Raw genomic sequence first — 72,089 nt, forward strand, 5'->3', positions numbered from 1 at the left:
AGGGGCAGTGAGAGGGGCAGGGGTTAATGCAGGACTGGAGATGCTGGGGTGGAGGGGCAGTGAGAGGGGCAGGGGTTAATGCAGGGCTGGAGGACTGGAGATGCTGGGGTGGAGGTGCAGTGAGAGGGGCAGGGGTTAATGCAGGGCTGGAGGACTGGAGATGCTGGGGTGGAGGGGCAGGGGCAGGGGCAGGGGTTAATGCAGGGCTGGAGGACTGGAGATGCTGGGGTGGAGGGGCAGTGACAGGGGCAGGGGTTAATGCAGGGCTGGAGGACTGGAGATGCTGGGGTGGAGGGGCAGTGAGAGGGGCAGGGGTTAATGCAGGGCTGGAGGACTGGAGATGCTGGGGTGGAGGGGCAGTGAGAGGGGCAGGGGTTAATGCAGGGCTGGAGGACTGGAGATGCTGGGGTGGAGGTGCAGTGAGAGGGGCAGGGGTTAATGCAGGGCTGGAGATGCTGGGGTGGAGGGGCAGTGAGAGGGGCAGGGGTTAATGCAGGACTGGAGATGCTGGGGTGGAGGGGCAGTGAGAGGGGCAGGGGTTAATGCAGGGCTGGAGGACTGGAGATGCTGGGGTGGAGGTGCAGTGAGAGGGGCAGGGGTTAATGCAGGGCTGGAGGACTGGAGATGCTGGGGTGGAGGGGCAGGGGCAGGGGCAGGGGTTAATGCAGGGCTGGAGGACTGGAGATGCTGGGGTGGAGGGGCAGTGACAGGGGCAGGGGTTAATGCAGGGCTGGAGGACTGGAGATGCTGGGGTGGAGGGGCAGTGAGAGGGGCAGGGGTTAATGCAGGGCTGGAGGACTGGAGATGCTGGGGTGGAGGGGCAGTGAGAGGGGCAGGGGTTAATGCAGGGCTGGAGGACTGGAGATGCTGGGGTGGAGGGGCAGTGAGAGGGGCAGGGGTTAATGCAGGGCTGGAGGACTGGAGATGCTGGGGTGGAGGGGCAGTGAGAGGGGCAGGGGTTAATGCAGGGCTGGAGGACTGGAGATGCTGGGGTGGAGGGGTAGTGAGAGGGGCAGGGGTTAATGCAGGGCTGGAGGACTGGAGATGCTGGGGTGGAGGGGCAGTGAGAGGGGCAGGGGTTAATGCAGGGCTGGAGGACTGGAGATGCTGGGGTGGAGGGGCAGTGAGAGGGGCAGGGGTTAATGCAGGGCTGGAGGACTGGAGATGCTGGGGTGGAGGGGCAGTGAGAGGGGCAGGGGTTAATGCAGGGCTGGAGGACTGGAGATGCTGGGGTGGAGGGGCAGTGACAGGGGCAGGGGTTAATGCAGGGCTGGAGGACTGGAGATGCTGGGGTGGAGGGGCAGTGAGAGGGGCAGGGGTTAATGCAGGGCTGGAGGACTGGAGATGCTGGGGTGGAGGGGCAGTGAGAGGGGCAGGGGTTAATGCAGGGCTGGAGGACTGGAGATGCTGGGGTGGAGGGGCAGTGACAGGGGCAGGGGTTAATGCAGGGCTGGAGATGCTGGGGTGGAGGGGCAGTGAGAGGGGCAGGGGTTAATGCAGGACTGGAGATGCTGGGGTGGAGGGGCAGTGAGAGGGGCAGGGGTTAATGCAGGGCTGGAGGACTGGAGATGCTGGGGTGGAGGGGCAGGGGCAGGGGCAGGGGTTAATGCAGGGCTGGAGGACTGGAGATGCTGGGGTGGAGGGGCAGTGAGAGGGGCAGGGGTTAATGCAGGGCTGGAGGACTGGAGATGCTGGGGTGGAGGGGCAGTGAGAGGGGCAGGGGTTAATGCAGGGCTGGAGGACTGGAGATGCTGGGGTGGAGGTGCAGTGAGAGGGGCAGGGGTTAATGCAGGGCTGGAGATGCTGGGGTGGAGGGGCAGTGAGAGGGGCAGGGGTTAATGCAGGACTGGAGATGCTGGGGTGGAGGGGCAGTGAGAGGGGCAGGGGTTAATGCAGGGCTGGAGGACTGGAGATGCTGGGGTGGAGGTGCAGTGAGAGGGGCAGGGGTTAATGCAGGGCTGGAGGACTGGAGATGCTGGGGTGGAGGGGCAGGGGCAGGGGCAGGGGTTAATGCAGGGCTGGAGGACTGGAGATGCTGGGGTGGAGGGGCAGTGACAGGGGCAGGGGTTAATGCAGGGCTGGAGGACTGGAGATGCTGGGGTGGAGGGGCAGTGAGAGGGGCAGGGGTTAATGCAGGGCTGGAGGACTGGAGATGCTGGGGTGGAGGTGCAGTGAGAGGGGCAGGGGTTAATGCAGGGCTGGAGATGCTGGGGTGGAGGGGCAGTGAGAGGGGCAGGGGTTAATGCAGGACTGGAGATGCTGGGGTGGAGGGGCAGTGAGAGGGGCAGGGGTTAATGCAGGGCTGGAGGACTGGAGATGCTGGGGTGGAGGTGCAGTGAGAGGGGCAGGGGTTAATGCAGGGCTGGAGGACTGGAGATGCTGGGGTGGAGGGGCAGGGGCAGGGGCAGGGGTTAATGCAGGGCTGGAGGACTGGAGATGCTGGGGTGGAGGGGCAGTGACAGGGGCAGGGGTTAATGCAGGGCTGGAGGACTGGAGATGCTGGGGTGGAGGGGCAGTGAGAGGGGCAGGGGTTAATGCAGGGCTGGAGGACTGGAGATGCTGGGGTGGAGGGGCAGTGAGAGGGGCAGGGGTTAATGCAGGGCTGGAGGACTGGAGATGCTGGGGTGGAGGGGCAGTGAGAGGGGCAGGGGTTAATGCAGGGCTGGAGGACTGGAGATGCTGGGGTGGAGGGGCAGTGAGAGGGGCAGGGGTTAATGCAGGGCTGGAGGACTGGAGATGCTGGGGTGGAGGGGCAGTGAGAGGGGCAGGGGTTAATGCAGGGCTGGAGGACTGGAGATGCTGGGGTGGAGGGGTAGTGAGAGGGGCAGGGGTTAATGCAGGGCTGGAGGACTGGAGATGCTGGGGTGGAGGGGCAGTGAGAGGGGCAGGGGTTAATGCAGGGCTGGAGGACTGGAGATGCTGGGGTGGAGGGGCAGTGAGAGGGGCAGGGGTTAATGCAGGGCTGGAGGACTGGAGATGCTGGGGTGGAGGGGCAGTGAGAGGGGCAGGGGTTAATGCAGGGCTGGAGGACTGGAGATGCTGGGGTGGAGGGGCAGTGACAGGGGCAGGGGTTAATGCAGGGCTGGAGGACTGGAGATGCTGGGGTGGAGGGGCAGTGAGAGGGGCAGGGGTTAATGCAGGGCTGGAGGACTGGAGATGCTGGGGTGGAGGGGCAGTGAGAGGGGCAGGGGTTAATGCAGGGCTGGAGGACTGGAGATGCTGGGGTGGAGGGGCAGTGAGAGGGGCAGGGGTTAATGCAGGGCTGGAGGACTGGAGATGCTGGGGTGGAGGGGCAGTGACAGGGGCAGGGGTTAATGCAGGGCTGGAGGACTGGAGATGCTGGGGTGGAGGGGCAGTGAGAGGGGCAGGGGTTAATGCAGGGCTGGAGGACTGGAGATGCTGGGGTGGAGGGGCAGTGGCAGGGGCAGGGGTTAATGCAGGGCTGGAGGACTGGAGATGCTGGGGTGGAGGGGCAGTGGCAGGGGCAGGGGTTAATGCAGGGCTGGAGGACTGGAGATGCTGGGGTGGAGGGGCAGTGGCAGGGGCAGGGGTTAATGCAGGGCTGGAGGACTGGAGATGCTGGGGTGGAGGGGCAGTGAGAGGGGCAGGGGTTAATGCAGGGCTGGAGGACTGGAGATGCTGGGGTGGAGGGGCAGTGAGAGGGGCAGGGGTTAATGCAGGGCTGGAGGACTGGAGATGCTGGGGTGGAGGGGCAGGGGCAGGGGCAGGGGTTAATGCAGGGCTGGAGGACTGGAGATGCTGGGGTGGAGGGGCAGTGAGAGGGGCAGGGGTTAATGCAGGGCTGGAGGACTGGAGATGCTGGGGTGGAGGGGCAGTGAGAGGGGCAGGGGTTAATGCAGGGCTGGAGGACTGGAGATGCTGGGGTGGAGGGGCAGTGAGAGGGGCAGGGGTTAATGCAGGGCTGGAGGACTGGAGATGCTGGGGTGGAGGGGCAGTGAGAGGGGCAGGGGTTAATGCAGGGCTGGAGGACTGGAGATGCTGGGGTGGAGGTGCAGTGAGAGGGGCAGGGGTTAATGCAGGGCTGGAGATGCTGGGGTGGAGGGGCAGTGAGAGGGGCAGGGGTTAATGCAGGACTGGAGATGCTGGGGTGGAGGGGCAGTGAGAGGGGCAGGGGTTAATGCAGGGCTGGAGGACTGGAGATGCTGGGGTGGAGGTGCAGTGAGAGGGGCAGGGGTTAATGCAGGGCTGGAGGACTGGAGATGCTGGGGTGGAGGGGCAGGGGCAGGGGCAGGGGTTAATGCAGGGCTGGAGGACTGGAGATGCTGGGGTGGAGGGGCAGTGACAGGGGCAGGGGTTAATGCAGGGCTGGAGGACTGGAGATGCTGGGGTGGAGGGGCAGTGAGAGGGGCAGGGGTTAATGCAGGGCTGGAGGACTGGAGATGCTGGGGTGGAGGGGCAGTGAGAGGGGCAGGGGTTAATGCAGGGCTGGAGGACTGGAGATGCTGGGGTGGAGGGGCAGTGAGAGGGGCAGGGGTTAATGCAGGGCTGGAGGACTGGAGATGCTGGGGTGGAGGGGCAGTGAGAGGGGCAGGGGTTAATGCAGGACTGGAGATGCTGGGGTGGAGGGGCAGTGAGAGGGGCAGGGGTTAATGCAGGGCTGGAGGACTGGAGATGCTGGGGTGGAGGGGCAGTGACAGGGGCAGGGGTTAATGCAGGGCTGGAGGACTGGAGATGCTGGGGTGGAGGGGCAGTGAGAGGGGCAGGGGTTAATGCAGGGCTGGAGGACTGGAGATGCTGGGGTGGAGGGGCAGTGAGAGGGGCAGGGGTTAATGCAGGGCTGGAGGACTGGAGATGCTGGGGTGGAGGGGCAGTGAGAGGGGCAGGGGTTAATGCAGGGCTGGAGGACTGGAGATGCTGGGGTGGAGGGGCAGTGAGAGGGGCAGGGGTTAATGCAGGGCTGGAGGACTGGAGATGCTGGGGTGGAGGGGCAGTGAGAGGGGCAGGGGTTAATGCAGGGCTGGAGGACTGGAGATGCTGGGGTGGAGGGGCAGTGAGAGGGGCAGGGGTTAATGCAGGGCTGGAGGACTGGAGATGCTGGGGTGGAGGGGCAGGGGCAGGGGCAGGGGTTAATGCAGGGCTGGAGGACTGGAGATGCTGGGGTGGAGGGGCAGTGGCAGGCGGGGGGCAGTGCAGGGGTGGGGGACTCAGTGCTGGGTCTGCCTGGGGGGCGGGGTTAGAAGTGTCCCTGTGTGTGTGTGTGTGTGTGTGTGTGTGTTGGGGGAGGGGCCGGCGTGCGCTCCGCACCATGGAGACGGGCGCTCAGGAAACGCGTCAGGCCCGCGCCGCCGCGGGTCCTTGTGCCAGGCTCTGACGGAGTCTCTGGCGCGGCCGCCGCCGGGAGCGTGCGCAGGAGCCGGGCCCAGACCCGTGAGTAGCGGGGGGGCCGGGAGCCGGTGCGCTCCGGCGAGCTGCGGGGCGGGCGGTGTGTGCGGGTCCCCGGTGCACGGTGAGAGGGAAGGTTTCTTAACTGGCGGGGGGCGCAGGGAGGATGGTGGAGATAGTTGGGGGTGCAGAGGGAGGTGGGGCGGTGTGGCACAAGGGAATAGCGCGGGGGGGGTGCAGAGGGAGGTGGGGCGGTGTGGCACAAGGGAATAGCGCGGGGGGGGTGCAGAGGGAGGTGGGGGCGGTGTGGCACAAGGGAATAGTGTGGGGGGGTGCAGAGGGAGGTGGGGGCGGTGTGGCACAAGGGAATAGTGTGGGGAGGTGTAGAGGGAGGTGGGGGCGGTGTGGCACAAGGGAATAGTGTGGGGGGGTGCAGAGGGAGTTGGGGGCGGTGTGGCACAAGGGAATAGTGTGGGGGGGTGCAGAGGGAGTTGGGGGCGGTGTGGCACAAGGGAATAGTGTGGGGGGGTGCAGAGGGAGGTGGGGGCGGTGTGGCACAAGGGAATAGTGTGAGGGGTTCAGAGGGGGGTGGGGGCGGTGTGGCACAAGGGAATAGTGTGGGGGGGTGCAGAGGGAGGTGGGGGCGGTGTGGCACAAGGGAATAGTGTGGGGGGGGGCAGAGGGAGGTGGGGCGGTGTGGCACAAGGGAATAGTGTGGGGGGGTGCAGAGGGAGGTGGGGGCGGTGTGGCACAAGGGAATAGTGTGAGGGGTTCAGAGGGGGGTGGGGGCGGTGTGGCACAAGGGAATAGTGTGGGGGGGTGCAGAGGGAGGTGGGGGCGGTGTGGCACAAGGGAATAGTGTGGGGGGGGGCAGAGGGAGGTGGGGCGGTGTGGCACAAGGGAATAGTGTGGGGGGGGGCAGAGGGAGGTGGGGCGGTGTGGCACAAGGGAATAGTGTGGGGGGGTGCAGAGGGAGGTGGGGGCGGTGTGGCACAAGGGAATAGTGTGAGGGGTTCAGAGGGGGGTGGGGGCGGTGTGGCACAAGGGAATAGTGTGGGGGGGTGCAGAGGGAGGTGGGGGCGGTGTGGCACAAGGGAATAGTGTGGGGGGGGCAGAGGGAGGTGGGGCGGTGTGGCACAAGGGAATAGTGTGGGGGGGGCAGAGGGAGGTGGGGCGGTGTGGCACAAGGGAATAGTGTGGGGGGGGGCAGAGGGAGGTGGGGCGGTGTGGCACAAGGGAATAGTGTGGGGGGGTGTAGAGGGAGGTGGGGCGGTGTGGCACAAGGGAATAGTGTGGGGGGGTGCAGAGGGAGGTGGGGGCGGTGTGGCACAAGGGAATAGTGTGGGGGGGTGTAGAGGGAGGTGGGGGCGGTGTGGCACAAGGGAATAGTGTAGGGGAGTGCAGAGGGAGGTGTGGCACAAGGGAATAGTGTGGGGGGTTCAGAGGGGGGTGGGGGCGGTGTGGCACAAGGGAATAGTGTGGGGAGGTGTAGAGGGAGGTGGGGCGGTGTGGCACAAGGGAATAGTGTGGGGGGGTGCAGAGGGAGGTGGGGGCGGTGTGGCACAAGGGAATAGTGTGGGGGGGTGTAGAGGGAGGTGGGGGCGGTGTGGCACAAGGGAATAGTGTGGGGGGGTGCAGAGGGAGGTGGGGGCGGTGTGGCACAAGGGAATAGTGTGGGGGGGTGCAGAGGGAGGTGGGGGCGGTGTGGCACAAGGGAATAGTGTGGGGGGGTGCAGAGGGAGGTGGGGCGGTGTGGCACAAGGGAATAGTGTGGGGAGGTGTAGAGGGAGGTGGGGGCGGTGTGGCACAAGGGAATAGTGTGGGGGGGGTGCAGAGGGGGGTGGGGGCGGTGTGGCACAAGGGAATAGTGTGGGGGGGTGCAGAGGGAGGTGGGGGCGGTGTGGCACAAGGGAATAGTGTGGGGGGGTGCAGAGGGAGGTGGGGCGGTGTGGCACAAGGGAATAGTGTGGGGGGGTGTAGAGGGAGGTGGGGGCGGTGTGGCACAAGGGAATAGTGCGGGGGGGCAGAGGGGGGTGGCGGTGGTGTGGCACAAGGGAATAGTGTGGGGGGGTGCAGAGGGAGGTGGGGCGGTGTGGCACAAGGGAATAGTGTGGGGGGTTCAGAGGGGGGTGGGGGCGGTGTGGCACAAGGGAATAGTGTGGGGGGGTGTAGAGGGAGGTGGGGCGGTGTGGCACAAGGGAATAGTGTGGGGGGGTGCAGAGGGAGGTGGGGCAGTGTGGCACAAGGGAATAGTGTGGGGGGGTGTAGAGGGAGGTGGGGCGGTGTGGCACAAGGGAATAGTGTGGGGGGGTGCAGAGGGAGGTGGGGGCGGTGTGGCACAAGGGAATAGTGTGGGGGGGTGTAGAGGGAGGTGGGGGCGGTGTGGCACAAGGGAATAGTGTAGGGGAGTGCAGAGGGAGGTGTGGCACAAGGGAATAGTGTGGGGGGTTCAGAGGGGGGTGGGGGCGGTGTGGCACAAGGGAATAGTGTGGGGGGGTGTAGAGGGAGGTGGGGCGGTGTGGCACAAGGGAATAGTGTGGGGGGGTGCAGAGGGAGGTGGGGCGGTGTGGCACAAGGGAATAGTGTGGGGGGGTGCAGAGGGAGGTGGGGGCGGTGTGGCACAAGGGAATAGTGTGGGGGGGTGTAGAGGGAGGTGGGGGCGGTGTGGCACAAGGGAATAGTGTGAGGGGGTGCAGAGGGAGGTGGGGGCAGTGTGGCACAAGGGAATAGTGTGGGGGGGTGCAGAGGGAGGTGGGGCGGTGTGGCACAAGGGAATAGTGTGGGGAGGTGTAGAGGGAGGTGGGGGCGGTGTGGCACAAGGGAATAGTGTGGGGGGGTGCAGAGGGGGGTGGGGGCGGTGTGGCACAAGGGAATAGTGTGGGGGGGTGCAGAGGGAGGTGGGGGCGGTGTGGCACAAGGGAATAGTGTGGGGGGGTGCAGAGGGAGGTGGGGGCGGTGTGGCACAAGGGAATAGTGTGCGGGGTTCAGAGGGGGGTGGGGGCGGTGTGGCACAAGGGAATAGTGTGGTGGGGCAGAGGGGGGTGGGAGCAGTGTGGCACAAGGGAATAGTGTGGGGAGTGGTGCAGAGGGGGGTGGGGGCAGTGTGGCACAAGGGAATAGTGTGGGAAGGCTTGCAGAAGTGGGTGGGGGCAGTGTGGCACAAGGGAATAGTGTGGGGGGGCTGCAGAAGTGGGTGGGGGCAGTGTGGCACAAGGGAATAGTGTGGGGGGGCTTGCAGAGGTGGGTGGGGGCAGTGTGGCACAAGGGAATAGCGTGGGTGGAGGCACAAGGGATAGCGTGTGTGTAGTGGGTGTCGGGGATGCATGCTGGGGGTAGAGGCATGGGGGTATAGTGTGTGGGGAGGGTGCAGGGATGGGTGGAGGTGGCACAGGGGTCCTAATGTGGGGGTCCCAGGGAGGATGGGGGGAGGGTACAGAGGGCATAGCGTGGGTGGGGGCGGTGTGGTACGAGGGAATACCATGCCTGGGGTGGTGTGGCACAAGGGAATAGCGGGGGTGGGGGCACGGAGGACAGTGTGTGTGTAGTGGGTGTGGGGGATGCATGCTGGGGGCAGAGGCATGGGGGTATAGTGTGGAGGGTGCAGGGGAAGTTAGTGTGTATTGGAGGGGGGCAGTTATGGGTTGCTTCTGCCTTTCCTGGAGGGCTGGAATGGGATGAAGCATTCAGTGAGCTGCAGAGATTCAGGCTGTACTCTGTATTGAAGATTGGAATTAGATGCTGGGAGACTTATTAAGATTGCCCTCTCACGCACCTTTTTGCTCACTCATTCCAGACAAATGGAGCCACAAACCTTTATTGCACCTTGCTGATTCTGTCATAGCTGTTGCCCAACTCCACGTGAGCTTCAGTAGGACAGTGCAGTTTCATTGCCAATATGGTCTGCTCCTCCTCTGACATTGCCTCTGTGTGAGCTCAGCGCAGTCCCCTTGGCAATGTGCCCCCCTATTGCTCAGGAACATTCTACACCATATACTTGTGCTCAGCATTTGTACTTTTATTTTTGGCAGATCATTTGAGTCTGCTGTGTATTTTTATGCCATGCGGATTCACATTAGATTGACATATTTATTGAAGCTGGTTCAGAGCATAAGCTGTTCAAGGGGGTTTAGGTGCTGGAAGAATTTTTTTTCTCTGTAGATTTATGTATGAAATTGCCATTGCTTAAATTACTTTTTATATCCAGTGTTTGACTTCAAGTGGTTGTGTATGCACACACATGTGGCCAAGGTGACCCAGAAGTGAATTAGGGGACATATCTTTCTGAATATGTATGAGCATCATATTTGTATTTATGGACTACTTAGAGTATTAGTGTGCTTAAGACCCAGTAAAGCAAAAGGCAAATAAAGGCCCTGAACCTGCAAAGATTTATTCACATGTAACTTTTTGTACTCACAATGTATAAAGTTATGCACATGAATAAATTTTTTCAGGATTGGGGCCAAAGGGCCTAATTCTGTAAAATGACCAAGTTTAAAATTTTCATTGAAGTTGAGAATTTTGTGCATGGAGTGCTTGCAGGATGGCTCCAGGGTTGACTGGTTGTTTAGAATCATAGAAATGTAGGGCTTAAAGGGACCGCCAGACTTCATCTAGTCCATTTCCCTGTGCTGAGGCTGGTTGATTGCCTGGGATGGAGATTAAATGAAGTAAAATTTTGGATTAGTGATTTTAGTCTTTGATCCTGCAAACATTTATATACAAGAATATGCCCGTTGAGTTCAGTGGAGAGTACTCCTATATGTATTTGCAGGATCTGGACTTTAAGATATTTCTCTGTGGTAATAAATGAAAGAATCAGCATCCACTCATATAAATTTATATTCAATATATACAGTATTATTTTATGAAATATAAATCACAATTTGTAGTGAATACTAGTACTTGATTTCAAAATGTCTGACTTGTGCAAGTGCTCATTGTAACACTTTCTTCTTTTAATGCTTTTGATTTATTGGCTTATTAATCTTTCATGGAGTGATATTAACTGAATTTATTATATTGATGATGAAATATTCTATTTAAAAAGGATTATCTTAATGCAGGCTTCTCCACATGCAATATGGACTTGTGTTGGGTTTTTAATATTGTTTATTGCGTGCCAGTAATGAGTTTGGAATTATACATGCACATATAGTATGAACCTTGCCCCAAGGAGTTTTAAATCTAGTTTGGACACTTAGTCTAGCTCAGACACATGGCATACGCTGGCTGATAGTGCAAGGAGAAAACATTTCTGAAAGACTTTATGGAAGAAAGATGTCCCCCAGAGACAATTGATAAAAGAGCAATGTCCTATAGTATAAGAGGAGTGTGAGTAACTTCTAGAGCAAAAGTATCCTTTGGGTTAGTACAAGGCAATGTGGGCAAGGTGTTAATGGATCTCTTCATCTAGACATACTGAGTATGCTATTTTGTCCATTTACTGTGTTGGTACAGCTGCTTGTACCAAAACCCGAGAGAGTCAACCTGGAATTTTGCGAGAGATGCATTGATACAGGAAGCCAATTTATGATGAATTATTTAGAATTGTTAATTACCCTTCACAAAAATACACATTTTACCTTTTAGCCCATGGTCTTAAATTTGTCCTGTGTCATGGATGAGGCTGCTTTGTCCCTTGGAACAATAGATGTTTCCTATTTGTCCTCTTCAGTAGAATATGCTATCACTAGATGTAAGCACTCCAGTGAAGAATGGGTAAGTAAAAATATGGACGTCAGTCCTCAAGATTTGCTTTATTTTTCCTTAAAGTATAAGATGGAATTTTCTTTTTTTTTTTCTTTTCCCTTTCATTTCTTTTTGTGAGGAGTGAGGATAAGAATTTTATCTCCTATGTACATTATGTCCTATGTACGTTACACAATTTCTTCCAGTACTTGGCTTAGACATTGGTGATGAACCAAGAGTACAATGCTGTGGCAGAGACCGGTATTGCTAGGCAGTAGAATGCCTTCATTTTGTCAGGTGTAGAAAGCAATGGTGTTAATGTCCTTAGAGCCTCATGGTATATTTATTAATAATTCGATATAGTTTTTGACATGGTTTCTTAGGAGAGGTGGAGGGAGCTTGGTGGACATTAATAGGGAGGCTATTGCAGGTGTACAGGCTGTTGTGGGAAAGGATTCAGGATTTGGAATATCCAAAGTGGGCAGTGAACAGAGTAGGTTGGGAGGAGCATAAGGAGCAGCATGGGTATAGGAGGAGATGATGTAGCAATGTAGGCAGGGTGGAATTGTGCAGTGCTCTAAAGATGAGAAGTTTGAACTTGGAACTTGATACAGAAGAAGAGTTGGAAAATGGTCAGAGTTGAGAGAGGATGGGGGCAGGGGGCAGGCTGCAGTAATTGAGACAAGATTCTGATGATGGGGATAATGACATGCACAAGATGGAAAGGAAGGGATTTTATAGAGAAAGTAGTAGCAGGTTTTAGGAAGGGCCTAAATGTGAGGGTTTTGACATCAAGGTTTTGAGCTTGAATGTTGACAGTTTGGTGGTGGTATTGGTAATAGATGGGGTTGGTAAAAGGACAGCATTTTGATGCTTATTTCGTTTCTGAAAAAAATTCTTTAGGGTAGGAACATTAGTCAATTCTTGCTATTACCTGTTGAAATTTCAATTTTTAATATGAACTTCTGGTTGTTTCTGAATGATGTGGTTTTCTAGCTGAGTGTATGATAACCCATATTTAGGATTTCTAACATTTATGCCGCTTTGAAGGTACTGGCTGCAGTATGCTTTGCTCCCCTTTCATGTGTCATTTTTAACATATTTGGGCTTATTTTGTTTTCTCTCTTTTGGGTTTTATGGCTGCCCTTTATATCAATGTTATAAAAGATGATTTTGTAATTCCATTGAGTACAATGGTCCTGAGCCTGCATCCACAGGCAAGTAATATTCCCATTGATTTCAGTGGGAATTATGTATGTTTAACCATGTCGCTATTGTAGTTAAGAATGACATGGTATTGTTTTTCTAATTAATCATATAAAAGAAAACTCCAGCTTTCTTGTTACTGATTTCCCGTACTTGGGAAGCTTTAAACATCAGCATGAGGAAGTAGGCTTTAGTACAGTAGTTATTTTTGCATATTACTTTGCATGTGGCTGTTGAAACATAACCTATAAGGACTGTAGAGTTGGTGAAGTTCTTATATGTTCAGTCATCTTACAATTTTAAAAGGACATTGTCTGGCAAGTAATTAAAATTCAAATTTCTTTGCTTACATTATGAACAACCCTAAATTATTAAAATGAAATCTGCTTTACTGTTCACTATACTTTCTGTTAACTTTTTACACTTCTCTCATTTCTGAACACCAAAATACACTGGTTAATTTCTCATCTGTTTCTAGTTAGCTTAAAGTCAATTTCATTTTCAGCTTTGCAGGCATCAGTACAATAATGCAGCAGAATGTAGGGTTTTTTGATTGTATTAGTTGGAATTTTAGAAAAAAAAATTACAAAAACATTTCTATTGGCCTTAGATTTAAAAAAATAAGTGGTACCTGGTAGTATCCTTAAAATCTTTAAATTCTCAATAGTGGATAATTGTCATTTTTTGTGTCTTCACGCTGTGGTGTGTTGTTGTTTTCCAAGGGAGAGTGCAATTCAAGGCCTACTGTCTTCCGATCTGCGACTTTAAAATGGAAAAAATGGAAAGAGACACTACTGAGCAGAAAAAGGCCATTTGTTGGACGCTGTTGCTACATGTGTACTCCTCAAAGCCGGGTAAGAAGATTATGAACTGGATTATGTTTGACAATAAGAAATTGAAACATGATTACAATGTATGGAGTTACAATAGTTTCCTCACTTTCAGAATTAAGGTCACAATGTTGTTAATCTGTACAGGGAGGTTGATTGTTACTTCTTTTTTGTTTGCTTGGTAGTTAAGATTACCTTTCCCAAAACATTATCATAACATTTGGAGATAAAAAAGACCTTTTGTGATGTCTTGTCTGTCTTCCAGGGCAGAATTCCCAGCACTAAATTCTGTTTGAGAACTAGTATTTGAGAGTTTTGTGAAAAACTCATTTGCTGTGCAAGATTATTTAAAATCCATGTTATTGATGTAAATGTAATGCTCATGAAAGGTATTAATCGCCAAAAATGAAATTTTAACATCTCCTCTGTATCCATAGAAGAATTACAGACTGGCCATTGGTCTTGAAATCTTCTTGTATTCTCCAATATGCTTCACCACTGATCTGAAGAAACCACATGTAGGTTTGAGAAGACAATTGTGTTTTCAGACCCAGACAATTCTTGGCTTGTCTGCTGAGCCTGCAACAAGAAGTGCCAGTTAGAGTAGTTTTTGTGATGATTTGTCCATTGGGAGCAGTATCCAGATGCTCAAGTAACAGATGGTCTGCAAGATGACTTTAAAAAGTGTTCTGCCAAACTTTTTAACTATAGTGAATGAGCTTCCTTTGAAGGTGTGATTGTGTGAAATGGCACATTTTTACTTGTCAGATATGTACTCTATCTTTATTCGATTATATTTCATAGATTCACAGTGTTTAAGGCCAGAAGGGACCATTAGATTATCTGATTCTAGTCTGACCTCCTCTATATCACCGATCCTTAAATTTTATCCAGATACCCCTGTAGTGAGGCCAGTAACTTACTTATTATAGACAAATACATTTGTTGACTTCAGTGACAAAAGAACACTTTTGCTTCTGTTAACTCCTGCCGCCAGAGTAGGAATGGGCAATAATGACAAAAGGATACAGGGGATAAAACCCCAAATGCACTGTAAAGAACTATCTTTGGTAGGAGATGGGGAGCAATATAAGGACCTAGATAAATTGATTCCGCCTCTTGTGTACGCTTAAGGGTTTTGTGCCTCATATACTTTTGCAATGCTTTTGTAACTTGCCATATCAAAAATATTTTTGGGTTGGGTTTAGTCTGTGGAGCCAGCTTAGTTCTGAGAGTGAACTGGTTTCTTCTCTGACTCGAGCATTAAACTTGTTATTGATGGTCCATTTGTAGGGCCACTTAATCCCATTTTCTTTGAATGATGCCCTTAGTTATACCTGTGCTGCCCCACTAAAACACTGGGGTTGCTTAGGTGTAAATGAAGGCAAAATTCGAGGACACTACATAGGTATGACTAAGGAGATCATGGCTAACGTGATGGAATACATATGGAACACCTCAGTGCCATTTTTACAGTCACTTTTCAGATGAGAATCTCAGTTTAAAGTTAAATTTGAAAAGCATTTTCATCGGTAGCTCTTAATGCTTTATAAAGGAGGTCAGTATCATTATCCCCATTTTATAGATGAGGAAACTGTGGCATAGAGAGGTGAAGTGACTTCTCCAACGGGCCATTGGCATAGCTGGAGAGAGAACCCAAGTATCCTGATCCCACTCCAGTGCTCTATCCATTAAGTAACACTGCCACCCAAATACAATAACACTCCCTTCCCTGGTGGTGGTCCTCAGCGAGTTCTTTTCCATTTCTGTTTCAGCCACGTTCATGAATCTTTCTATGAACTAGTAAATTGTTTGTCTGGGTTGGCAATACAACAACAAAAAAGGCCACTTGTTATCTGTGCGATGATTTGCTTTATTGGCATCTTCTGTTTGAGGTGGGAGGTGATAAGTGGGCTGTGAATCTCTTCTTCAATGAGTTCTCCCTTCCTAGGATCTGAATGATTCCTATACATTTATTTATTTTTACATACATAGCAAGTCACAGGAATGCAGGTTTTGTACTTGTTACAGCAAACATCTAGACTTGAGGGAGGATCACCTTCAGTTCTTGGCTATCAAAATGGGCCACAGTACTAACTATAAACCTTCTCACGCAGACGCTGTGCTTGAGCCAGAGGGTTTGACTTGGGTAAGGTTTATATGGAGTATCTCTCTTGCTTACACCAAGTTCCAGTCTGAATCATCACTTCATTATTTGTCAGAGGGGTAGCCGTGTTAGTCTGAATCCATAAAAAGCAATAGAGGGTCCTGTGGCACCTTTGAGACTAACAGAAGTATTGGGAGCATAAGCTTTCGTGGGTAAGAACCTCACTTCTTCACTTGCATCTGAAGAAGTGAGGTTCTTACCCACGAAAGCTTATGCTCCCAATACTTCTGTTAGTCTCAAAGGTGCCACAGGACCCTCTGTTGCTTTTCATTATTTGTCTTTGTACAAGTGCTGGTTTATGTAGTTTGCTCATAATACAATATTCTGGCTTTGTAAAAAAAAAAAAAAAAAAAAAAAAAAAAAAATTTTTTTTTTTTTTTTTTTTTTTAATGGAGATATCCTATCTCCTAGAACTGGAAGGGACCTTGAAAGGTCATCGAGTCCAGCCCCCTGCCTTCACTAGCAGGACCAAGTACTGATTTTGCCTCAGATCCCTAGGTGGCCCCCTCAAGGATTGAACTCACAACCCTGGGTTTAGCAGGCCAATGCTCAAACCACTGAGCTATCCCTCCCTCCCTGGACCCTGGTCCTAAACTTTAAATAAAGTTTTTGAACAGCTCATGGCCTGGATCTATCTTCTAGTATTCTATAGCACCCATTGCTTTCCCATTTAAGAGATTAGACTGGTTAGACAGTTTGGATTAAACTAACCTTTCTTTTGTTTTTCTGTGGTTTTCACTGATTGTCAGTGTTACCCATGCTAAAAAGTGAGGGTTATTTTCCTTCTGTATAGGGACGTGCATTTACTTATACCCACGCTCATTACATTTCCTGATCCTCATCCACTTCCAAGTGGGAGGCGCCATTGAGTTTTCTAGGTGCAGTAAAGTATCGTGGATGAACTGAACGGGCCCAAATGTGGCCTGAGCAAAGGTCTGGGAGATAGGGCCTCCTGAGTTTAAATCCCAGCTCTAGTACTGATTTATTCTGTAGTCATGGACAAGTCACATAACACCTCTGCCACTTCCTCTTCATATTTGAAGAGGAAAAACAATTTACATTATTGTTAATGTGAAGAAATGACTATTCTTATATAAGAAAGAAGCCTTCCAATTATTTCTTTTCTCTCATTTTGTTTTGGTAGGATAAACTTTTCAATGCTAGTATCCCTTCTTTGGGCCTACGCAATGTTATCTATATCAATGAAACGCACACAAGGTAAGTTAAACTATTTCCAGCATAATTAATGACATTTTCTTTGTCTTTCTAACTTACTGGATCTCTCGGCAGAGAAATCACCAAGAAACATTTAACAACCTCCGGAGGGATAGAATGCTTTCTTGGTATGCTTGAATCTGTGCAAATTTATAGCAACAATAAAACCTATAGTCTGTCTTGGCACGCTGTTAACTGCTTGTATACTTCAGAGCAGTCCCAAGGTTGTCTAGCTACATTGGCTGCATACAAGGAGTGTGAAGATGGCACCTAGTTTGCATAAAGTAAAGCAGATTTCAATCCCTTTTGGCTTTAATGCATTGGGGTGTGAGTCACAGTGTGCATGCCCCACAGATATTGATCTGAATTAATGATGAGAGCAGCAATAGATTAAAGGTGAAAGTGGCTGTTGCATCCTTGGGTTGACTGTGTGACTGAAGGCTGCATTGTTGAATTTCCCAAACAATTTGGCCCAGAGCCTACACTTCGGCCACTATTGGTATACATAGGATAATAGCAGTTATAGGTTGAGCCTGTCCTTCCATGATAGCAAAGTATAGCTCTTTCATACGTGTGTTTAAGGTATTTAACTGGATAATGCATTTTTGTTCCATTTTTATAATTTTGTCTTAAGGTAATGATACTCTCATTTTGAAGTAAATGAAAATGTTTCTGTGTTCTGCCTGCCTGCAAAGTTGATTCTCCTGATATAATTAACATAAGATTCTGTAGTATTCATTGTAGATTCAGAACAAACGGGGACAGGCTAATAGACTGGAGGAAATGAGCCAAAATGTCTGAGTGAAAGAAAGACAGTGTTGTGTTGTGTTGTGCTTGAGAGAGAGGGAGGTTAATACTGGAGACGATTGTCTATTGATATAATTGATTATTTTTTGAGTGTGTAATCAGTGGCCTAGAATACTGAAAAATATCTGAAATGCCATTTAAAAAAAAAAATAAAAAAAGGTCAAATCCTTGAGTGGTCTTGATAGCTCAGGGTTCTGTAAAATAGGAATGTAAAACCAATTGATTCATCGAACCATTTTTCCTTAAACAACAAAATGTGTTTAACTCACAGTGTAGTTGTAGTGAACGTGTAAATGATTTTTTGAGGTTCCATATTTAATCTCTCAATAACTTTCATACCACATTTGCTCATTTTCAAAATCAAGAGTGATTTTTCTAACTGCTTGTGAAGAGTGACTATATTCACTGATTTTAATGAATGTTTGTAGTTCAGCCTACCACTTTAAGTTCCTTTGGAACTCTTGAATGAATACCATCCAGTAATAACTTATTCATTTATCATTTTATTTCAGCCCCTCTTCCTTTTGACAGTGTAGCATTTCCCTTGAATTTAGTTTTCTACTGAAATGGAATTCTCAGCCAATCTGATTTGAAGGATGCTAGAGAGTTACTGATTCCTAACTACAGATTTTCCCACAGAAAATCCTTGTGCTCTAATTGGTTGCAGGTATCTAATTTACATAATATACAGTTTATCCCTATGTATACAGTGTGCAATTTCCTCTACTGTCTGATAGCCATTACTGCCCATTTAGAGAGTAGAGATTTGCATGATTATTTTTCTAAGCCTCATAGTGAATGTGCCAATATTTGACAGGCTTTTGTAATATTTCTGTGCTGATCTGATGACATACTCACAATTACTAAGCTGTTTGATAGCAACAAATTTCCCTTCTCAACTTTGCCCTTAAAATTAATTAGGATTGGGCATATGACTGGTCCAAAAAGAATTGGCCAATTGACTGGTCAAATATTGTCAAATAAGGTCAAAAATGGTCAAATATTTTAAAGTGCTAGTTTATTAGAACAGTAAGACAAAAGAGTAAGACTTTATGGTCTACAATAGGCTTAGCAATATATATATATATAATCTACAATGAATACTACAGAATCTTCTGCTAATTATATCAGGCGAATCAACTTTGCAGGCAGGCAGAACACAGAAACATTTTCATTTACTTCAAAATGAAATATATATATATATATATATATACACACACACACACACACTATGCCTAATTTTTTTAAAAAAGTTACTTGTGTTTCACATTTTTCTGAGTAAAAATAACTCAATGAAATGAAGTTCTAAAAAATTAAAGAATGGCATCCTGATGCAATCAGAAATGTAGGCTGCTGATCAGGGCATTCTTGGTGGAATATTTGACAATATTTGACCATGGTGAAATATGTGGTAAGTTGACATTATTTGATCAGTCAAATGACCATCTTGCCAAGCCTAAGATGAATATAAAAACCCCTCCAAGAAATTTTTTTTTAAAGAGGAAAAGCAATGAAAATGGGGTTGCCAAACAACTGAGGAAAAAGTGCTTTAAAAGATATTAAAAAAACCTTTAACCTATTTTTTTCTCTTCTTGTCCACAGTTTAGCAAGGCTTTTATCTCCAAAATAACTGTTTGCAAATTCCTATAATTGTTATATGTCTGTCTGCATTATATGTACATTAAAACAAAACAAAATATCTTGTTAATAATTATAGAGGTCCCTGCCACCTCCTCCTATCTTTAGGTTGCCCGACACTTTCCATTATAAAAGATTCTTGCAATCTGTTTTTAGAAGCTGGACCACATCCATATACTTTGGAACAGGATTTTGAAATTTGCCAGAGGAAAACCCTGGGGTCAGAGAAGTGCCTTTTCTTTATCCCATGAAATTTCATTTAGGTTTCACTCTGAGAAGCTTTTAAAAATCATCATTTCTCTTCTACAGCAAAATTTGGGCATGATGGCAAATTTAAAAAATGAACATGAATAGTCTAATTTGTGACCTGTCTCACAGTGGTGCCAGAGCACCAGAAACACTATGCATTGGCAACTGCAGGAGCCATCAGCCTTTTGGGAGATGGTCAGAAGACTGGGTTGGACCCTGCAAACAAACCTCCCCCTCATGGCCCAGCATATAGCCCCTGTGGCTCACATCCTCCCTCTCTTTTGGGGGCACCACATCGGGAAGGAGTTCCCCCTATCACCTGGAGGAAAGTGGGGAAGAGAGAGAGGTTAGGATCCCCTTGACCCTGCCCCAGACCTAGCACCCTTTTTCCTTGTCCACCAGGATAACAGCCGCCTTCTGCTGCTACCTAGTTCAGTCACTCTTGTAGCTCAAGTTGTGCTGCACTGCTGAAGGTGAAGGCTTCATATGCTGCTGACAATGGATGAAGGGGTAGGATTATTACAGTTGCACATAATTTAATTTGTTTTTACCATTTTTCTTTATTTAAGAAAACCCTCAACAACGAAAACCAACCCCCCACTTCTAGGACATTACATCCATGTCTGTGTAAAAGAACATCATTAAGTTGTAAAGATGATTGCTTCTGAGTTAGGGAATGCTAAGTTAGGTTGCCCATGCAACTTTAATTCTGCCTCTTGTACCTCATTAGTATGATACAGTCTTTAATTATATGAATGCAGGACCCTTGTCTCATTCACTTCACAGGAAAGATGTTGCCCATGGAGTGGATGAGGGCTGTGTAGTGAATGTGGCTGTTTGGAAGATCCCAGCCTCCAAGATGGGGTTGAATGAGTCAGGGAACTGCAGGAAGAGAGAGGATGATTTTGTGGTTAAGGAAGTTGAATGCTGTCTTTAGAGACTGGATTCTGTCCATTCCCCTGCTTATGTGTTGCTGGGCAACCTACTTAACTGTCCACTAACTAACTGTGTGTTTCTCAATTTTTTTTGGTGCCCAACTTGAGATACCTGGAGCCTGATATGCAAAAGTGCTGAGCAGCTGATGATGATAGGAGCTGTGGATGCATGTAGTGTTAATATATGGTAGCTATTCTAGGGAGGAGAGATTTATTGATCTGTGTGAAGGGAAAGGAATTAGGAGAACAAAGGACGGAGGAGGAGAAGAGTGGATCAGAAGGGCTAAAATAATGACTATCCTGCAAATGCTTGCACATGCGAGGAGCCCAAATGACTACTTGTTGGGACTGCCAGTGCATGTAATTATCAGGTGTATAAGTTTTGGCAGGATCAGGGCCAAGGTATGTAAAATGTAAGAAGAGGCCTTTGAAAACTTTTGAGCAGAAAAGAGAGACACGAGGTTTGTATACACATGTGAAGGTTTAATTGCATGATGGATAGACATATCTGTGCTATTTTACTCTAGCTCAGGGGTAGGCAACCTATGGCACGGGTGCCGAAGGCGGCACGCGAACTGATTTTCAGTGGCACTCACACTGCCCGGGTCCTGGCCACCAGTCTGGGGGGGCTCTGCATTTTATTTTAATTTTAAATGAAGCTTCTTAAACATTTTAAAAGCCTTATTTACTTTACATACAACAATAGTTTAGTTATATATTATAGAGTTATAGAAAGAGACCGTCTAAAACTGTTAAAATGTATTACTGGCACGCGAAACCTTAAATTAGAGTGAATAAATGAAGACTCGGCACACCACTTCTGAAAGGTTGCCGACCCCTGCTCTAGCTAGTGCGATAACAGTAGTAGTGAGGATGCAGCACCATGGACCCTGGTGCGGACCTGCAGTCTGAATTCATACCAAGAGTCCTTGGTGGGCTTGTACTGGAGCAGGCTGCAGTCCCATCTTCAGCTGCAATTTGGATATATCCAAAGTGTGTGTTATGATCCCTTGGACAATTCCAGCTAGGATTTTCAAAGGCATTTATGGGAGTTAAGTGCCCAAATTCCATTGAATTCCGGTTGAGGATTGACACTTGACTCAGGCAGCTTTGAAAAATTTCAGCCTCTATCTTTTTATAAAAAGCTGACCAATGTTAGTTGGATTTATGCTGCTCAGAGCAAGGTCACTGATTCATTTAAAACTTGGCACTGCATGAATTGGGCAGACAGCCCAAATGTATGTAAGTTCTGAGATGTAACCAAGGAGAATACCAGCAGATATGTTCTTTTGTAGCAATTTTTTTATGATTGTGCGAAAATGTTATCACACCAGCGTCCCATAAGTTTGTTGCTTTGGTTTGGGTTTCTTCCCACATAGCTTGTGATCTATATCTATTTTGTCTGTAACACTGTTCATTTTCGGATGTATTAGAAAATACAGAAGCTATTTGGTAGCTGTTCAAAGAATTTTACCTACTTTTGTAACCTTTCATTGGATGTATGTGAATGTTTGACAATAAAATTATTCTTTTATAAGTTGACAATGTTTTGGGGACACATTTTGATGATTAATTTTCTTACGTTGTAGGTACAGAGGGTGGCTGGCAAGAAGGCTCTGTTATGTTCTTTTTGTGCAAGAACGAGATGTGCATAAGAGTATGTTTGCCAGCAATGTGGCAGAAAACGTGTTGAACAGCAGCAGGTAAGATGTGCTAAATAAGCCAACATTGTGTTTTTGTATCTGTTTCCAGTTTCATGCATAATATTACATTTAATCAAAGATTGTTACAGAATGACAACACAGTAAATTCTGAAAGCTAGAATATTTAGAATAATAGAAGGTACAGTATCTATTACAGCCCATCCCTCGAATTTAAGCTAGATAACTTTTGTATAGACTAGTTATGGGAAGGTGAGGTTTTTACACATCAGCCTCCATATCTTTGTAGTGACTGCTGGTACAGATACAATAAACTTAATATTAAGGGCTTGTCTATATGGGACATTAGTGCATCGCAAGCGGGTGTGCTATAGGTTCACATTAACATCCCATGTGGACAAGACCTAAGTATAATAAACTATTATGGAGCCCTTTGCAGCTTTTGGTACCAGGTTCATAGTAGATCTATATCGCTAGGGCCCTACCAAATTCACGGTCCATTATGGTCAATTTCACAGCCATAGGATTGAAAATGGGTAAATTTTACATTTTCAGATGTTTAAATCTGAAATTTCACAGCGTTGTACCCGTGGGGGGTCCCGACCCAAAAGGGGATTGGGGTCTGTGTCACAAACCTGTTGAAGGGGGGTTATGGGATTGCCACCCTCACTTCTGTGCTGCCTTCCGAGCTGGTCCCTGAAGGCAGCAACCGCGGAGCTTCCTGCAGCCGCAGAAAGCTCCCAGAGGTGGAGGTGGGTCTGATCTCCCCCGTGCTGCTGGGAGCACCCTAGTCAGGGGCTTCTAGCTGCTAGTCCCGGATAGCCTGGGAGGGACAAGACTTGCTTTTCCTCTGCACGGCTGCTCTTGGTGCTTCTCCTGCCTGCAGAAAGCTCTGCAATGCGCCTGCCCCCCCCCCCATTCACTTCTTGCCCCCATCGCGCCGAAGGGGGAGGGATTTCTGTACAGGGTGTGCCCCCCCTTCCAGATGCAATTATTAACTTGTTTCAATAAAATAACGAAAGGACATGTGAACTTGACAGGATTTATTGATTGACACTTTACAGCAGCAAATAACATAGAGGGCTCAACTCCCTGATTGGTAGATATGGGCATCTGAGACAGTTTAGTATGGTAGTGATCTCAACTGGTAGCCTCAAACTTGAGATCCACAGCCTTAAGATGATTTAAAAAAAAAAAAGTGTGTGTGGGGGGGAAATTCTGGTTTCAAATGTCATTAATTGAATGTCAGCATGGAGCATCCAGCAACTGTCTTTCTTCATTCCCTGTCTCTGTGCTGAAAACACCTGCCTGTGTTTAGACACTGCTGTCTGCATCCACGGAGTTTGTTGGAATTGTCAGACAGCGCCGAGCTAGCCTTGCAAGATGGGGGATTCTGCCTTCCACTGAGTTCCAAAACTGTAGCACAGGCAAACTACAGTCCACGTTTTTCACAATAGTTTTGTGAGCAGGCATCTCCAGCTTACAATTCTTATCAAAGCCAGGGATTGCATTAAGCAAGGTTAAATCCACCATCAACAGGTGCATTTGTGCATGGTCAAAAATACACACCGCTTTTAGGAACCTTGCTGCAGGTTGTTGAAACTTCAGAGCCGTTTTTGTTACATCACTTGACTCTTCCCCATAGCCGTAGTATTGTCTGAGTTTCTTTGCCATGCAAGAAACACTTGCTGAGCACTGGCATTTAACTCAGCATTGTCAGAGTGATTTTCGTTTGCCTGTGCTTTAGCCCAGAACAGTACATCCATTACTTTGTTGTACGCTTGGTGGATTGTGACACGTTGAGATTCAAACCTAGTGATTAAGTTCACGAGTCCTATGGCATTCTTGGCAACGAACTGAACTTCCTCCTTCAGCTGAGCATCATTTAGAAGGGTTGACAGTGCTGTTAAAACCTGCATTTTCGGTGTCAGTGTCAGCTCTTCTGAGACTAACTCAGAGGAGTACTTCAGGTGAGCTGTATGGTATTATATAGCCCGAAACCAGGAATTCCAAGAAGTCCTTACTGGCTCTCGAGGAAGTGCAATTTTTTGTTCCCCAATTTCAGTCATTTCAGTCGTGTTTGCAATGTGCTGCCTATATCAAAGTTTGCAGCTAGGGCAGTGTTTGAAGATCTTTTTAATGTAGCTGACCAGTTTCTCAGCTTTACCAAACTCGCATCTCCATAGCTCCCTGACAAGAGAAATTATATGTGCATTACATCTAATATGGACAGCATTTGGCATTAGACCTTGGAGAACCAATTAGAAAGATTTTGTCATGCAAGTTGCATTGTCACTTATGAAAGTAGATACTGTGCGAACTTTGACAAAGTATTTTAAAACGGTTTTAATTATTGCTTGGGAAACTGTAGTTTAGTTCAAAGCATCCAAATAAATGCAGTCGGCAAGCATTGTTGCTAGCTTTCCTGTCAGTACATCTTTGGCCATGTCAGAAATAAAATCAAACAGAACATGCAGTACCAAGTTGTCTTGCAATTATTTTGGATGAGTCCACAGATAAGCAAAAGACTCTCATGAGTTACTTTGAGATTTCATCTCCTCAAAATGTGTAGTAAAACCTTTGGATGGTAGTTCTATCATAGCTTATTCGCACTTTGTAAGTAACCGGCATTTTGTACGTTCCGTTGAATGAACTTGCACTGCTTTGGGTGATCATGTTTATCCAATGGCATATTAGCACTTGCAAATGCATCCACAAGTTCCATTCTACCTAAATGTCAGGTCTCGGAGCTCTCTGTCACCTTCTTAAAAAGAAAAGAAATATTTTTTAACTTTACCAGCAATGCATTATCTGCAGCCCTCTTTCTGCTTTGATGGGTTTCCGAGTCTGTGGTGCTGAACCATTGCCCGGCGTGTGGGATCAAACAAAACATTGCAGCTTGTACAAAATAGTTTGTCGCCATTGGCATGTAGAATTTGGCTTCCAAATTCTTTCACAGTATCTGCTGCAGTAATCACTTCTGAGTTTTTTGTTTTACTTTGGACAATCAATTTACAGTAATTGCACATGGCTTTTTGTTGGCAGTCAATAGAGATCACTACACTATAAAACCTCCCAAATGTCCATTTTTTCCAGTCAGTGAGTTGAGTCCTGTGTGTGATTTGCTGCTGTAAAGTGTCAATGTCCCCTCCCCAGGGCAGCTGCAAAGGGAGGGGGACAGGAAGCAAGTGGGGTGGAGGGGGTGCGGAACTCTCTGCAGCCGGGAGAGATACTCAGGAACAGCCCTGCAGGGAAAGAGCAAGTGCTGTCCTGCCCGGACTAGCAGCTAGGAGCCCCCTGCTGGGGCGCTCCCAGCAGCACAGGGAAGATCAGACCAAATGCTGTCCCAGAGCATCCTGCAGCAGGGGGAGGCACCCGAGGTGGGTCTGGTTTTCCCACCCACCCTTCAGAGCAGCTGTGCAGGGGATGGCCAAGTCCTGTCCCTCCCCAGCCCAGCTGGAGCTAGGAACCCTGTTGGCTGGGGGATCCTAGCACCAAGGGGAGATCGGATTTCATGGGGAAGGGCTTATTTCACGGTCTGTGGCGCATTTTTTACGGCCGTGAAATTGGTAGTGCCCTATCTCTAGCTTTCCAGCTAATAATGAATGATCAACTGAGGTGATCATAAGTTGAAACATTTTAAAAATAATAGGAAGGTGGCATGTCACAACGGTCTGGAGCAATCTAGATCCAAGTTCATAACGTGTCAGATATTCTTAGTGTAACTGGAATGAAGGCTTGTAAAAGGGGAAGCATTCATTGTGTTCCAATCCCCAAGAACTTCTTTCATGGAATTTGTTCTATATTTTGGGAAGGATCTTTTAGAGATAATTCTCTTGTCTCTGATAATATACTCCAAATGAAATATCAAGCTAATTGTTAAGTCAGGATTTGTTCCCCTCTAGTACTATAACTGGATTGAAAAAAGGCAAAGGAAGCTCTGCAGCACATTCACTCTTTCAGTCCAATTCTGCAAAAGGCTTAGCATCTTTTACTCCCCCTGAAATCAAAGGGAGTGCTCAGCACTTTCCAGAGTTGGGCCTTACCTGAGATTTTTTTTTTTTTTTTTTAAGTACAAGACAGGTTGTTGGGTGATTAGTGTTCTGTTGCCACAGACTTGCTGTGTGATCTTGGACAAGTATGGAAGCTCACTTAGTTCCTTAATCACTTGCTTCATTTCCCCCCATTAAAGTGTACCTATTTCGCTGATTTTGTGAAGTTTGGTTAATATTTGTAAAGCACTTTGGGAACCTAACATGGCACGTGCTATAGAAGTGTAAACTATTAACTGCATAAATCTTTCAGTTAAGATAAGTGGAGTTTGCTAAAGCAGTAAAAAAGAAAAATATAAGCATTGTCTTTTTATTTAATTACAGATTTTAAAAAAAAAAGCTCTGCACAAAACAAGATGCAACCATAATAGGCCCTACTCCTATCAAGAGGTGGATTTATAGTCTATGCTCTCATTCTGTAGTAGCTTTTTGAACTAGTGTTTATAGTTGGATTCCTAATTCACTCAGTTTCTGAGCTGACTTTCATAATATTCAGGAATACTTGCACAAATTTAAGGAATACTTTGAACATCAGCCATTGATCTGAGAGCTATCAGACCCTTGCTTTTAAAATTTTATATTTTATAGATGTGTTGTTGGAATGGAGAAACTTATTAAAGGCAAGCATTTGCCATACTCTGTCAAGGGCTAACTTTGATAGCCAGTGAATGATATTTGCCTCTGTATTTATAACTTTTAATATGTTTGTGCAAATCATTGACCAGCTGATCCCAGTTCACCTGCAGATTGGTCCATTTCATTTTACGAGTATTTAATCAAAACTTAGATGACCATTGACTTTCAGTTTATGGCAAATGAAACACAAACCACGTTGATGTGCGTTTTCTTCCATCTTCCAACTTACTGCGATAGTTATACCATAGAATTGCCCATGTTCATTCCTTCTAGAAGCCGTCAATAAGCTGAACTGATCTGTTACAGAACTGTCTTGTGTTTTATTTTTAAAATCAGAGTGCAGAAGGCCATTGTAGAGGAGGCTTCTGTATTAAGTGCTGCAGGTACTCAGACAGACCTCAAGGCCATCAGCAAAGTGAAGAAAAAAGCTAGAAGGATTCTCCAAGAAATGGTGGCAAACGTCTCACCTGCTTTGATCAGGTAATAAAAATACTTCACCAAACTATGGTTATGCTTGCCTAGCATCAGGGGAAGGTCTTTGCCTTTGTACATGAGCACAGCCTAAAGATTCCTATTTTAATGCTGGCCCTAATGCCACCCCAAAACATGAGGGTTATAGGTTTTAGCCTTAAAAATGAAGCGTAATCATACTCTCATATTTGAACACACAGAATCCGTGGGCTTTCCAAGTTACAAATAATATGATAAAATTAAATAAATATACTTTTTTCCTGAATTAAGCTGCTTGCCATCAGCCCAAAGGTACCCTCTATGTTTTTGCCTAAATCAGTTTCAGCATCTTGCTGCAGTAACTTACGATCAATAGTCCATTTAACAATATTTTTCTTTAGTTATGAATCTTAAGATAGGAATGATCAAATTCCATGCTTCAGTGTGCAAGCTGATCATTAGAGATGTGAGGAAGGAATTCTCCCTGGTTATGCCCGCAACAACGCCACTGACCAGCTGGTGTTGCAAACGCTACATATGTATGTGACAGTATTGGTTATAAAAGCAATACAATAGGAAGGCCACTTTGAATGAAACTTAAACTTCTCTTGGGTTTAACATTTTTCACCCTTAGGTTGACTGGTTGGGTGTTACTGAAATTATTCAACAGCTTCTTTTGGAACATTCAGATCCACAAAGGCCAATTGGAGATGGTCAAAGCAGCCACCAAGGTAAGAAAATTACATAAAGTTTTAAAACATGGGGAAACTTCTGATGGTACTTTCACTGGTGTAAATCAGGAGTGACTCCATTGAAGTCAGTGAAGTTATACCAATCTAAATGAGATCTGAATCAGGCCCCAGTTCAGAGCCTATGCTGTCCAGTTCTGTGAACATACCATTCAGCAGACCCATCTTTATTAGATAATCCTAGATATTATAGATATTGTGCTCTTTCCGTTGTGTGATCCCAGCACCCTAAAAGACCAAGCCAAGTTCTGGTTTTGTCTCAAGTTTCAGGATCACTTTTGAGTGTAATGTCCGATGTGACCCACTGTTAACACGGCTACCCCTCTGATACTTGACACCACTGTAGAATGTTTTCGTTCTCTCTTCTCCCTCCCCCCACCATGCTGATACATGCTGCAGGCTAATAAATTACTAAACTTTTAAAAACTACTTATACATTTAGACTTCAAGGAATAACCTGGTCTTCATACTTGTCTGCAAAGTGCCTCACCTACTGCTTGCTTATTTATTTAAATGTATTATAAGCATCCTTTCAAGTTCTACCAGTCTCCTTACTCCTCCCATTTCACAATATCCTGAAATTCTACACCTTTCATGCAGAATTTACCACAGAAAGGTGCTGTATGACCCATACACTGTCAAGTAATAAATAATTGCACTGAAATGAGAGAGAGGCGCCATTGATTTCTAAGGAACTTTACTGAGAGTATTTGGAGACATTGTGCAACATTGCATAATAGTATGCAGTGACAATAAAATTGCAGCTTTTTCCTTATGTAATCATTTACCCTGTTAGCATTTTGGAGTACAATGCCTGGAAAAACTGCTATAGATAAAGTTAAGTTACCTTTTTACAAAACAAGTCAACCACCTGTTTACAGTGACAGTGGAAAATTTTGGCACATCTCAAATAATTGTCTTATACTTGCATTGATACTGTAAGTCTGAAGAACCTGCTAATGTCGTTCTACTGCTCCCTGCAGTGCCTACAGTTCAAACATTGCTAGTTGCAATTGCCAAAGCAAATAAGTGGAGAAGTGTAAAGTAAAATTCCTTCAGTTTTACTAATCTAAGGTGTTACTCGGGAAAGAAATTTTAGAAGACAAAATTCTTCTTTGAGAGGTGTCCCTGTGGGTGCTCCGCTCCAGGTGTAGGTGTGACCCTGCGCCTTCGCTCGGAGAGTTTTACAGCAGTGCCCATATGGGTCGTGCACGCGCGGTGCCTGCCTCACGCGCCGTTGTCTGTTGAAGTGTCGTGTGTGCGACCCGGACTCCTCTGGCCTCAGACAGAACGCCGCAGTCCCGTTCATATCTAGTTTTTAGTCAGATCAATAAATAGTTATTTAGCGTTAGCCAGTTTATACCATTAGTATTTTGGTGCCAAGTTTCGTTTTTTTTATTCCCCTCTGTGTGCGCCCCCGCCTCCCACATTTTTTTTCTTTCAACCCATAGTTAGATACTGGCCACTGTTATACCAGGCTCACCGGGTTTCAAACCGTGTACCTCATGTAGAGAAGCAATGCCAGTGTCAGACAGACACTCGCAATGTGTCTGCTGTCTGGGTGAATCTCATGTTTCCTGGAAGTGTGCCCATTGCAGCAAACTTAAAGCTAGGGCATGAAGAGACAGGGACCTGGACTGAAACTCCTACTCATGGAGAAGTTCCTGAGATCGGCCTCCAACCCAGGACAACAGCCCCCTGGGTCACCGGCTCCTTCACTACCTAGCTCCCCAAAATAGATGGAACCAGCAAAAAAACACCTTCTACATTGTCTCATAGAGCGCAGACCAGTAAAAAACAGTCACCAATGAGATCGCTCTCATCAGTGCTGACTGTGCCGCGCCTCAGCACATATGATACTCCAGGCACTTCTGGCACTATCCGCAAGATGACTTCCACCGGCACCTCTGCCCCGGTACCGAGGCTAATGGCTCCAAGTTGTCAGCCTCCACCACAGCACCGCCGGCGCCTCTGACGGAGACGGCACCAGTGACCACTCCTGCCTTGGCGCTGCAACCTAAAACCTCCAGAACCACAGCGCTAACATCAGCGTAACTGGCACCCACGCAACCCTCCGTACCAACGGTGCAGATAACAACACTTCTCACGGCACCACACCATCAGTGCCACGCCATTTTCTGTATCATAGGGATTTGCTTGTCTCATTCACGCCACAGACTCCTCTCTTCGTTACCCACATTTCCCCGCGACCATCAGTTCCACATCAGCACCTATCTCCAATTCCATTGTGATTCTCCAGTGATGAGGGCAACAAGGATGAAGGGGTATTCTCCCCTCACCACTGTTCCCTTGTCAGAACACCCACGACTGCTACACCACCCAGGTCTTGATCATCCTATGACCGTGACATGCCTCCCTGGTATGGACACCCATGGATGGGACCTCCCATGCCCTATCCAGGCCACTGGTCTTATTGGAGCCCTTGGTGGTCATATAGAAGACGCCACAGCAGAGACCCTAGCCCTCTCATAGGGAAGCATCTAAATTCCCGCCTCCACCTTCATACAGGGCAGAGGAGGACATACAGGGGGACCCCGTGGCAGAGCAGGCAGTAGATACTACCCCGGACACCTTGCCACCCACTAATTCCTCCTCTTCTCCTAATCTTCTCTTCTCCTCTCTCCTCCACCACCTATAACAGTGGATGATTTTTCCGAGTTTTAGGATCTGTTTAAAAGAGTGGCCGACGAACTTAAGATCGCCTTTGAGGAAGTGTCGGAAACTCAGCATGAGTTAACCAACATCTTACAAACTTCCTCCTCCTCTAAGATAGCATTGCCCATCAACGCTGCTATCATCGACTTGCCAAAATCAGTTTGGTAAACACTAGCCACAGTCCTGCCTACCTGTAAAAGGGCTGATCGAAAATACTACATCCCATCTAAGGGATCCGAATTTTTATTTACACATCCAATTCCTAATTCACTGGTGGTAGAGGCGGCCAACCAAAGGGGCAAGCAACAACATTTCAGATCTACCCCTTCGGATAAGGACAGCAAGAGGCTAGACCTCTTCGGACAAAAAGTCTATGCTTCCTCTGTGCTCCAATTTAGAGTGTCTAATAATTCGGCCCTACTGTTCAAGTATGACCATAAGAACTATGCTAAGTTTAACGATTTTATTGATGACATTCCGGCGGCAAAGAGACAACAGTTCAAATTATTAGTCTCTGAAGATCAAACCATTGTTCTCACGGTGCTGCAAGCTTCACTAGATGCTGCTGACACTGCAGCCAGATCCACAACCATAGTCATGCGGAGGGCATTGTGGTTCACATCTTCCACATTCCCCCGCGAAATACAGAATACAGTGGAGGACCTCCCATTAGATGGAGAGAAGCTGTTCGCTGCTAAGACCAACGAGATTCTTCACACTATGAAGGACTCGCAAGTCACACTCCAGTCCCATGGCATCCTTACCCCTGCTACAAGGAGAAGAGAGTACAGGTATGAACCATACCAATTCCCCAGATATGCTGCTTATACTCAGCAGAGACCATACAAGCAGCAACAACAACAGAGACAAAGACAAAGGCCATAACGTCATCACCCACTACCAGCAGTGGCGTCTCAGCCTCCTTCCTCCAATAAACAAATTTGAAGCTTTGGCTGAGGGCCTAGAAGACCTCTCGCTGGTTCCAATGCATGGTACTATCATCCAACTCTTTGGAGACTGTTTACGCCCCTTCTACATCAAGTGGGCAGCTATTACCACTGACAAATGGGTCCAAGAAGTCATCCACTTTGGCTATACATCCCTTTCCTTTCCATACCCCCAACCCCACCCCTTCAGGGACCCCTCTCACGAACTACTGCTGTGCCAAGAGGTAGAACATTTCCTCCAATTGGGGGCAGTGGAGTTGGTCCCCAAACAACACAAGGGAAAAGGATTTTACTCCCACTACTTCTTAACCCAAAAGAAAAGCGGCGATGATGATCCATCCTCGACCTCAGGCGACTAAACAAGCCCATAAGGAAGCAAAGATTTTGGATGATCACTCTAACAACTATAATACCAGCGCTGGAACAGGGGGACTGGTTTTCAGCCCTCGACCTCCAAGATGCCTATTTTCATGTGGTGATATACCCCACTCACAGGGGGTTTCTCAGATTTACTTTAGGCATGGACCACTAACTATACAAGGTGCTACCCTTCGGCCTGTCAACAGCACCCCGTGTCTTTTCCAAGATCTTCACAGTGGCAACAGTGCATATGAGAAAGCAAGGAGTAATTGTATTCCCTTACCTGGATGATTCTCCTCAAGGCGCACACTCGATTGGAAGCTGTTCACTCCATGCAAATGGCAATAAGCTGTTTCCACAGCCTCGGCCTACAAATAAACACACAGAAATCAACGATAGAACCTACCCAACAGTCGGTATTCTTCCGTGCCTATCTCGACTCCACAACAGCGATGGATCACTCCTGCGGGATAGATTCAACTCCATACAAACAATCATAGCCACTGGGCACAGCAGCCCACAAACCACAGCCCACGAATGCATACTACTTTTGGGCCAAATGGCAGCGTGCACATTTGTGATCAAACATGCATGTTTGCACATGTGCTGCCTGCAGGGATGGCTGTCAACAGTGTACAAACCAAACAAGCACAACATGAACATCCTCTTAACAATGCCCCACAAGATCAAGGAATCATTAATCTGGTGGACTCACCCACACAACCAGCACAGGATGTTTACACAGGACCCTCTGTCACAATTGCTCACGACAGATGCCTTCCTTGTCTGGTGGGGAGCACACATGCAACATCGCACAGCTCAGGGGCTATGGTCCACAATAGAGACCGGGTTACACATAAATCTCCTGGAACTTGGGGCTGTGTGCAATGCCTGCTTCCACTTCCTACCATTCATACAAAACCAACACGTACGAGTGATGACCGACAACATCGCTTGTATGTTTTTATATAGTTCTGCTTTACAGTCACCTGGAACGGAGCACCCCCAGGGACACCTCTCTAAGAAGAGAAGGTTACTCACTTTGTGCAGTAACTGAGGTTCTTCAAGATGAGTGTCCCTGTGGGTGCTCCACTACGCACCCTCCTTGCTCTACTTCGGAGCTGGGTACAGGCTTTGAGGTGGAGATGGAACTGAGAAGTGTGTGTCGCACACGCGACACTTCAACAGACAACAGTGCACAAGGTAGGCACCGCGCGTACACGACCCGTATGGGCACTGCTGTAAAACTCTCCGAGCAAAGGTGCAGGGATGCACCTATGGAGCACCCACAGGGACACTCATCTCGAAGAACCTCAGTTACTGCACAAGGTGAGTAATCTGCTCTTTGCTCCAGAGTATCCCATTAATTTTGTTTCATCTTTTTTTCTCCCCCCCCACCCCCAAATAGATGAATTTGCCTCTTATCTTCTTGCCTGTTCACAAATCTCACATCGACTATCTGCTCCTCACATTCGTTCTTTTCTGCCATAACATCAAAGCACCGTACATTGCTGCAGGGAATAACCTCAACATCCCCATCTTCAGGTAAGGATAATATGCTGAGCTAGACTTTAACTTGCTCTCAAAAATAAAGCCAACGGGGCATATGCTCAGTTGTTGTATATTGTCATAGCTCCACACCAGCTGAGGATCTGCCCCAAATTGTTTAGGATTTGTGATAGTCATTGTGGTCATACCTTGGAATTTACTTTGGTCTTATTTGATCTTATTCAAGAGAGAGTCTTGCAAAATCCTTTAGAGACATTCTTTGTTAAGGAAATTGGAAAAGGAAGAATATTGTGTTGAGATTTAGTTACTGAGTCGCTCTGCGGGCCCCCCCCCCACTATTAAATTTGAGCGCCATAGAATTTGTAGTGTATTTATCCTCCCAACATCCCTGTGAAGGAGGGCAGTGCTCTTAATCCCATTTTACAGGGTCACACAGGGAGTTTTGCAGAGCAGGGAATTGAACCTGGGTCCTAGACTAGTGACCTGACCACTAGAATATTCTTCCTGTCTTTCATTTGTGAGAGAATGGCTGAGACATGCACATTGTTCTGCCTCATCTAATTTTTTCCTGAAGCTGTTGGCTGGTTTATACATTCCACTCTTTTCATATTTGACTAAAATCAGTGAATAGAATCATTTGTTGATTTGTAGCACATTGATCCGCAAACTGGGAGGCTTTTTCATTCGGAGGAGGTTGGATGAGAACCCTCACGGACGTAAAGATGTCCTTTATAGAGCTTTGCTGTATGTGGTATGTATCTTTTCTTAATTTGCAAATATAAAATTTGAATCGTCACAGAGATGGGAAAATGTAAGTTTGTTCTCTGTAACTTCATTAATTTGAACAGCATTGCCTGATGAAAAAGTTAAATTGTTTATTATCTTGATTTTAGCGTGTGTATGTATATGTGTGTTTTGTTACATTAGAGAGAAAATGTTAATTCTGTGCTAAGTGAGGTCCTGAACCTATGAAGTGCATGAGAGTCGAGGGTGTTCAGCACCTGTCAGGATCAAATTTTTCCCCTGTGTGAGTCTCTAACGGGGATATGGGATTGCCCTCAGTGTAAATTAACACTAAAATTAGCCTACTGGGACAGCTTCTGATTTCACTTATACTAAGGTAAATCTAGAGCAGCAGTTCCCAAATTGTATTTGTTCATGTACTTAATTGGTGTTTGAAGGACCACATGCACACTTCTTTTTTTTTTTTTTGCACATTTGTTTTAGGTCTCAGTAGGTTTAATTTAAGTATTTCTGGACTCTATGGTAAAATATATCCCTAAAGAAACCTAAAATGTTCAATTATAATTAGGGCTGGCATGGAAACAAGAATTCCATTTTGTGAAAAATGTTTTGCCATTTGTTTATATTCTGATGTGGCATGAAATCAAGACAGTTCAAAAATTTGTAGTAAAAAAAGAGACCACTCTAGAATAGCCAGTAGCCCTACAGTTAGACCACACATCTGGGATCTGGAAAACCTAGGTTCAAGTTCCTAGTCTAAAAGGCAGAGTGCCGTAATACTAGATTATGCTATTCTGGGGTGTCTCATATTGATAAGAAACTTCATGATGGAAAACCTTTCTGGTGAAAGTTGAATTGAAACCGCTGTTTCTCCATGAAAAGTTTTGGTGTTGTCAAATCAGCATTTTCGTAAAAGGTTTAATCTAAAAGTTCCCAACCAGCTGTAATTATAACATCCTTTGTAAACATTTCAAGTTTTTAAGACAGTGCATCAAAAAGAAACATAATGAGGCAGCCATTATTTCTTTCACGTTAAACAATTAAACGACATAAATGCTGTCTTGATATGCTATGACATGCCATTAACACCACTCAGTGGATTGACTCTTTTTAATTTGTCTAATCTAAGTTTTAAATTCCTGCTAATGTTATCGGGATTATTATTGAACAGTAGCCAGAATTCACTTTGCTTCCTGTCTTACAAAATTTAAATCGAGAAAAATATGAAATATTTTGAGACGCTCTGGGAGAGAATAAGAGAAGTGCCATGACACGGCTGCACGTGTGCCAGAGGGCTCAGAGGGCAGATATAGAGAGATGTGGGGAGTCTTGGCTGGTATTGGAGGGGCTTCAGCTCCACGAAGCATCTTGCTCCTCAGCAGAACGCTGGGCACTCTGCACAGTGGCTCCCCCTGCTGGGAGGAGGCTCAAATTATAGCCAGCTGGCTGCTGTCCTGGTGAACAGCCAGGCAGCTCTCCTTAGTCCCGTAGCCAGGCTTTTATCCGCTGCAGCTGGCCAACAATCCTTCCCTCTCTACCCCCTGCAGCAGCTTCCTGTGTGGGGGCCGTTCTATCTCACGCTCCCTGCAACTGTAGGTTTTGCAGCGGCTCTGCACTCATGTGTCTTTTCAGATGAGAGAAGCTCTGGCACAGTTATATGGAACTTTGCAGAATCTCCCCAGTAGCTCGAGCTGTGTGGTTTGGTGCAAGGCTAGGCCCAGCAAAAAGCTAGCCAGCTGTGCACCACCTGAGAGTACAGTTCCCACAGCATTCAACCCCCTGCTAAATAAAGCTACTATGATGACATGGTCGTACAGTGTTACTCATCGAAATTGCTGAATGTGTCCAGGAGAGTGTTTTGTTTCTCAGGCATTGTAGCATGTACTGCAGTGCATGGAATGACTTTTCATTTGAAACCAAAATATTTTTTTAAAAGAATTTTGGTGCATCATTTCCAGCAAGCTCTCATACCACCCTGCTATACATGTACAAAAGTTTGGGAACTCCTGAGAGTAACCCTACTGACTTCGTTGAAATTTTGTTTATGTGTGTGCTGATGTTGTGCTTGGCACTATTCAAGATACAAAAAGAAAGATGTACTTGCAATTTAGAAGATGGGCCATACTGGGAAATCCAGAGAAGAGAATAATTTAGGTGTCTAATTTAGTTGCGTAAAACTCTAATTTCCTGTTATAATTCATGATTATTCATGCAGATTTGGATTTATCTTGGCTCCAGTTTTGTAAAGAGGATTCTATTGCTGATATGGAACAGTGCATTTCTGTGTAGCTATGTCTGTATCATTAGTTTTTTTGTTTTTTCTTTTACTCGCTATCCCTTTAGCACATAGAGGAGTTGCTTAGACAGCAGCAGTTCTTAGAGATATTCCTGGAAGGCACACGTTCTCGGAGTGGAAAAACATCCTGTGCCAGAGCAGGTCTCTTATCTGTGGTGGTAGATGCTCTCTTCACAAATGCCACCCCAGACATACTAATTATACCTGTGGGAATCTCCTATGATCGCATCATTGAAGGTCACTATAACAATGAACAGCTGGTAAGGAGCAACTGAAGACTTATTGTCTTGCCTATGGGATTTTCTGTTTAAGTAAAAATGTATCTGATTTTTGTGCTAGTACTGCTATGCCATGAGTGCTTAAACTTTTTGTGTCAGATTTAAAAATGCAAAGTAACATGAATCATGAAAGTCCTTGACCTAGAGAGCTATCTTGATATTTGAGTCTTGTATATCACTGGATACAAATTCATCACTTAACAAATACAAATAATAAAAAGCCATATGATTCCCTAGACTTTTGTCATGGCTCTACTCTTTAACTTTTAAAGCTGCATGTCAAAAGACTTATTGTAACTGTGGTTATACTTCCGTTAAATATCGATGAACTTTTAATTGCAAACGAATATTGGTTTTGCTTTTCAATGTTGTGCAGGGGAAGCCTAAGAAGAACGAAAGCCTTTGGAGCGTAGCCAGAGGAGTCTTCAGAATGCTGCGGAAGAATTACGGATGTGTCAGAGTAGACTTTGCACAACCATTTTCCTTAAAAGTAAGTTTCATATCCATAAAAACACTTTAAGTTCTTATGAATTCTTAGCTGCTTTAAAATGCAGGAAACCACAACTAAACTGTTGTATTGAAACAGAAGTACTGTTTTCAGCCTATCAATGCAATGAAGCTGTTTTTTTCAAAAAAATCACTATTTGATACCCCTGAGAAGATTCATAGGGTGTCCATCCATGGTGTGAAGTCCAGTACAGATTTGAGTGTTATAACAGAATGTCAGACCAGACGGGATCATTGGACATAAAGCCAGTATCTATCTTGCAGGAGTGATCAATAATAGAGGAAAGTAAAAATTCCAAATGAGGCATCTGATCAATTGTGTGTTGCTGTACAAAAAAAATGGGGAAATATATTTCCTGTACAGTAGTTGACTGTCAAATAGTGTTTTATGTTTAGGTCTTATTCAGCAATATGTATTAAAATGTACAGAATTTCAGTTTGAAAAACAAAGTTAATTTTGGCATCCCAAACTTTGCCACTCAGCCTGGGTTTATAGAAAGTAGACACGGTCAAATTAATTGGATATCTTTTTGCTGAGATTGAGTTTGATAATGGAAATAATGTTGATGTAATATACATATACTACTGTAAGGCATTTGTGAGCATGCGGTGTAAGCTGAGTAGAGAGCTGTCTGTGAAAATTTGCCCCTAATTATTTAAGTAGCTTTGTTTGAAGGTAAATATTTTTGCCGAACCAGTCTTTATAGGAACCAGAAGAACATAATGTCCTGAAGTCAGAGTAACTTAAGTGATAACTAAAACTTCTGTCTTTAAAGGTTATTTGTTAAAAGCATAGAATTCTTGAGGTCTAGTCATGTGCTGTACCTCCTGAGAAACACAGCACAGAAGATACAGCCAAGTGGACGGGGGGCAAAGGTGTTTTTTTTTTTTTTTTTCTAGACACCTTCCTGCTGCCTGGATTCTGGGAAGTCTAATTTACAGCAGTCTCCCCATCATTGCCTGTAGTTTGTCACTGCCAGAAATTCTGTAGTGGTGTTCATCTGTGGAGATGCCCTGTATGCTAGAGTCTGTGAGGAGGGCAGTATAAGACCGTTAATGTCATCCATATGCTGCTCCTCCACTGGGGACTTGATATTGCTCCCATTCAAATCAATGGAAAAACTCCCATTCACTTTAATGGTGCAAGATCCATCCCCAAGGCAGTTTCTGCCAAAGAGGTGCAAGGGAATCTTTCCCTTGTGTGTGTGGTGTTTTTTTTTTAATTGCAGTATTTTCCCCAAACTCAGAATTCTATTCAGAGGGAAAGGTTCTCCTCTACCTGATGCCAACTCCAGACAGAACCACCAAACTGTAGTGATCTTTCCACTATCTCACCTTGGGTTTTTTTTTTGGTACTTACTCTTTCATGGTTGCTTTTTTTTTTTTTTGATTTGTACAAATAAGATAGCAAAATTAGCTGTTGGATGCTACAATGAATGGGAAAATGTACAAATAAGTATTATATTTACAGGAATACCTAGACAGCCAAAGTCAAAAACCTATGCCCGCCATGCTATCTTTGGAGCAAGCTCTGTTACCAGCTATACTTCCTTCACGGTAGGATGTTTTTCTGGAACCTTTTTGGTAGTATTTTTGGATTAATATATATTATGTCCTTACGAATAATGAAATTGTTTCCCATGTAACCCTTATGGAAAAATCCTATAAAATAGAACACAAACACAAAAATTTTACTCTAGGATTTTTAAACTATCCTATACAATTCTAATAAATTGAAGAATATATCCCTGCTGTAGAACTCCTGTTCAAATAAACTATTGGAATGCTATCATTCTCTGTTAAATTCTGTATAGTTTTAGAATAATTTCAAGTGAACTTTATTGGTTTAAATAAATTTTAATTCTATAGGAGCGTAAAAGGAAAGAAAATAACACATTTTAAAACGTATCTTTATTTAAATCTCCCACATAATTCAGATATTATTTCTAATTACTCTAAGATGAAAGGCGCACATTCATTCACTCACTAACGATGTCTGATTCAGCACAATACAGTGATTGACAGTGCTATTGTCAGTGAGCTCCTGTCTGTTAATTACTTTTGCTCAAAATGCAAAACTGTGTTGTGGAGATATTCCTGAATTTTAGACTATTTTATATTTAATTTGAGTAATTTGCATGGCTTGTCTAAGCCTGTGTGGTACTAATTGGTTCCTGTAAAGAGAAGTTGAGTAAGTCATTTGTCTTTAAAGCATTGTCATGCCATGTCATACCCTTGCTTTGATATGCAAAACAGCTGGACTGAAAACTCTATTCTAAAAAGGTTTGCATTATATGTTTTTTTGTTGCTTGTATTCATTAAAGGAAAGGGTTGTGGGATATGTCTGATGTAATGGAGAAGTCTGAATAGCCAAAGAACAAAGTAAATACTCTGTGTTGCTTTTCTTAGAAGGTCTAGGAATATGTGTTATAACATGAAGAAAAAGTCTGGAATATGTTGAGAAAAGTAGTTAATGGGAACTTTGTAGGACTTGTAATGCTTAAAGACGTTTTTGTATCCTTGTTAGAATGTCTGATTTTATTTGTGCATTATAGTTCATTTAATGTATGTAAATGATGATAATGTAGGTTACAGTTTGACAAGACTTGCATGTTTTCACACCGTACGTTATTTTTATGCTATCTTCAGGCCTAATGATGTTGTGGATGAAGTTACGGAGGCTACACTGGGTGATTCCTGGGATTTATCCAATGAGCCCTTTAGAAGACAGTTGATAGCCAACTTGGCTGAGCATATATTGTTCAGTAAGTATAGAATCAGTCAGATGTATTGACTGTATATCTTGGTCCTCTGACTGCATTAACTAATTTACCATTTGATAGCATTTTTACTAGGCTGAGGGTGATTTCTTTTCAGGTAAGAATTTTGTTTTCTTAAACACTTAAAATCTCATCCCTTTTTAAAGGAAATTGTCTCTCTATGGCATTCTTATTTCATTTGCTTTGATACGTTTTCGTTCTTTAGATCTGTATCCTGGGATCCTGCTGACTTGCTATAAGTGTTTGCGTCAACTGTTGTGCGTTTACATTCCTTTTGGCAATAAGTAGGAAATTGCCCCCAGAGGTAGAGCTGTTGAAATCACCATTTCTTTAAAGAATTACTTGAGTTTGTGTATCTGCTTATCCAGCCATTGTCCAGTTTTGTAGGTTCTATAATATGCAGCTTAGGCACCAGATCTGATATGTGAACAAAGATATAGCTATAGATAATGGTACGTAGTTATGTATTTTAGCAAATGTTTGAGATAGACTTCTTCACTCATGCCTATTAATTAAAACCACTTCGGTCAGTTCATGTTTTACATTTCTAAAGTACTACAAAACATTGAGTAATCATCTCAGCACTTTCGCTAGCTAGGTATGTGTAATCACCCCATGTTACACATGAAGAAAATGAGGTACTGAGAGTTGGGGTGACTTGCCAAAGGCCACATGGCAAGTTAGTGACTGGGTAGGTTGGAACTCTAGAGTTCCTGGCTTTTTGCTCTTTGATTAGTCCCTTAAGGTACACTACAGCTTGTTGAAAATGTAAAGCCCTATAGAAATGTGTAAAGGCCAACTATAATTATTAGTTGATTCGTGCTACTGTCATTTTATGCCATATTAATGACTTGTTAAGCATTTCAGATGCTTAACAGGTCAGCATAGCTTTGTTTTGTTTGCTTCTAGCTGCTAACAAGTCATGTGCTGTGATGTCAACACACATAGTTGCCTGTTTGCTGCTCTACCGACACAGGAAGGTAAGGCTATATTGCTGCTGAAATAGCCATATGCTACCTTCATGCAGAATTGCAAAATTCCAGTGGTGAGAAAAGTGGGCACTTCAATATTACATTGAAGTAATATTTGAAAGAGATTTCAGCTAGCTTATTATAATAGGTGTTCCAGTTAATGGTGGGTACTTAAAGATATTGTGCTACTTTGCTTTCAGTTATCATTAAGCTTGGTAGAATTCAATTTTTATTTTTTTTATAATTTTAACAGATAATATTGATGATTTTTAAAAGCATTTTTAAGTTTGTTTTTTTGTTTTTGTTTTTGTTTTTTTTAAATCAAAATTTTCAGTTGTGGAAAATTATGACGTGTTAATGGTGGGGGGTAAGACTAATTATTTAATGACAGTAGATGCTGAGATTCAAAAAGGTAAAACATAACCATTAAAACACAAATTGTCAACATTCGCGTCAAAATATACAAAGTAAATATCCTTAAATCAAACTCTAATAAGTTCTCAAGCAGCATTTTTCTTTCCTTGCCTATCCATAAATTTTGATTATCAATGTAAATATTTTTGTCAGCTTGCATATGTATGATGAAATCTGTTTACCTACTTTTCCTGATAGAAATCAAGTCCTTCCAATCCTAGTTGTCATTGGGGGAAAAAAGGAACCTTTTCCTAAAATTAAAAAAAATAAAATAAAATAAAAACTGTCATCCCATGTTAATTTCAGGACTTACTGGTGATTTTTAAAAGCAAAAATTTTGTTCCTTTTTATTGCTACTGGGTGGTTTTGTGTTTTGTTTTTTAACTGTTATTTCAAATCAGTTCTAGCAGGACAGATTGCTGACCTATTATGTTTTTCAAATAAAATTTTCAGTCATAATTTGTGATGGAATGATACTAATGTGTAACTGAATTTTAATGTGTGGCTCTTAAAGAAAGATACAAGTATTCATTGCTACACTCTTTTCCATTTTATTTAAAATCCCTCATCACCGCACCAATCCAGAGATCTAGGTACATGTTCAGAAATTAAAATAAAACGTACAAATTAGAAGAAATGGTCAAAATATAGACTCCCCCCAAACTAGGGTACTATCACTTTCCAGTTCAATCCAATCATTCCATTTTCCTATAGAGAGAATTTGGGAGAACAGATGTGCTTTGCAACAGGATCTGAAGCTCAGCAAATATGGCTTATGGTAAACTGAGAAGGGAAGCAAGTTCCAAAGTTGAAAAAATGTTCTTCTTCGAGCCTCCTATCAATTAAACAATAGGTCTGTTAGCAAAAATATCTCAGGTGATCATATGATACAATGGCAGGTGAGGGAGATGAGATTTCTAAAGTACACAGGTTTTGACCCTGCTAGTGCTTTATAGGCTGTGAGATGCACTATTAAGCAAACAAAGCAGTCACACCTTGGACTACCTGTAGTTTCTGGGTGGTTTTAAGGTATAGCCCCATGTAAAGCATTTTGCAGCAGTCCAGTTGGAGGTGGCACAGTCATGGATTTCTTTGGCCAAGTCTGCTTTGGAAGAAAACATTTGTTTATGTGATAAGTGGTGCTTTGGGTTATTACAAATTAATTATGCATTTGACTTATTTACTGTGTTTGGAGATTGCAAATAAGCTTAACCTGTCCTCTTAACATTTTCTCTTGGGTTAGGGTAACATTATTTAATCTTGTGACTCTGCTTCTTCAGGGAATTGACCTTTCCAAGCTGGTGGAAGACTTCTTCTCTATGAAGGAGGAGGTCTTGGCCCGTGACTTTGACTTGGGATTTTCAGGAAATTCTGAAGATGTTGTCATGCATGCCATCCACCTGTTGGGGAACTGTGTAAATATCACAAACACCAGCCAAAACAATGAGTTCTTCATCACTCCCAGCACAACTATTCCCGCTGTCTTTGAACTCAACTTCTACAGCAATGGTGTACTGCACGTCTTCATCAAAGAGGCCATTATTGGTATGTACTAGTTTTTAGCAGGAGGAAATTTGTTTGTATGAAGACTTTATTATTATTATTATTTTTTTTTTAAATCCTTTCTCCCCCAAAAGGAATATATGAAGTAAAACCTGCACAGAAATAACCAATTTCCAAACAATTAAGTTATCTGGGGTCAGAAAATTATTCCACCTGTCCTTTACCCCATATTCACCACACCATTAAACAAATAGCTGAATGAATGCAGTGGTGGTTTTTTTTTTTGTTTGTTTTTTTTTTCATTTTTCTTGGCAGTCTCCGTGTATTGGCCACTGCCAGAAACAGGGACCTAACTTTATGGACCAGTGATCTGATCCAGCATGGCAGATGTTTCAATCTTGAAAATTTTAATAAGATTTTGCTTTAGTTTTACATTAACTGATCACTAATGCGATAGTGACTTCCTCTTCTGTCTTTTGTTCCGGGGTAGGATATATCGTGACTGTTTTTAATTCTTGTTAATGGTTGGATCAGAATCACAGTTCAGAGTTTCATTATTTAACTTTTACACACAGTGGTATAATCTTTTTTATTTTTTAGTAGCTTTATCTTTTAAAATCTGTTTCCTTCAGTTGTGCACCATTGTAGTTCATGTATATGGGATGATTTTGCTTTTGTCAATTGATAGGTTTCAGTTATATGTGTAATGGTTGTCAGTTTTTAAGCTTGTATAACTCTCCTGTTAATAAACCTAAGTCTCTCTTATCAAAAAGCTCTGTAGGAAAACTAACCACCCTTGTATTCACATTTCTGCGCTAGCCTGCAGTCTTCATGCAGTGCAGAGTAAAAGGTATAGAAATGGCATCAATGGCGTTTCTCCCAACCTGATTAGCCAAGAACAACTGGTCCGCAAAGCCGCCAGCTTGTGCCACCTGCTTTCCAATGAAGGTGCTATATCCTTGGTAAGTGAAGTTTATCATAGTACTTGTCCATAACTCCATTCTGTTAGTGTCTGTCTTCGTTGTTCTAAATAGAATGGATTTTTTGTTTTTTATCTGCACTCTGTTTCTAATGTAGTTGTTCGGTCTTAATATATTTACTTTAAATAAAAACTTATTGGATCCATAGCATGGCTGAGGGTCAAAATGTTTCTACTTTTCAATTATGTAGTTGAATTAGTCTAGCTCACTTGAAACCATTTCTAGACAAATAACATGAATGATGTGAGCTTGACAAGTCAATTCATTATCTGAGATTTTCTGAGCCAGGGGAGACGACATCAATCAACATGGTGCTCATGATATGGTTTAGATGTTTGCTATGTATGTAGTGAATACCTGTTGCTCATGCAAGTGAGAAACTGATAGTACTGGCTATGAGCTTGGAATATTTCTGCTATTCTAGTACTAGGCCTCTCCTGCGAAGAGACTGCCTGCCAGACTATACAGTGACTTTGTTCTAAACAAACTTAAACTGTGAAATCAAGACTACCAAACTCTTTGCACGTGTGACTGGAATCAAATCGAAATCAGGTCTCCAGATTTTAAAGGCATTTTCCCAAGTTATAGAATACCTCAGTCGTCCTACTGCACATCATCAAATATTTATCAGCGATCTTACCCATGACTTGACATGCCTTATTCAAATGTAAACCAATAAAGGAACAGTTGCAAATACCACTATTTTAACTTTATAAATACACTGATTGTTTTTGTTGTTGTTAAAAGATAATGTGTTTCCTGCTGTTTTCAGTAAGTGTCCACTTAGAATCTTAGAAATACATTTCCTCTTCTTATAGATTTAGTTCTGATATTGGGAAACTTTGCTGCAGTTTCCCAGCCCCCTCTTCCTTTCTTATTGTTTGAATGGAGCATAAATTATGTTTGATTTCTTGTCTGGGTGAGGTGCAGTTTGAGGAATAGAGCTGATTAACAAATTTATGCTCCTTATTCTGCCTTGGAGGTTAATGATTTTGTTTTTACTTAATCTGGTGGACATTCCCCACCAGATTATAACCACTGAGAAGTAGGGCAGTTTTGATTCTAAGTTTCTTTAAACTGTAGGAGAATTTGTGGAATAGGTCTTGCAGCTTTGATATTAATGGAGTTTTTGTTCCAAACTGCTCAATGATTAGCATTTATTCATGTTAACAAAATAATAGTAATAAGATGTAAAAGTTCTGTTAGATCACCTGGTCCAGCCCCTTGCCAGTGAAAGATTTTTTCATATCTCAAATGCTTTGTCCAGTCTAATTTTAAACATCCCATCATGATTTTTTTTTGAAGTGTACATGAGGGCGAGAAAAGAATAAAACATGCACTAATGGAGTGGGAGCGTTGATAAGAATTGAGGAACTTGCTTAAAAGGGACATTGTTGTGTCTAAAAAAATATGCTGGTTGACTAGGGAAAAACAATTTATAAAGGATTAACTTTTTAACTTTTTTTTATTTTTGTTAAGCCTTGTCAGATGTTATACCAAGTTTGCCATGAGGCAGTCGAAAGGTTCATACAATATGGCATTCTTTTGGTGGCAGAGGTAAGATGATTAAATTTTTTTTGTTCTCCACTTTGCCTGCAGTCATGGAATCCTTTTGCTTCTCACTAACTATATGCCTCATTCCAAGTACCTAAACTGGCACTTTTTCACTTGAAGTGCATAACGACTAAGGAAATCCTAAACTGAAATGTCTTTATTCTTTTATTTTAAAGCACAAGGTATTTTGGCAGAATCACTTTTTGATGTTATGGATGATCACATATATGGGACCAGGATCCTAATAAAGCTAGTGCTGCTTATGATGATTACACCATCTCTTAAAGTGGGCTGTGGTGATACAGTTTAATATTGAAGTCCTTGTAAATTTCAATCACTACGTAACACAGGTCATCCTTAGCTCCCGTATGGTCCCTTTGCTCTGGTACAGCAGCTCAAAGGGACCAGGGGTAACTGGGGATTCCCCTGATATGTGGGAATCCACAGGTGATGCAGCCATAAGGCAGCTCTAGTTTGCTCCAGGATCTCCTGGTGGTCTCAGGGATTGGGGAATTGCAGTGTCAAGGTATCTTTACTTCCCATGTTCTACGGTGCTGCAGCAAATGCAGCATGGCTGGACTAAGCATGGAGGCAATAATTTCTGTCTTCCAGATTTGTGTCCATCAGGGAATTTCTTAACACAATATTTTTTTGATAGGTGAGTAAAAGATTAATGTATCATGTTGCGTTTTTTCCATGTCAGAATCATACCACAGCTCCATGACGATTATCAATTATAAAGTAGAGGAAAAAATAAGATAGTTAAATGTACTTGGCTGCTTCCTTCTTTTAGTTCTCCCGTTTGAAGGGGAAACTAGATCTACATCCTGTGCTTTGATGACCCTTGTTCAGCTCCACTCCATTGCACCTCTTGTGGTATCCCAAGTTCCCCTTTTAATGTGTAGTTACATAGGTAGAATTCACTTCACCTGTTTTCTGGAGACAGATTTTTCTGGCTCTAAAACTCTCTTGTTTTCTGGATGTGTTACCTACATTTATACATAAAATGTTGGCATATAATCATGTATTACAATGAAGTCTCTACATGAAGCATTTCTTGTCCTCTGAATCCTATTCTTATTTACTTAATGTTCCAGGCTCCGGGGAAAAAAAATAGGTGTGTATAATGGCATAAATGTCTGTTATGTCTTTGCCTCTCAAAGCATGTGTCTTGTTTTAGGGGCTTTGTTATAAACCTATATCGTCTGTCTCCCATCCTGTCATTACCATCAATAACTGGGATAGAAGTGGCTTACAGGTCATATATAATGCTTGTCTGTCTTCTCTTGACTTGATTGTCTTGTATCTGATTTCTCAGCGTGTTTTTATCCATATCTATTTGCTGTGTAAAACTTCCTTACAGTGATGACACTCATAAGTACCAAGACATGGTCTGTCTTGGTTCTTATATTAGGCCCCTCCATTGTGGTATCTGAATGCCAGATGAACAGAACACCATCCTGTACCCTGATACTAAGAAATCAAATGATACTGTTATTTCCTATTTCTTCTGCACAGGCTTGCGTGATTCTGTTACTGCCTTAGCTGAAATTTTAGATACCTTACTCATTTTCAGGTACTTTCCATGACCAGAACTATTAGGTTGGGTTGTTCTACCTTAGTCCGTTTGCCCATTCAGTTCAGACTAACAGGATTATTTCTTAATCTCTCAGATACTCTACAGTTTTCCCAATACTATCTCACCATCACTTTCTGTAAGATTTATTTCAAGTATTGTCTCCAGGCTGTACCACTGCTCATGTCAGTTGTATATATACTAATGTTTTCTCTCTTTTTGATGCTGTCTATCCTATCAATCCCATTTGCTGCACCTTGCATCCTTCTACCTCATTTCTTTGTGTAGTCCTGAGGACTATCTAGTCTGTTTTTTCCCTGAGAGACACAGCAAGTCCATTACACAGTGTAGATATCTTCTATATAACAGGCGAAAGAGAAGAACTAAGGACTTCATGTTTAATGCAATTAAAAAGTATACATTATTAGTGGCAAACTGTGGGGAATAATCACCATTTCCCTGTTTAGGACAATTGGGGTATATTGTCTTGGTACTTTTCCAACTTAACCTCTGGGAAACATATATCTGTGATCAACAGAAGCCTGTCAGTTGTCTCTGGCTTCTGCATCAACTTATTTTTATGTTTATTTTTTCCAGTTTATTTCTTTACAGCTGATACCTGAACATTTAGGTCTATCTGACTGCCATGTTAGTTTGAACTTTATTTTGCCATCCTTAGCTTTTCATGGTTTCTCTTTTTCCCTTTGACTCCACTGTCCTCTTCTATTGAACATTATGAGCTGAAATCTCCTAACATGTCGTATCTCTTTAGTCCATTTTTCCTTTATCATTGACTTTACTTGATTTAAAATAAAATCCTCAATTACAGTAAGATTGGATTACTTCATTTTCTACAAAGACCCGTCTGTCTCTCTCCCATGGATTGCATGAAGGTGAACACTTTGTACTCAGTCTCTGTTATGCTAGTGTTTGAATCCTTCCAGGCAGGAATAGGATTAATCTCATTTTAGTCACATCTCTCAGCATAAGAATTCTTGTAGAGTCTTAGTCCAGCTGCTTCGCATTCATAAGTTCTTGAAGCAATTCTCTACTATGTTTCTTACCCATGTGTGATTGTGAGTCAATGAGACTCAAGTCCCCTTTTACTTTTGAGCATCTACTTGAAATTTCTAGGGCTTCATGCTTCTGAGGACATGTAATAATTTCTAATTTACTCTATTACTACTACAGTGATTTTGTTCATCAGACTAGTAAAGCTGATGTCAGATGTCAATTTGTGTCCGTCCCCTTTTTTTAATAATCTTTCCTAGTTAAGGGTGGCTTCTTCTGAGTCAGTCATATTTTCACTTCAACTTGTCAGCCATGCTACCTGCCTGATTACTGAACAGAATTGCCACTTGACTTCTTTGCAAGCCCCTTCTTTGAATCTAACACAGCAATGTTCAGAATCCTAAACTGTCACATCCTTGATTATTTTCATCAAGATTTGAGAGAGCTTTTGTAATATATAAACCCTCTCTCTGACTGATGATAATCCTTCTGAAGATACATATTTTACCAACAGTTTGTCCCTTTTGGAACATTTCTCCAAAATGGCTCCTACCTCAGTACATTGATCTGTTAGATGGAGCATTTCTGGCACATCTCAGTCTCCATGTGATAATAGTAAATCACTGTCTAAACAGGTATAATGTATAGAGCCTTGTCGCTTCTCTGTTGCAGGTTAGTTCTTTACGCACCTGCATAGGGAGTGTCAGCTTGGTAGAATTCCTTTTTTGGGGAGATGGGTTTCTCGGTATACCAAATGAATTCCTCCTACAGATACTTCTACGCTATCTGATCCTGACCATCGCCAATCTTGCCTTGAAACTCTTTCAGTCCTAGTTAACTTGGTCTGACCTTAACGCACTCTCATGCCTTTAATCCATTTTGTAAGACCATAGTCTCCTTCTTAATTATATTGATATTATGTTGATCCCACACAAGCCCCTAAGTATTTGCACAGGTCTTTGTAAAGTGCCAAGCCCAGTGGCAATAATAGACTCTTAGGGCAGGTCTTCACTACAGGGGGAAGGTCGATTTAAGATATGCAAATTCAGCTATGCGAATAGCGTAGCTGAATTCGACGTATCGCAGCCGACTTACCCCGCTGTAAGGACGGTGGCAAAATCGACCTTCGCGGCTTCCTGTCGACGGCGCTTACTCCCACCTCCGCTGGTGGAGTAAGAGCGTCGATTCGGGAATAGATTGTCGCGTCCCAACGAGACGCGATAATTCGATCCCCTAGAGGTAGATTTCTACCCGCCGATTCAGGCGGGTAGTGTAGACCTAGCTTCAGTGTCATGGTCAGGTTTTATTGCTTCCTTCTCTCTTTCTAGTCTGAAAAGAAACTGAATACCCTTCCTGTTGTAGGTAGGTATTTCTCTGTCTGTGACATACAAGAGTCAACCTCTAGTCAAATGCTGTCTATCCCCAATTAAGTAAAATTAATGTTTCTACATATGCAGCTAAGGGTTCAATATGTTGAAACCTCAGCCACTGCAGTTCATTTCAGCTAAAAAGAGAACTTGAAAAAAATAACAGGAATATAAAAGTAAACCCCCTTATTCAACCAGGACGACCTCCCCAGAGAGGATAAAATACTCATTGGAGAATGGTACATTCCTCTTACTGAAAATGTAAGACATTCAGAGTGATACAGGCCTGGAAATGAGATCAAGTAGAACATGGAATTATGCTACAGCACTTCCAGATGAAACCTATGTTGTCAGAAATTATCTAACTGTAAACTTCAGTGTCTTTCTTATGGTAGCTGATTTAGCATATATACAATTTTTGTGTGTGCTTTCTTTGCCATTTTGAGATTTCTGAACATGACTCTATCCTTTCCTATGGGCACATGCATATTGCAAACATTAACAAATTTTACAAGAAAATAAGCCAGAGACAAATGAACTCTCCTAAACCCTTCATGATGGCAGAATAAACGCCACCTCATTGACACTCTCGCTAACATATGTCCCTCTCAAAAGTCTGAGGAAACATATATTTTGCATCATGTTCTGATGGTCAGACTCAGAGCCTCTTACTGCAAATGGGGAAGTGAGTTTGAGTGAAGGACACTTCTCTATAAATGCATTGCCAGCAGTCCCCTCCTAAGTTAAACTGAGTGACGTTAACTAAGGTAGCTCAGCTGATCTGATACAACACTAGGAGAGAAGTGGTATCTCAGGGATTCAGAACAAATCATTTCGAGCTTTTTAGATTAAAACCCACTCTTTGAATTTTCAACCAATGCAGAGAGTATGGAGACAAATGCAACAAGCACATGATTACAAGAGAGAAGTAGCACTTAACAAACCTGCTGCTGAATTCTGTACTAGCTTGACATTTTCAGTTGGTCTTCAAGTATAGCAGCATGTAAAGCAAATTGAGTAATCCATCCCTGACTTGATAAAGTTATAGATCATTGTAGTGAAATCCACATCCAAAATATAAAGTCCTACCTCCTAGAGAAACACAGGTGAAGCAAATGTTCTCTTGACATCTGCTGCCTCCTGAAGTTCCAGTCCTGAGTGAGGATCCAGTAAGACTCTCCAACTTCAGCCCCTCTCTTTCATGTGATGGGAAAACTTTCCCGGTCAAGGGAGAAGAAACAACCTTTACCAATTCTTCTGATTTGTTTCTGTCCACTTACTTCAGTCTTGTGTGGATTGGATCTTGGCCAGCTCATCCTCATTGTGAGCCCCAGCGTGTTAAGTACTGGTAAATCCCTAAACTGTGATATCAGGTCACCTGAGATTAAAATATAGTGCTGGTTGTCACCTGGATTTGTTTTTCTGAATAGTTACCTTTTTCTCCCCCCCCTTCACCCAACTTCTGATTTAAGCAAGATGATCAGGAGGATATTAGCCCTAGCCTTACAGAGCAGCAGTGGAGTAAAAAGCTTCCTGAACCCTTGTCTTGGAGAAGTGATGAGGAGGATGAAGACAGTGACTTTGGAGAAGAACAGAGGGATTGCTACCTGAAGGTACTGTAGATAGGCCTAACAGTAATAGGCCTGTTATATTAAAGTTAAGTAAATCTTAGTTTACAAGTTCAGTTGGGGAAAATAATAAGATTTCTTTTTCTGATCATTCCCAGCATTAAAGTCTGCAATAGTCTGCTACAATCAGTAAATCATCCTTCCCCCCTCTCCCCCTTGAAAAAGACCAGCTCTGTGAGGAAACTTCAAATAGTCTGCTGGCAAAGTCTACATAACTAGGGTGGAATGGCCATTATGGTGAAAACTAGTACAGGCTTTAGTATCCTACAGGGTCCTAAAGTTTGTACTGTATTATTAATAACACAGTGTACCCAAGGTGGGCATATACTGCTAGTGCATATTTTTCTGAGTCAAATGTGGTGTATTGTTCTTTGTGTACAGTGTTTTATATTTGTGCATGTCTGTACATTTTTAATTTGTGACCCAAGACATGTCAGAAGATACGATTTCTTGATACAAAAAGCTACTACACCTCTATCTCGATATAATGCTGTCCTCGGGAGCCAAAAAATCTTACCGCGTTATAGGTGAAACCGCATTATATTGAACTTGCTTTGATCCACCGGAGTGCGCAGCCCCGCCCCTCCGGAGCACTGCTTTACCGCGTTATATCCGAATTCGTGTTCTATCGTGTCGCGTTATATCGAGGTAGTGTACATAGTCTATAGTTTCCTTGCTAGAAGTTCAATTATATTGTTTCTTCTTGGAAAACAAATTGCCAGTTTTGTCCTTGGTTTGTTTGGTTTCTTTGTTTGCTTGTTTTTATAGTGGTGACACTTGTTTGGGGTTTGTTAAATACTCATTTGGAAACTGGTGCTCATCTCTGTGAAAGAATGAACTGCGATTGTGCTATTTATTGCAAAGCATCATGACCTTTTAAAGTGGTGAAAAAAGATGCTACACTGTTAATGTCCTGGGGAAAAACTAGTGAAAGTGTGATTTGTAGAGCAGTTTTTCATACATCAGACCACTTTTGGCTTTGCTATAATAATGCACTGTTGTAATTTGTGCCCCTCCTCCTGTTCTCCCAAGTGATTGTCTGTATCCAGTGTTTTGGGTTTTTTACTGTGTACCTGCCCATCTTTCACTTCTGCAAGCTTCATTCACTTTCATTTCTGCTACCCTAATTTAGGTGAACCAATCCCAAGAACACCAGCAGTACATCACCTTCCTGCAAAGGTTACTGGGGCCTTTACTTGAGGCCTACAGCTCAGCTGCCATCTTTATGCACAACTTCAGTGGTCCTGTGTCAGAAACAGAATACCTTCATAAGTTACACAAGTACCTAATAACCAGGACAGAGAAGAGTGTTGCAGTGTATGGTACGTCAAGCAGTGTGGCTCTGGATAAAACAGCCAATATTTCAGTTATTGATGCAGAACTCTCATTTTTCCTAGTACCAGTGTCTTATATTTGACCTGAAATGTGTGTTTGTTTATTCTCTCACCCCCCCCCCCCCCCCCGCACAGCTGAGAGTGCCACCTATTGTCTTGTGAAAAATGCAGTGAAGGTCTTTAAGGATATTGGGGTAAGTGTTTTGTAATCAAAGGTTTCTCCTCTTCAGTTGAAACTGTTGGGGCCCTTTTAATGTGAGTGACTCAAAGGCAAACTTTGGGTAGTGCATGAATGCTGTGCAATATCAGCCTTTGCTAATGTTTTTCAAGCAAATGCTTCTGCATAGGTCTTCCTCTTGTGCTTTGTAAGTGTTTACCTGTCTTTGAAGTTTAGGGCTGCAGAGGAAGTATAATGTTGCACTTCTGCTTTTGCACGTCCTACTGCTAAGAGAAATTGACTAGTATGGCAGGATGCCAGCTACTTTCTCTCTTTATAGGTCGAGTACTGCTGTATTGGACTGTGATGATACCACTCCTCAGTGTGCTCAGGGGGGAAGGAGGAAAGGCTAGCTGTCTATTTGTATGTCTCTTTACTGACATACATAGCACAATAGTAATTAAGCACTTCCCCATAGTATTAAAAACTTACAGAAATATTAGTCAACAGATTTTGGCTCATTGTTTTCCATCACTTTCCGAGCCCTCCAGCAGATTTTGCCTGAACTAACAGCCATAAAATTAACATTCCATCTAAATCCTGAATGCACAGAAAGACCCTGCCAGATGCCGGCTCTCCAGGACTGTCACAGTGACTGAGAGAGCTCTTCTGCCATTCCTAAATAACTGTATTCCAGACAGCAATAGCAGCAGTGTCCCAGTGAACCTGAAATGTCAGGAGATACCATGAAGATAGAGATCCTCCCTGACATAACTAGATGAAGCTGGAGTTTCCATACTATCACTAGCACCTTGATTGATTGTTTTTAATTGTACCCCTCAATGTCATACAGCTTTAAAAAAATTAAGATCATACTGAATATTGCCTTTTTTATGTCGAAAGGGACAAAGCAAAGAATAATTCTGGCTAGGGGTTACTGAATCCCTTTCAGTTCTTTGGCCATGACTTTTGAAGTACTAAGCTGGCTATTAGAATGAAGGCAAATTTCTACAGTTTGTTAAATGCACTTTGGGATGCTGACTTAAAAATGCATTTATCAAATGCAGCATATTTATTCTAATATACCGGGCTGGAAGGGTAGTGGAACTAACTGACATCTGTTACTTGCATCTGCTCATAATATTTAATTCTGATTCTTGTTTTTGAAAGTAAACATTGCAAAGTTTGAGTTCTTTCTATTTTTCTTTAATCACATTGTTTCCTATTATTATTTGTCTGATTATCATACACGGCATACTTTTTCATGTAGTTTTTCATATATCTGATGTATGCAGATGGATACAAGTAGTCCTGTTGTGTTAACTAAAAGCTGACCATTTGTCATTTGCTGTTGAATCATCTCATCATTTTGAACACTTCTGTTTCCATTAACAAATGTTAATGTTTCTGTGCTTAAGAATAAGCTTGTAAAGAATCTCCCCACACAAGATTGGTCTTTTCGGACCTCTCTTCCAAATTACAGCTTGTATCTCTGGAATAATCACTCTTTCCTCCTCCATGCTACTTAAAATCCCAACAATACCTGGATTCTTAAGCTATCTAAAAGGAGTGTCATCCCTGATGGTGCTAGAAAGAAAGAAAAATCTTTACAGTTGGTTCTAGTAAGCAGTCATTTGTTCTTTATCACATGCATGAAATCACAGCAAACAGAATTCTCTTCAGGATTTGCATGGAATAATGTCCTTATGGTGTATGATGTACTAGAGTGAAGAAGTATCAGAGGGGTAGCCGTGTTAGTCTGAATCTGTAAAAAGCAACAGAGGGTCCTGTGGCACCTTTGAGACCAACAGAAGTACTGGGAGCATAAGCTTTCGTGGGTAAGAACCTCACTTTTTCAGATGCAAGACTTGCATCTGAAAAAGTGAGGTTCTTACCCACGAAAGCTTATGCTCCCAGTACTTCTGTTGGTCTCAAAGGTGCCACAGGACCCTCTGTTGCTTTTTAGAGTGAAGAAGGGATTCTAGAGATGACTAACTCTAGCCTTTTGACTTCCACCTGTTATAACTTTCAACAACCGCGGGGTTTCAATGCTTGAATGTTTATTGTAGACCCAAGGTCTTAGTTAGAATAGATCATAAACTGCTGTACATTATTCATTACAAATAAGTGACTCTGCTTGAAGATTTTAATGAAGAGGCATGTCTTCATTCTTCCCTTTAGGTTTTCAAGGAGACAAAACAAAAGAGAGAGACTTTTTTGGAACTGAGCAGTACTTTCCTACCTCAGCGCAACCGGCAAAAACTACTGGAATTCATCCTGAGCTTCATTGTACTGTAGACCATGTTTAGTACCTTTTGCCAGGGAGGCGAAGACAGGTTCCAAGATTTGTGTCAAAGCTTGAGGGCATTTGCTAGTCCTTCAGAGTATAAGGTGCCCTTGTTTGTTTGGTAAGGCCTTATCTGACTTGAACCACTGGAAGACAGTGCCTTCTTATGTATGTATTTATGGATTTCTGAGGGTCCCAATCCTGTGATAATACAGTAATACAACAGGTGACACTTTTGGATGCAAGCAATCAGTCATGTTTGCAGAAAAAAAAAATGTAAAACTAGATTTAAAATGAAAACTGACATTTTATCAGTGTTACATTTTACATAATTACTTTTAAAGACTAATGACTGACAGGTGCACAAATGCAGATAGTGATTTATAGGTAGCCCTGAGATCTTGAATTGAGTGGAAACACTGCTTATGACAAAAAAAAAAAAAAAAAAAAAAAAAAAAAATTTAACGTGAAAGCTGTTACTTCAGAAAATTTGTCATCCCCTTCCTGTCTGGTTTATTGTTTAAAATAAATGGTTTATAAAGATATGCACGGACAGTGTATACTTTATGGAAAAAGCCATAGTTTTCCATAATTGTTAGCATCTAGAATAAATGCCAAAATCTTAATGGGAATAACAATCAATTGCGTAGCAAACTAGTGCTATCGGGACTGCATAATGCAATGGTAAATTGCGCTAAACACTGTTGTCACGGTAGAATGTGATAGCACAATTTTATTAGGTCTTGCTGTTCCTTACCCTTACTAGAAATAAGGAATTAATTTGCCTAAAACATGAATGTATTCTAGCCACTTAAATTTTGTATCTAATAAAAAAAAGTTGTTTAGCTAATACAGTGACAGTCTTTTGTTTTTAAACAGAGAATTTTAGGGGTAGCTCGCAAACTAGAAGGTTTTTTCCCCCGGTGCTGTTACCTGATGGCTAGCATTTTATTTTGTGAAGTTACTTTAATTTTGGCTCTAAAATTTTCAGCAATAACACTGCAATCTTGTGGAACTGAACTCTCTAATACCTTTTAAACTGAAGAAAAGTATGTTCCCATTCTGTTTTCTATTGCTGAGTTACAAAGTGAGCAGTTTTTAAATTGCTTTGACCTCTGGAAACAGAAAAATGTGGTAATGTTTCATCTTTGGTTTTGTTCCAATTGGGAATTTTAAGTTAATATTGGGGGTTCTATCTTTAAAATAAATAGGCCCCTGATCTTTCAATCGTATCCTTGGGATTGGTCCTCTGTGCCCACGTGGACTTCAGTTTGACTCCCCATGGGTGCAGATCGGACTACAAGCCCTAATTCTGCAGTGCAGTCTCACTCAGCTGATGCTAGCTGAAGCAATAAATCTATGGAATGTGTGGAGCTGGTTTGTTGGTGAAATGTGGGTTCTCTTTTGGATTGCCTTTTTTTTTTTTTTTAACGTGAGAAATCAAATATTTCAATCAGTGTACTGTTTCATTTAACTCCTCCATCCTGCCCTTGCAGGTAAAACAAGCACTATGGTTACAAAATTTGTGGTTTAATTTAATCATCTGTAATAATGGGAAAAGCTCACTTGAATGACAAATGCATTGCACAATCACTCCAGCATAGAACTGCTGCACGCAGTTTGAATCCGCTTTAGGAGTAAGTTGTTTTTACTGCACATTTATTAATTAAAAAGTTCTATAAATTTACTGATTATACGCTATTAATATTGAAAATTTCAGAGTATGGTTTGTTAGTATTATCGCTTCTCTTTTGTGAGAGGAACTATTATGCATGTTTTCTGTCACTAAACAGGTTCTTTAAAACATTTTAAAAGAAGAAATTCTGAAACGAAGTTCCATTGATTTATAGATGAAAACTGACCATAAAATTGCTTTTGTTTTATGTACGTCTACTTTATTCGTCAGGATAGTAGCTGAAATATACCCCTTCCTAGGAAAATCGACCAGCTGCTTACAGTACAGGTTCATCTCACCCTAGTTAATATGCACTATTGGTTAACCAGATATAGTCTCTGCTTAGCTGTTGGCTTCCATTTAAGGTCAAACAGACGAGGTGCTTGTAAATAAATAACTTCTCACAGTTTACTGCATTTCAGTAAATCTGAAGTGTATACTATACTAAAGACTGCGTGCTAACTAAATGGAGAAGAAAAAAAAGCAATATGAAGCAGTTGAAACTTGACTAATTTTAATGAAAATGTTCTGCCTAATTTAGCTAGATATGGGGTGTAGGGACCAGTGTGGTCACCAGGATGTAACTGCTAGGTGTCACAATTAAAGATGATTTCTGGATTCGATTATTAAAATTCCACTTCGTATAAAGTGGTGAGTGGGTGAGATAACATGCCTGTGAATAAATAGTAATACCTACAGTAAAGAGAGGGGAAATATGCTTTTAAAACCCGTAAAAAGCTGCAATTTGAAAACCTCAGCATATGGGGGAATGATGTATTATGAATGTGCTGACACAGGAAGTTTTTGCTTTCTGCAGTGGATGTGTATATGTCTGTCTATAGGCATGTGAAGTTAGGGCATGCAATGGTTATGCTTTTCCCTGAAAATAATGCATAGATTAAAAATTTGACTGACTGTAACACTACAGAATTTTTACACTGGATATGGGCCTTTAGAGTCTTTAAACTCTGAAGCCTCCTTGGCTAATATATAGAAAGGATTCCGAGTTCATAATTTTTTATCAATATAAATAAGCGTTTGTACCTGAAATGTCACAATACTTTAAAGACTTATTCACACAAATCACTTTACTCACATGAGCATAGTTACTCAGGTGCTTAAGTCTTTGCAGGATTAGGGTCTATCAATAAAGTATAAACATAACAAATCTTTCCACATAATGTCCTGTGAACTTTATTTGTTGGTTGAAGTGTAGAGCTCCACCTCCTCTTCCTCCCCCCTCCCCCGCCCTTTTCCCCCCAGGGTCTGTGTTTGTTAGCGTATTTAATCTCTACCAATGACTGCATAATAAGCATATATTTCTTGTCTTTGATAGTATGGGCATTATTCTAATATGTTTAGCTCAAAAGTGCATTTGAGCATTAACTAATTATCTGCTCTGTAAAGGAGTATCAGAATCATACTATTTAAAACCAAAATTATCTTGCAAGATGCTATGCAGTGTCAGTCCAAGGGTATTAGGTAAATTGGGTGAGGTAATATCTTTTACTGGACCAAATTCTGTTGGTGTAGTGTAGATGCTACAAATCATTCTTATTAAATACACTAGATTTATGGTTTATTACAACAATCTGTAACCCAATAACTCCCCCTTTTTGTCTTATGACTAGAGGGGTGTTAACTGACCACTACATCTTGAATGATCTCTTAGGTTAGCACAAGCAGTTAGCACATATTCAATCTGTTCAATCTTGTATTTAGCTGTGACATTGAGTACCTTTCCCAGACTGAAGAAGAGCTCTGTGTAACTCGAAAGCTTGTGTCTCTCACCAACAGAAGTTGGCCCAATAAAAGATATTACCTCACCCACCTTGTTTCTCTTGTAAGGTGCTGTAAAATATAGCTACTTGTGTGTCTGTATTTGTGAGTCCTGCCTATACTACTTTGAAACTAACACCACATTTCTTTGCCTGTTACATGTAACACTGTATCTGTTATAAGAAGCACAGAGAGATACTGTAGTTTTATTTTAATAAACAAATTAAAATGCTTTTTGTGCTAGCATGACACTGAACAACTTTTTGAAGATTTAAAAAAGTGATAAAATAAACAATTCTCTATATAACTTCTTTCCCCACCAAATATTTTCTTAAGTTAAACATATGGAAGTCTGCTTTTACAAGTATTATAAGTTAATGGAAACGAATGTACTTAGCACTTTGGATGGGGGACTGGGGAGATTCCTAATATAAATTACTAATCTTCATCCTGGGCACTGATTATTCCCTAGCTGCAGGATTTCTTCCTCTGAAACAGCAGGTACTAGCAATCATCAGAATGGGGTTTTAGGCTAGATAGACCTGATATACACGCAGCTCACCTTGGATTTTTGCTGTAAGTGTATTTATATCATATTATGTTGACGTAGCCAGTTGCTCTGTAGGAATGGATGAAGAGGCTTAAAATAAGAATAAAACTTTTACCTAAAGCTAGTGGTTCAACCTTTTTTTTGGTCCATGACCCTTAAAAGTCAATCATCCCATGACCCACCATTTTCTACAAAGGCTTGTGAAATGTGGGTTAGAACAAGAGACCTCAAGTTGGGGTTGGTGGTGGGACTTATGCTGAAGCAGTGGGAGAAGGGTTGATGGTTGGTTGCTGAATTGGATCATAGATGAGGGGGCCTCTTTCTTCTGTAGTGGGTGTGTGTACAGGAGCTGAATGGTCTCAGAGGCTGCAGAGTTGACTACGCATGCTCTTGAGTTGCTGCTGTATATCGTGTGCCAGAGCAGAGTGCTTCCATTTTGTCTTTTTCTCCCCTGTGCACAAAGGCTCTGTTTCACAGTTCTGTTGCTCCCCTTTTGGAGGCTGTAAGTTCTGCTTGCTTGACCAAAACTGGCCACTACACTTCTACACAGGTTGAGTCTGTTGCTTTCACCTGCCACACTCCAAACTGGTCTGAGAGTATGTCTACATAGTAAAAATTCTGCATGGGCTAGCTTACTCAAACTGGCTTGAATCCAGTGAATGCAGATAACGATAGCAGTGAAGACACAGCAGCACAGATAGTATAAGCTTGGTGTGGACCCTGGATATGTACTCAGCTTGCTAGCCTGCCCTGAAGCGCTCATGGCCCTGTTTTTATTGCTATTGACAAGTTTCAGAGTAACAGCCGTGTTAGTCTGTATCCGCAAAAAGAAGAACAGGAGTACTTGTGGCACCTTAGAGACTAACAAATTTATTAGAGCATAAGCTTTCGTGGACTACAGCCCACTTCTTCGGATGCATATAGAATGGAACATATAATGAGGAGATATATATACACACATACAGAGAGCATAAACAGGTGGGAGTTGTCTTACCAACTCTGAGAGGCCAATTAATTAAGAGAAAAAAAAAAAAAACTTTTGAAGTGATAATCAAGCTAGCCGAGTACAGACAGTGTGATAAGAAGTGTGAGAGTACTTACAAGGGGAGATAGAGTCAACGTTTGTAATGGCTCAGCCATTCCCAGTCTTTATTCAAACCGGAGTTGATTGTGTCTAGTTTGCATATCAATTCGATATTTGTTCTTCTTTTTATTGCTATTGTTACCCACGTTAGCTGGATTCAAGCTAGCCTGGGTAAGCTAGCCAAGGTAGACATAACTTGTGTTTAGACTCTCAATTCTGATCCTACTGATCAGCCTTTTATGTAGGGATAATTGCAAACTGTTTTACAAACTAATATTTTATGCTGTTTTATGGTAATACTGCCAGCACCCAGCCAATACATGAATAAGCCTGAATAGGACTTTAATGTAATATACCTACCTAGCAGATTTTTACCCAAAGGGTGTTTCTTTCACTCTGAGTGCAAAACAATTAAACTTTTATCCACACCTGATTTTGTAAGAGGCCTCTAGCTACACATTCACATGCAGGCGAGGTGCAGAAGAAATTAATTGGGAACAATAGGCTTAGGTGGGAAACTAAAATGCAATTATTGTTAATGGCTTGTATAAAACATAATGTTTATCGGTAATAACCCTATATAGAGGTTATTTTCTGTTTAAATGTCTTGCATTGTCCCAATCTTTTAAACCCCAAGATGTTCGAGTAAACCCTTTTATATCTGAATTAAGCAAAAATTCAGTTTTGCTTGTAATAAAATCTTGATATGCTGATTTAAAAGGATCTTGTGATTTGAGTCCTGTGGTGTTCTCTTGTATACAAAACCTTGTTTCAGTAGCCCTTGGCTTTTAATAGGTTAAAGATCCCTATCTCAGTCATTGACCTGAATAATACTTAGATTTGCTTCAAACTGCTTTACAAACATTAGTTAGGCCTCTCACTTGCTAGGCAAAGTACTATTCCTATTTCAGAGATGGGGCAGCTCACCAGAAAAGATGTGCAACTTCCTCAAGAAGAGATAAATTTCTGTCTTGAGAAGAATAATCCTCTCCCTTGCACGAATTAGTAGGTGACATTCTGTGGCCTCCGTTATGCAGGCGGTTGGGCTAGGTAGTCAGCTAAGTCCCTTTTTCCTGAAAGTTGCAGAAAGAAAATCAGAGTGTAGATACCACACCCGAACATAGCCACTTTATGAACTTCATACCCTCATATCTCAATGTCTGTACTTTTGACCCATCAACCTTTTACCCCCAATTGGGGATATTGCAGATTATGTAATCCTCATGCCACTTTATCTTAAACCAAACTTTGCACCCTCGATAATCTGTATGTTATTCCCTGATAACCAGAAACTTCTATGTTCAAACTCTGTTCACTATTTTTTTTATTTAACATCATCTTAATAAAATCATACAATGCATGCATTCAAGCAAATGCTAACGGTATAATTGCTACAAGTAGTTTGCATAAATAATTATAGCACTTATACTGATAGCATATTTTTACCTGTAGATCTAAATGCATTAAAAAGCAGTAGCATTTTGCAGATGGGGATACCTGCCAGGGTTAGTGATAGCTAGCTCAGTGCCTTACCCTTTGTTTCATATGGTCTCTGTAGCGGGGTGGTCACCCGCTCCAGCCCTGAAGGGGTTAAACCAGCTCCAGGGAAGGGGCTGAGGCTGCGAGAGGGCTGCTGCTGGGGTAAGTGGCAAGTCTGGGCTGAAAGGGGAAACAGCCACAGTTGGGGCCATGCCCCAATCTGGGTCCAGCTGGCCCTTATAAGAAGGCAGTGGGCTAGGAGCTCAAAAAGAGTCTTTCTCTAGCTTGCTGGGAGAGGAGGGCCTGGCCGCTGGGAGCTGAGCAGGGTACCTGAGTGGAGCAGGGTGGGGGAAAGGCTAGAGGAGCTAGTGTAATTCACATGGATTTGTAAATTTAGATCTAATGTAATTAGACTATGGTAAATAAGGAATATATTCTAATAGCGTAGACCTGCTCTATCATGATCTAGTGTTGTTTATCATTCTTATACCAATACAATATGCAGTCAAACACATAAGTTAGGAAAGTTAAAACTCTCACTAGCCCTTTTTTTTTTTTTTTTTTTTTTTTTTGGATGTAACAGTTCCACTGGTATTTTTCTCTCCCTTCTCTTCCCATGCCAATTGCGATAAGTTATTTTGCAATCTCTTAAGATTCTCAAAAGCCATTCTTGGAAGGCCCTGAACAAGATCATTAAACAAGGGAGGACGTTCATTTTTAAATGATACCAAGTCTAGAATATCAGGATAAGCTGAGATTGTTCAATAAGCTTTTTGTAGATGTTTCACCAGAGAAGGGTGGTTTATGAAGGTTTGAGGGTTGGATGGACGTGCGCTCCAAAATATTTGCCAGACGTTGAATAGTCAGGCGTGTCCTCTTTAGAAAAACCTTTAGGCAGTCCCTGTTTTAGAATGAAGCCACAGAGAGTACCAAAAAGCTGATGTATTAGTTACTTGGATCATCTGCATACAGTGATCAGTATTTTCCCATCTAATACCATTTATTTACCTATTAGCATAAATTCTTTTAGCCAGGCATTCAGCCATTCTGTAGCAAGCATAAAGAAAGAAAGAAAAGGAATGACCTCATGGCACCTGTTTAAAGTGAAACTCCAGGGCTCCATTCCATCAATAAGAATTCTCGCTGATAGAAGGTGAGCAACATCTCTCAATCCAAGCCATAAATATAGGGATAAATCCCAGTTTCAGGACCTGAAAACAATATCACCCTCTTCCACACCACCTTAGACTTTTTATACTCCCAGGTATGTAATCATGTTTAGCACTTTCCACCTGTAGAGAACAGAATGCTGTAAGAGGTGGGGGAAATACCAGCAATGCCATTTGATTTATTAACCGTACCCAAAAGTCTTCTAGGTAATTTACAGATCATAAAAAGACAATGGGTAAGATTTTCAAACCCCCCACCCCATGAATGAGTGGATTTAGCTATGCAAATCTCATCAAAATTAGTGGGAGTTGTATGGCTAAATTCCGTAACCAGCTTTGTCTCTGCTTTGAAGAATTTACAATCTATTAATAGACAGGCAATAGCCATTTGTAAGTGAATTATTAAATTCGCCGTTTGAGGTGGAAGGGGTTGAATCTCTCTTAATTGTTCAGAAAAGAGGGAAGGATGAAAATGAAACAAAAATAGCTGTATTTATAAAGTGCAAGAATAAGGAGAGAAACCATTTCAAGGCACAGCTGGAGATCGGGACATGACATTTAAAGGCGCACACGCTTTCTCTGATGCATGTGTGAAGTTTTAAAGATATTTTTAAATGATCGTTGCTTCCTAATTTAGAAATAAACCTTTTTTTCAGCTGGCTTGTTAATGCCGTTTATGCCAGGTGTAGCGGGTGTGAGTGCTTTGAAATGTTCTTTCTCCTATTCTTGGATTTGAGGCCTGGTCTACACTAGTATAGCTAGGTCTCCAGGGGTGTGAAAAATCCACACCTCTGAGAGCTATATCTATGCTGATCTACCTGCTGGTGTAGATAGTGCCAGGTGGATGTAGAATTCTTCCGTCAACCCAACTAATGCTTCTCGGGGAGATGGATTACCTACTCTGACAGGAGAATCTCTCCTGTCCCAGTGCTGCTGTAGCATTTAAGGTATAGGTGTATACTGAGTCTTAAACAGAGGAGTGCTAGTTTATATAGTCAGGTCTTTGGAGGCAGGGACTGCCTTTGTGTTCATAGTGTGCTTAGAACAATGGGGCCCCGAGGCCAGATTTCTAAAGGTATTTAGGTGGTTAAAGATGCAGATAGATGCCTAGTGGGATTTTCAAAGTTACCTAGGCACCTAACTCCCATTAGGAGTTAGGCGTATTTAAAAGTCCCACCTGGCATCTGTCTGCATCTTTAGGCATCGAATTACCTTTGAAAATCTGGCCCCTGATCCGTGACTGGAGCTCACTGGTGCTGCTGCAATACAAATAGTATTCAGCAAAAAATTGTTAAGCAGCAGTTGAGTCACAACTGCATCGATTTCATTGGTGACTGACCCGTCTCTGTCATGCCTGACAGGTTCAAATTAGTTTTTCAAACTAACAGGACCCACCTTATTCCCCGCACATTCACCTCTCATCCCTTTTCTAGTCACCCAAACAAGAAGAGTAGTGCTAGCCACACCCGAGCTAACTCTCCTGCCTTTGTGTGTGCAGGATTCATATGGGAATGAGAAAGGGCTGCTAAGCCATTGGGTGTGAGTTTTTTCTTTCAGCTAAGCAGTTTGCTTGTGGTAGTCTGTGGAAAGTTTTTGCAGCCTCGCCTTCTGGATATATTAGTATGTGTTGCCCTAAATTTAGCTGATGCCTAATTATGGTAGCAATGTACTTGGGCACCTTCTGGAATCAAGCTTCCTATGTTACTCTGCAGGATGGGGACTACCAGTCAGAAGTCTTTAAAGGCCTTTTCAATGTTAATATTCCCTCTTAATTACAGTTAATCATCAGGAACTCTGCTGTACTCATTCTGTCCTGCCATTTAGAGCCTCCAGGTCCCACAGCTAAATCCTCTCTTCTTTCTTCCCATAGGGTTAGTCTCTCAGCATCGTCATGATGATTTATCCAACTGCTCCTCATTTTAGTTACATACATGTCTCTCTATTGTAGCTCTTTGCTTTAGTTACCCAACAATTTAGAATTGCAATTTGGGGACCTAAACTCACTTATTTGAAATCAAGACTGGTCGATTACTTTTTTAAATCTAAATATTTTTCTGTCAAAAATGCAGTTTTAGGAAAGCGGGTGGAATAACGTTATTATTTAATTTCTGGCAAATATTTTTGAAAGGAAAAGAAAATGTTTGTTTCGGGTTTTAAAACTCCAAAGTTCATGATCGAGGGTTTAGTCAGATCTAAAGAAACTAAATGAATGGTTATTTTTTAAAACGAAACCAAAACAAAAATTTCAATATGAACCAATTGTTTCATTTTGAATTTTTCATTTAAAAAATCAGTATGTTCTATGAAAAATTTAAACAAAATAATTTCATTCAAAATTATTTTCAAAAATAAAATTGGATTTTTTTTTTTTGACCGATTCTAACTGAAATGGCATTCATACCCTATGTATATGTCTTTCTTTTCTGGAAAGATTCAGACCAATCTAGTAATATTTTTTTTCCTGAATAAAATGTTTTAAAATATAACAAATGGATAGAGGAAAGGAGTCTGAAAATTACATAGGTGTTTGTTATCAGAAAGATAACAGTAAGTAATGCTGACTGCGTTGCTTGGGGAAGCAATGATACATTGAACGGTATATACTTGCATGACACCTTTGGAGCATCTCAGAAAACTGATGGCTATTAATAGCACATGATGAAATAAATATTCTACGGATGGGGAAGCTGAGGCACAGGGAGGTGAAGTGACTTGCCCAAACTTTATAGTCATTGGTAGATGATCTGGCACATTCACTAATGTTTCAAAATGCAGTTCTGTTGTTGTGAATATAGCATAATGGCTCTTGACTATTGAGAGCGCTGTGGTAGATGATCTTTGCAATCTCTGTTACCTTTTCCCTCCTCATTCCGCCTCCTACTTGTTAGTTTTTTCACCTGTTGTGTACTGTCTAAATCTTACATTGAGAGCATTCTGGGGCAGGGAATGTCTGTGTTATTCATGCAGTGCCTCGTACAATGGGTTCCTAATCTCTGGAGTCCTCAGGTGGCTAATGCAATAGAAATACTAAATCATACTTCTAAGGAATGGATTCAGAATGCCAGGGTACAGAATGTTTTCTAGTCCACATCTCACAGTTCAGCTGCACTTGACAGTATTCACTCATGTGGTGGGGAATAGAGCCTTGCAATTCAACAGGACCAGACTACAAGTGTAGGATTTGGGTCAGGTCTGAAATCAGCCCAATCCTCTCAAGCTTGGTTAAGGTTGTCTCTGATCACGTGGGGTCAGTGCAGCAGCAGCTGAGTGCCCCCTGCCACGTTGCACGCTTTGTGTGCTGTACAGTGAGTGTGCTGACAAGTTGCAATGCCTTTCACTTCAACCCACACACAGTGCAGCCAGCAAGCGTGGGGCGCATAGCTGCTTCCCCATCGACCCCATGGGCAGGAGGCGACCAGAGATGGATTGTGGGAAACCCCTACGAGTCTGAGTCTGAAGGACTAGGCAGTGGCGGCAGTGCTGATACCTGTTTGAGGGAAGTGTCAGGTCTGGATTGGGTATGAAAAGGACTCAACACTCCTGGGTCAGGTTTGAGTCAGCTGTACCCCGGTTGGGTTCGGATCCAGCTTTAAAACTAGGACCAAGCAGACCTGTAGTAGGGTGACTAATTTCCTCCACCGCAAAACTCACTGGATGAAATTCTGTGGCCTGTGTCATGCAGGAGGTTGGGCTAAATTATCATCATGATCTGTTTGTCCTTAAAATCTATGACATCCCAGAGTCCTGGGGTGAAGTTGTGGCCCCACTGATGTCAGTGGGAGAATTGCCATTCACTTCAAAGGGTACAGAATTTCAACCTTGATTCACAGTCCTATTCTTTAACCATCAGATACATCCCTGCTTAAATAATAGAAGAGACATGAGGTAAAATTTTTAAAAGCAGCGAAGCGACTGAGGAACCTAAGTCCCATTTTCAAAAGTGACCTTAGGCACTTAGGACCTTAAGGGTAAAATTTTTAGAAGCATGTAAGTCCTTTTTGGAAATGGGACTTAAGCTCTTCAGTAGAGCTGGTTTGAAAAAAAAATTGATAGGATAGTTTTTCCTGGGAAAATGCTATATCATTGGAATTAAAACATTTCATGGGAATATGTCAGTTTTGACAACATTTTCTACAGGAAAAAGTCTAAATGAATCATTGCAAGTTTACCGTTTTGATAATGTTGAAACATTTTGTTTTAGTGAGGTAAATGTTTAATTTTTACTTTACATTAAAATATTTGAACACATTAAAATATTTTAATATCTATATATAGTCTAATATTACATGATAGTATAGCTAATATTTTATATTACATTTTGATATTCTTGAAACAACATTTTGATCGTTCCTAATTGAAATTTTTCGGAATTGTGGTTTCATGGAAAACTTCCAAAATTTTGGCTTTTTGTTCCAAACAAAAACAAATTTTGGAAAGTTGGAATTTTCCACAGATCAGAAATGCTTGTTTCTGACCAGTTCTAGCCCTAAATCACTTTGGCATTTTTATTTTTTTATTTAAAATTTTACCCTCATTCTGCTATAAAAAAATAACTCAAATATTAGGTAGGTAAATCTGAAACAAAGATGTAGAGTATAAACTACTGTTTCTGGATACACCCATCTACTCAGTATTTGAAGAGTTAATGCTGAGTTGATTTTGCATTGATTATATAAAATGTTCCCTTTGCTGGTTCAGTAGGCAATATCATTGAACAATGTTGAACTCTGCATCTAATGACACATGTAGTTCATCTCCTGTACTAAGTAAATTAAGTACAAATTGGCTATTAATATTTAAGAGCAAAAGATAAATGCTAGCTAGAAATTGGAGCAATTTGTACATCCATTCCAGCCATTAAAAGATTAGTCTCAGCAATGCACTCTGTGGTTCCCTTATCTTTTATTAATGCCTTGCTTCTTTATTTTATTAAGGAATTTGATCAAAACTATGCAACAGGGTTTGGACGTTGCTGTTCCAATAGCCTCGTGTATTCTGCACTACTGAAAACTCAGGATAAACTAGAAAGCGAGTCAATGCTATACATTTGGAATGAGCTGAAAGGCTGAAGTACAGCATGGGCATCAGGGATCAGAATACAGAGGCCTTTGCAATTAGGTACATGGTTGAAATCTAGCTCAAGTGGATAACTGCCAAAGTAGTTATCATTATTATTATAGGGTGTGGTGCCAAGAATGCTGGCGCTTCCTGGATGTGTAAAAAAAATAGTCCCTACCTCTGGGGGTTTATTACCTATGCAGGCCACACACAAATGCAGGGATGCAACAAAAAGCAGTATGCATGGGCAGTGATACATAGCACATGTCTTGTTAGTGCCGTGATTTTTGCTGCGGTTATTAAATGGATATTGAATGTGCCTCCCTGAGGGGAGAGCTAGAGTTCGTAGGCTTGTTGGAAGAGGTGTAGTGTAAGAAGGGGCTGAAAGGCTGAGGTCTCAAAAAGGTCCTGTGGCTGAGGCACTCAACTGGGACTCAGAGGATATGGGGTTCAATTCCTGGCTCTACCACAGACTCCTTGTGTGAGCTATGGGAAGTCACCTGATCTCTCATTGCCTTGATTCCCCATCTATAAAATGGAGATCATGGGTAAAAGTCTCTACAGCACCTAAGGGCCATTTTCAAAAGTGGCAGGCAGTTAGGAGCCTTTGATTCCTCGTAAGCCAATGGGATTTAGTTCTTAAGTGCCTTAGTATCATTTTCAAAAGGTACTTAAGGGCCAGATTTTCAAATAGGGATTTTCAAATGCTTCTAAGCAAGTGAGACACCTACCCTGCTTAGGCACTTTTGAAAATGCTACTGTTCTGTATAGGTTACCATACTACCCTCAGCACTATAGTCTCTGAGCACCTTGTAATAGTGCATTAAGCAACGTGACTAACACACGTCATGTGTCTGTCCCCTTGCATCCTCTCTACAGTGGGAGAATGTGTGCATCTTTAGGCACCAAAATACTTTTGATAGCCTGGCCCTTAGGATCCTATATCACTCAGGTTTTAAATTTTTACTCAGTAATACTTGCTTCCTCTCACACTTTGTCTGTTTAAACCAGGGGTAGGCAACCTATTGCACGCGTGCCAAAGGCGGCATGTGAGCTGATTTTCAGTGGCACTCACACTGCCCGGGTCCTGGCCATCGGTCCGGAGGGCTCTGCATTTTAATTTTAATTTTAAATGAAGCTTCTTAAACATTTTAAAAACCTTATTTACTTTACATACAACAATAGTTTAGTTCTATATTATAGACTTGGAGAAAGAGACCTTCTAAAAATGTTAAAATGTATTACTGGCACGCGAAACCTTAAATCAGAGTGAATAAATGAAGACTCGGCACATCACTTCTGAAAGGTTGCCAACCCCTGATTTAGACTATGAGCTCTTCAGGGGAGGGACCCTCCCTCGCTATTATAAGGGGACACCAATCTCCATTGCGGCCAATAGGTGCTACTAGAACACAAGTAATAATTGCAGAGAGCACAGCAGCACTTGTACAGGTCGCACACTCAGGTTCTATCAGCTGGCAGCCCCAATTCCCCTCTGCGCTGTACACAGCCCCTCCCTACACAATCTAAAACACAGGCAAGAGCCAAATCTTGATGCCATTTCAGTTATTGGAAAAATTCATATTGACTGAAATGAGATGAAGATTCAGTCCGTGTACTTTTTAAATGGCTTTCTCAAAAGGAAAATTTTATTTTTTTCATGATTAAATTAATTCCAAATAACGCCGCTTAATTTTGCTCCATCCACTAGGTGGCGTTGCAGTTTCATCTACAGTTGCAGTCCTATCAGCTGGAAGGACAGTAGCAGTACATGTCAGGCTGAAGGCCACTCATTTAAAAAAAATAAAAATCCCCTCAATTTATTATGTTCTCGACAACCAGCTACAACGTTTGCTTAACATGGAAAGCGTATGGTTTGGGGCTGATTTTTATCTGTAGCCATTATCGATTTTTAGAAGCACGACAACCAGGCTGCCTTGTGCAAACTGCTTGAGCGATAGCACCTCGAAATACCAACTTCCAGGAAAGGAAGAGACCTTATGGTAGATAGGTCTTCAGCTCCTACAAATATGGATTTGAATTCTGACTGCTCCATGAGGTAAGAACTAAGTAATACAAACAGAGGCTGGCTGTCTTAGGGGCATTTCTTTTCTTCCTCTTTCCGTGCCCCCCTATACATACATGTTTCAGAGATTAATCCCACACCCAAAGCCTGGATCTTAGCACCCCCAAACTGTGAGGCGTTTGAGACCCAAGATCTGAATTTTGTAGCTTAGACTCATTTTGGTCCTTTGCTTTTCCTTTGGATCATGTGAAAGCCATGCCACCGAAACCACACGCAGAGTTACATCGGTTAAATCCTTGCACGTTCTTTTGCAGCATGGGTGAAAGCATAGGAGTGTTGCTATTTGCCCTGTGGTGGATAGACAGCCTTACAGGGGCTGTCAACTCAGGACAAAATCCCCTGGCTTATTCTTTTCAGATGAAACCCCCTCACCCAAAAATTACCATATTGTAGGAAATGGCAGAGGCTCTGGACACATATGGATTTAGGGACTTCTCCATAGAGTTTTGGGATCTCCAGAGTTTTCTGTAAATTACAAGACTTCATTGGGGAAAAAAACAACTCATTATTTATATTAGGGTAGTGCCTAAGGGCCCCAGTTACAGACAAGGACTTCCTTGTGCTGGTCCTCTCATTGTGAAGGAACTTTCCAAATGTGAACTATGTTCTTCAGGCAACCTGGAACATCCCACTGTGCTGTTTCTTCTGACACCTACTGATGCAAGCATGCATAGCAGACTGAGATGAGCAATGAGATCCCCTTGAGGTGGGGAATCTTCCAGTGGAATAAAGTCAGCAGCCAGGGCTCTATCTTGTCTCTCTTCGCAGTAAGTAGGTGTGGGAAGGGGGAATGGTGCTATGTTCTGGTAATAGACAGGGGCTGAAATGCCCCCTTGAGGCAGCTAGGCATAACTTAGAGCAGCTTTAAATATCACTGAGGCCTCAACCAGTCTCAAGCTGGCCCCAGAATCGGGAGGTGGGATATACAGATGATATAGACCAGAATCTTTCAGGGCGGTTCCCTGTATATTACACACAGTGATGTAGTGGTAAAGAAAAGAGAAGAAAGTGGTTAAACTAATCTCCATATTCCCCAAATGAGAAGTGGGTAAACTCTATTTACTCATGACTATACAACTCGTATTAGAAAAGCCTTGACAGAGAGTGCATGAAACTTTGACTTCTGCTTCCAGGGTCCATAAACCCAGATATGATTACTGAACTGGGAAGGGACTACATTAGCCCTGTTGGTGATGGTCTTGTCTAACCTGACCACATGCATATTTATGACCAAATAGGACTATTTTTCCCTACTGTAAATGGTATGGGATCAGAATTTTTGTTTCTTTTCAATAAATAATGGGCAATCAGTGATTTGACAAGTACGTTGATTGTGGAGGAGAAATAGTAGTTTTAATACAAGTATAACTGTAAAAGAATTGGAACTTCCTCTGCAGCTGAAGTATAAAGCCACTTTGCACTAAGCTAATTTTCCTCGGGGGGAAATTTAGGGCTATTACGTTAGCCACTAGAGGGCACCTTTTTAAATCGAGAAGAGCTCTGTGTAAGCTCAAAGCTTGTCTCTCTCACTAACAGAAGTTGGTCCCATAAAAAAGACATTACCTCTCCCATCTTGTCTCTCTGATACCCTGGGACAGGGTGGCTACAATAATAATGCATTCAAATTAACTTTGTAACAGCTAATTCCTCCTAGAATTATTCCTGCAGTCCTAATCCTGTTACAACAAACATTCCCTTGTGATATATCTCAGGTTTTCCCCCTCTTGTTTCCAGTATTCTCAATGTCAACAGCCCTTTACATGTCTGGGATCAGAGCCTTCTCAACTCTATTCAACCCAGCCGTTGTGCAACTGACCCTACTTTTAGTGAATGTGCTGCCCCAGCTTTCAGCGCATAGGTCCACCGAATGTGCCTGGCTTGCTGTGCTTTCCTCCAGCAATACAGACAGAGCTCTGCAGGCTGCAAACCAAACTGTGGCATTAAGCCCAACCGGCGATTTGTATTCACAGCAAAGGTGCTTCAAATCCCAACCCAGAGTGAGGGGGAAAGAAGAGATTCTTCCTGTGAAACCAATAAAAGGAGGAACCAAAGGCAAGTAGAACGGAATGACTCAGCATGACAGGTGCTTCAATGACTACCCACTGCCACTTACTGAAGAGATGCAGGGGAGTGGAGAAAGAGAATGGCTCTTGGACAGCGATATATCCAACAGTGGCTGAATGGGCTGCCTGCTTATAGTAGGCACAACAGCCTTAGATAACGTGTCCATGCACTGGTTGCTGACAAGGGACAAAAATTACTGAAAGGGGGTTGCCTGGAACCTTTTGTGGCATTGAAAAAGTTCAAGATGATTGGAGACGTATCACACTGCAAGAGTTCAAACCGGATCCTGGGGCTTGATCCTGCAATGATCTCTGCATGGGCAGGCCCTGGTGCACGCTCACAACCACAGTGAAATTGTCTGACTTAAAATCTATTTTATGCCATGGCTTCCGTGGCACCGACTTCAGTGGGGCTCTGTGCGTGGGCAGGAGGCTGCCCAGGTGGGGTTCATTGGAGGGTCAAGGCTTTAAACTGTACAGATTTGGGGCAAGGACTCTGTCTTCATCCCCATTTGAAAAGCATCTAGTGCACCATGGGAGTTACCGCCATAAGGAGTAGTCAGTATTTTGCTGGGAAGGCGAAAACTTGTCTCTTGTTTGTAAAGTTGCTAGGGGAGCAGTTTGAAAGAGCTCCAGAG

The 72,089-nt window shown here is 42.9% G+C and overlaps 1 protein-coding gene across 2 annotated transcripts; it reads left to right on the forward strand.

The window, feature by feature from the left end:
* The first annotated feature begins 5,302 nt into the window (after positions 1–5,302).
* GPAM (glycerol-3-phosphate acyltransferase, mitochondrial) lies at positions 5,303–55,358 on the forward strand. 2 transcript variants are annotated; one of them, XM_054034102.1, is made up of 21 exons: positions 5,303–5,388; positions 10,936–11,064; positions 12,963–13,094; positions 16,382–16,455; positions 21,671–21,784; positions 26,767–26,910; positions 27,515–27,611; positions 33,021–33,157; positions 33,773–33,872; positions 36,209–36,421; positions 36,816–36,929; positions 38,418–38,503; positions 39,596–39,711; positions 40,636–40,706; positions 42,392–42,656; positions 43,434–43,576; positions 45,074–45,151; positions 50,575–50,715; positions 51,863–52,052; positions 52,200–52,258; positions 54,403–55,358. In XM_054034102.1, exons 2-21 carry the CDS (start codon positions 10,939–10,941, stop codon positions 54,517–54,519), a joined length of 2,517 nt encoding a protein of 838 aa, XP_053890077.1. In that variant the 5' UTR covers positions 5,303–5,388; positions 10,936–10,938; the 3' UTR covers positions 54,520–55,358. The 2 variants fall into 2 exon arrangements, with proteins under 2 accessions (XP_053890077.1, XP_053890076.1); XM_054034101.1 differs by having other exon boundaries at positions 5,380–5,467.
* Positions 55,359–72,089: the final 16,731 nt, after the last annotated feature.

This window comes from Malaclemys terrapin, chromosome 7 (assembly GCF_027887155.1).
Source record: "Malaclemys terrapin pileata isolate rMalTer1 chromosome 7, rMalTer1.hap1, whole genome shotgun sequence".
Lineage (NCBI taxonomy): Eukaryota > Metazoa > Chordata > Testudines > Emydidae > Malaclemys > Malaclemys terrapin.

Bases quoted from the DNA above. Each gene is read 5' to 3' on its own strand.
- GPAM (XM_054034102.1), top strand. From the start codon at position 10,939: ATGGTCTTAAATTTGTCCTGTGTCATGGATGAGGCTGCTTTGTCCCTT. The intron at 45,152-50,574 runs GTAAGATGATTA...TTCTGATTTAAG, and splicing joins GCATTCTTTTGGTGGCAGAG to CAAGATGATCAGGAGGATAT. The intron at 52,259-54,402 runs GTAAGTGTTTTG...TCTTCCCTTTAG, and splicing joins AGGTCTTTAAGGATATTGGG to GTTTTCAAGGAGACAAAACA.